The following is a 72,089-nucleotide window of genomic DNA, read 5'->3' on the forward strand; positions in this document are numbered from 1 at the left end:
TCTCGATGTCTGTGATGTGGCTGATCTGGATCGAAAGAAATAATAGGACTTTCAACAACATCGAAACTAATTTAGACAATTTCATAGACTGCTGGTTTGACTGCCTTAAATCATGGTGTTTTTCTTTCTCAGGGAACATTTTTGATCTTATGAAGTTATCCTCCCTGTAATTTTCTGGGTTGCACTTTCTTGGTGCTTTAATAAATTTTTTTCATTCAAAAATGGGTTAAGCTGTAGGATCTCCTTGTTTATTACCGCTCCTTCCTCAGTGTCGTGGACGTGGGATCTTAATAAGATATGCCAAACACATTTTTCATATCTAAACTGAATTTCCCTTATTACAGTTTAAGACGTCATTTTCTGTTTCCATAGAATTGAATACCCGTCTTGTTCCTAAACACATTCTATATTGCCATCAAAAAAATAAATATAAAGGGAAAAAGACTAAAAGGAAAACACGCATACTTTTAATCGGTGAAGGTTTTTTTTGTCTACGCATGTATTTGACGAGTCATTGTCATCCAAAATTGAAAATGCTTCTATTGATGACTATTATTATCAAGAGTACCTATTCTCTGTCTAAATTCATATCATCCAATTTATATGGGGACCATCATAAGATAAAAAAAAAAAAGAAAGGAGAAAGAAAAATACCAATATTAATGAATGTTGTGGGGGATTTTTTCGGCCTCGCCCATCTAATTTCATGGGTTCAAAGAGCGGGCGAGACGAAATATTCTAAAATAAATAAACGGAAAATGATATATTAGTATTCACTTAGGTCAAAGAAAAAAAAAAACTTTACCATATAAATATATTTTTTCCAGTTAAATACCTATTTTAAAAATTAATAATTACATAATATCACATTTGTCTTTCTTTTTCAATAGGCATGAATCTAAAAAAAAATCTAGATCTAAGACACCTATTCTCCATCTCTACCATTGTCACGTTTGCCTCCATTTACATCTCCATCACTGCCACTGTCCGCTTTCATCTCCACTACCACCACTGTCGCTCCTCCACCACCATCGTATATCCACAATCATATTCTTCATTTTCTTATTCTTCTTATTTTTATTAGTGTTCGTTTTCATCTTGTTAGATCTTAGATATAATATGAGATTTGAGACCGTAATCTGAGTTCAGATCTGAGATCGTAATCTGAGTTCATATATGAGATTGTATGTTACTGTTTGAAACAGTAACATTACCCAAGCAAACCGGGTCAACTTTGAGTCTCCCTTTTCGATAGTCATTTTGGACGAAATCTAGCTAGGCATTATGTGTCTCAGTAAGGAAAGTATAACGATGGTGGTTATGTAGCGAATCGTCTGGATTTGAAAATTTTCTTTCATGTTACTGTTTTAAACAGTAACATAACCTGATATATAGCGAAGGTAGTGATGTAATTGACATTTTCATGGTTACTTATTCGTCCATGTGTTTTGAAAGTGGAGAGTTAGATGTCCAAAAGTATCCTTAAAGGTACCAGCATGAAATTTTTTCATAAATAAAATCTGTATGGGGCGGGCCCACTTGAGTGTGGGTTGGGGAGAGCCCAAAAAAATCCCCACAAATGTATCTCTCCATGATTCCGGTTCAATTCTTCCAAGTTATAATCTCTCTCATGTTCATATATTTTTGCAAGTTCAAAATTAGTTTTACATATCCACCAACCAAGTAAGAGGAGCTTGAGCAGTTGAGTCGAGTTAGAAGCTTATGATGAGTATCCCACATCGAAAAAATAGAGTTACCAACTCTAGTTTATAAGGATCCAAGACACCCTCACCTAGTAAGCCGGTTTTCTGGGTTGTAGTTCTACCTTGGGCCTTATGGGCCGATGTGGGTATTCATCATTGGTGCTTTCATTGAGAGGGTCGCGTTTGCGGAGAGGGCTGCCGTCTGAAGGGCGAGCGTAGCCGCCGTGGACTAGAGCGAGCGTAGCCGCCGTGGACGTCGGCTGTCCAAGGGGGTGGTTTGATGAGTATCCCACATCGAAAAAAATAGAGCTACCAACTCTCCTTTATAAGGATCCAAGACACCCTCACCTAGTAAGCCGGTTTTCTGGGTTGTAGTTCTATCTTGGGCCTTATGGGCGGATGTGGGTATTCGTTAGCTTAACGTCACACGTTTTTCACCAACTTCTCTTTCTTTCCATATCCATGGACCATGGTATTTCCATATTTGCATTAACTACTAAATTATTCATTTTTTATTAATCAATAATATTCTACGTTCGACTCTTCTATATAGACGCGCTTCTGTAATTCTAAACCCTAGGCTACTTCCGTTCTTCTCCGATTGATCCACGAGTGCTGTGTTCTTTCGTGTGGTTTCAGTCCTGATTTCTGTGAATTGCTCGTGGATTTAGATCTACCAGACCTACAATCATGACAACGTTGCCAAGAAAGATGCTTATTGATGGGGAGGTGGGAAATTCCGGTGCAGAAGAGGCTCAATATGATTTTGACTTGTTTGTCATTGGAGCTGGCAGTGGTGGTGTTCGGGCTGCTAGGTTTTCTGCTAATTTTGGAGCTAAGGTATGCATCTTTGCTATTCAAACGAGTCTCAGTTTTGCATTTTTTTTGGGGAAACGTTCTCACGTGGATACGTTGGTGTGATTTGTGTTGGATGTTATTCTATTGAGATGATAAAGGTGACTTGAAGGATATGTACTAGTATATTGCTGAAATTTTTTGTGGATAATAACATACTGACCTGACCATCTTCAATCTTATGTTCCAAGGTTGGGATCTGCGAGCTTCCATTTCATCCAATCAGCTCAGAAGTAATAGGAGGAGTTGGTGGAACGTGAGTTCACTGAGATTATAACTTTGGTTTCTTCTCGAAAGTCCTTTTTCTTTTACTGTCGTGCTTAAATTTCAGGGCTCTGTTTGTTGAAATGGTCTCAATTTCATATGGTTGATTTAGATTGGCATCTCCTTGCATATTTTTGGTATGTTGTTCATAATAGAATTTACTTGAGCTGCAATGGGAAAACTTCATCATGAACTTTTTGGCAGATCCTTACTATTTAATTAGGTGGATGGCCATTGCGATGGGTTTTTTTGTTCAGAAGTTATTATTTTACCGAATTAAAACTTTCAAAGGTAGGCTTATATAATTGTTGCACATTATACTAGCACCATATGTTAAAGAAAAAAGTTTGTGTATATCTTGTAGATTAGTCAATTTAACTTAGGTAATACCTTTGTTGTCATCATATTTCATATACTAGGAGTCTAGGACTTCTTGAAACAAAAAGATTTCCTTTTCATGAATGCGTAACTGTTAACTTTTTCAGGGACTGAGTTGGGTTAGATTGAAATTTAATTAAACAACATCATCTGTTTTAGCTCTATGGGTGAGTCTGAGTCATAGTGGCTATGCAGACACTCAGATTGTTAATGAAGATGACACTAAACTAATAACATTTTGATAATTATGACACCGTTCAGAATCTCAGTGTGCAGTTGTTTTTTTTTGGCCAGCATTGATTCTAATTTGAAGCTGGAATCGGAGTGGAAGTGAATGAGATGGGAAATTTATGTTACCCAGAGTGAAAAATAATGTTGAAATAGTTTTGATTGTTATTTGAAGAATGGGTAGAAAGTAGGGTTAAATCTTTTTTTTAAACCAAGGTGATGCAAAATACAAGAGAGAATGAGTTTATGGCAGCCCATCTACTTGTAATTGCATATTGCTTGCTTGATAGCATTTGTGACCGCATCTGAGTATCTTTGTGGGGTACAAATTTTAATAATGGTACATTACTTGGGCTACACTAGCTTGGTGCCCCTTTCAATTTTATTTTTCTTTTCTTTTTTTTAAAATTTCATTTAAATATAATGGCATATTAGTGATAATTGTCTCATTGACATAAACCCTTGAATTAATGTGTCAGCTGAGGTTACTTTTACCCAATTGAAGTGTTTGTATTCTATTAGCTCTTGAATTGGAGAGTTTTAGTTTGCTGAATGATTGTTGGTGCTGGAAATCTTCTTTTTCCTCTTCCCAGACCCAAATTTCTAATGATCAACGTTGCTCAAATTTTGCTTGGCAGTTGTGTAATCCGAGGTTGTGTTCCCAAGAAGATTTTGGTATATGGGGCATCTTATGGAGGTGAAACTGAGGTGAGCATGCGATGTATTTAGTATACTTGTATTTTAAATATGAAGATTGCTTGTCATCTTTTCTCCTTTAGCTGCCAAGTTTCCGACAAAGAGTAATTTTAAAGAATTGTCTTTGCTAGAGCCTTCTTTGCAATTACGTAGTGCATTCACACACGACTTCATTTTGCAACTTTAATAAACTGGATTTATTTGGCACTTTTATGAGTTCCCTTCTAGGTTACTTAGAAGGATACCTTGATACCATGGTCTAGAGGTTTGATTTGCAGGAAACATGGATATATTTTACAAACATATAATTTTGAATGTTTTCAATGTGAATTAATTAATTTTGATTCTTCCTAGTATGATAGATAATTTTAATTTAACTATCTTTTGCTGCCGCCTCATGTCAGACAAACATGCTTTTGCTCTAGGATTTTAAGTAGACTTGATAATCTGTGTGGTGATGGAACTCAGTGGTGTATATAATCACTAGATATATCGCAATTCCACATATTCTGCACATTTATCTGTAGTATTAAAGAAACTCTGTTGTTTTCTTGGATTGGTTTCATATATCCTGTATTTTGTTGCTGAATTGTTCAATATAAAACTTTTGTTTATGATAATGAATTTCCTTCTTTATATGCTATTGTTGAATGTTTGATTAGTCTTCGGTTCTGGTTGTGTAGGATGCAAGGAACTATGGTTGGGAAATAAATGAGAATGTCAACTTCAACTGGAAGAAGCTTTTGCAGAAAAAGGTTGGTCTTCTTTTTCCCCTAATCTTCGTAATCTTGGCCTCGGGTATTCTTTTTACAGCAATTAGTGAGGTCATTATTGACAGTATACCATCCCCATACAATTGTATACTTTATATCTATGGTTTCCTATCCATATTAGCTAGCTCTGGGTAAAACTGTGTTAAAAGTGATTGGTGAGACAAAATTTGTATGGTGAACTCCATGTAGTTTTGACTGAGGATTAATCTAACGTACTGTTAATATTGGGAAATTAGGTTTCTTGTCATTCTTGTTATTATTTTAGCTTCTGAGAAATGAATTAGAAGTCTTTGATGATGATTTAATGTTTTCCCATTACTTTTAATTACCTTTGCGCCTCTCTATTTGATTTTGGTTTGCTCTTTCTTAAATTATATGAAAGGATTGACATATAGGCTATAAATTTCCCTTCCATGGATTTTATGAGGGAAGGTGACATCGACAACGATGCTGACACCTTCAAATTATTCTGCAATTTTTTCCCTGTTCGTAAATTAGCCTTCTGAAATGCTTGTATTTAATGTACTGTAAGATACTGTTCAATCATTTGAAGTGGAACTATGGATTGCGAAATAGCCTGCACTGTCTACAGATTTGCCAAATGAGCCATTTGGAACATTTTGGTTTGATTATTCTCTATAGGATGTTTTTTAATTAATGTGTTCGTACTTCGTAGTGCTTGGGTCATAATGTTTTCATTGAAGTAGAGTACGAGTAGACTTTATACTTTTTATTTACTTATTAATATTGTATGGATTTTATGCGGGAAGGTGACGTAGACAACGATATTGACGCCTTTAAATTAAGCTGCATGTAATTTTTTTTCCTTTTCTGTTTGTAAATGAGCCTTCTCAAATGCTTTTATTTAATTTACTGTAAGAAACTGTTCAATCAATTGAAGCGGAGCTATGGATCGCGAAATAGTCTGCACTGTTTACATATTTGCCTAATGAGCCATTGGAACAATTTGGTTTGATTTTACTATATATGATTTTCTTTTTAATTAATTAGTTTTTAGTGCTTAAGCCATAATGTTTTTCATTGAAGTGGAGCACGATTAGATTTTATACTTTATTCATTTATTAATTGATTAACTACTAAAATTTTATTTTTGCGTAATCACAGACTGATGAAATAATCAGGTTAAATGGAATTTACAAGAAATTATTGTCAAATTCTGGGGTCAAATTGTTTGAAGGAGAGGGTAAGATTGTTGGTCCTAATGAAGTGGAGTTGACACAACTAGATGGCACTAAGTTGAGCTACTCAGCAAAGCACATACTCATTGCAACGGGTAGTCGGGCCCAGCGCCCAAATATCCCTGGGCAGGTGGATTTTCTCATTCTGCTTTTGTATTTGGATTTCTGTATGTTAGATAGTATTGTAACTTGATTCATTTAAAATTTTCTTTCTTGAATATTACTGCCAATAAAATCTAGATGTCTTTTTGCATTGAAATTAAATTTGATATTTGGATATTCTTTTTTGCTGTTTACAACTGTGTTTTTTTACTAAACTGTCACTGTGTGCAGTATTTGCTAATAATTTGATTTATAGGACCGTGATGTATGAATACTTGTGCTGTGCTTATGATTCTCACCATAAGTCAAGCAAATATAGTGATTGCAATTTAAGAAAGGATACCAATATATTATACTCTGCATTATTTTATCACCAATTATAGAGGTTCAATATTTCTTCTTTATTGTCTTTTTTTTTTTTTTTCCATTTACTGCTGAACTTCACTCGGTGAAATCCTTGATTGTTGTCAGCAACTTTAATATGTTCTGTTTTTCACTCTGTTTTAATTACACTTACATTGGATTTTTAGGAGTTAGGGATAACCTCTGATGAGGCCCTTAGCTTGGAAGATTTACCTAAGCGTGCTGTGGTGCTTGGTGGAGGGTACATTGCTGTTGAGTTTGCTTCAATATGGCGGGGCTTTGGTGCCACTGTGGATCTTTTTTTCAGAAGGGAACTTCCATTAAGGTTATTCTCAAGGCTATAATGTTGACTTTAACTTTTGAACTCCTAAGCTGTTTGGTCTTGAAGAGGGTTTTCTGGTTTGTGAACTGATTTTTTTTTTTTTTTTGATAAATTATGTTATTATTATTATTATTAGCGTGAGAGGGACTCAAATGTGGGACCTTCCTAAGGAGTGGGCTACTACTAGGCCAAAAGAAGAGCTCCTTTTTGCAAGCATTAAACATTTTATGCCCCCCACCCCCTTCTTTTCATATATGTTAAAAATCTTGGATGCATATCAGTTTATGGAGGACTATGCAATTGACAATTTTGATCATATCATTTGTTGTTTGTCACATTTTATTATCTTTCTTTACTCTTAGAAATTCATATAATCTGGAGAACTACGAGCTATGATAAGGACCATTTTATAGTTACAACTGTGTCAAGCATGTCTACTATGGAAAAACTTAAAATTAGTGTTCTACATAGGAGTTCTAGAATTATTTATCTTGAAATGAAGAGTGCAGATGTCACTGATATAGGACAATTTTCTTCGGCTGTTTAGTCACTTCCTGCTAACCTCCCATACTGAAAAAAAAAGCTGTTAGCTTATGTTCCAAGCCCTATCTACTGGCCACTTGGGGTGGGCTGGATGCTGTAGACAAGTTTCCCCTCATGGGCACAAGTATCCTTTGAGGTTTACCATTCAAAGAAGCGAAAATTATAATTTTATGACTTGTCATGGACAAGAACAAGTTTTACCTGCCATTTCCTTGGTCCAATATCCCCCTGTCAAAGCATGCCGTTGCAGTTCTGATGTGTTTGTACGTTATCTATTGCAGAGGTTTTGATGCTGAAATGCGAGCTGTTGTTGCAAGAAATTTGGAAGGCAGGGGAATTAATTTTCACCCTCAGACAAATTTAACTGAGGTACTAATAAAGGGCAATTTTCTGCAAATGGTTACTCTTATTTTCCTGCATTTTAGAGCTACAAAAATTTTACTTGTTAAAACATATGATCTTATGGTAATCATCATATACGTATAATCAGCTGATTAGAACAGAGAACGGCATAAAAGTACGCACTGATCATGGTGAAGAATTAATGGCAGATCTTGTACTCTTTGCTACAGGTGATCACAGTCCCCATTAATTATGTGCATGTTCATATAATATGTTTCCTTGTTATTTGTGATGGTTTGCACTTGTTGATAGAAAGACGTTGGTTGTGTTTCGATAATGCTAGTGAAGTCATTGGTTTTTAGCATAGCATGAACTATGAATTGCAGCCTATATTGTCAAAGTTGTTAAAATTCTGAATGTATATGTTCTAGAGTACACAGACCACAGTACACACTTCAGTATGTTTATTGACATGAATGCAATTGGATTTAAACTATCAATATTTTGATGTATATTTGTTTGGTTTTATAAGGTAAAACTTCTAATCTTTCAGGAAATTTTGGAAAACCATCGACTAGTTGGAATCTTATGCATGTATATGTGAAGCTTGAAGTGTGGAAGTTTCTAGTATATCTATACATAAAATGTCCATCTATCCCTTGAGATAGGATTTAATTAAGAAAAATATATGAAACAGTTATAGCCATACTCGGAGGGCATCCACTTGTTAAACAAATTCTTTGTTTTTAAATTCTGGCCATACTACACAGTGAGCGTTCTTCTCCAAGTAGCTTCCCATATTGAAAAATGCCACCTTAGTTCTAGTAGTTCTTTTTGTACAAATATAATAACTTCAATTATATCTGAGTTCCGGATTGTATTGGATTTCATTTACTTTTAAACATGATCGCTTTCTTTCATCTTCTGATAGATAAGAGAATCGGTATGAAAAGTGGTTTCTCTTTCTGTTTCTTCTCCCATTACCTTGGTAGGATGTTTGTAACATCTTTTGAAGAATAATATAAACCTTCTGAGTTTACCGTCAAACTCCTATTTTCTGTCCTTAGTTCCAATACATTTTTATTGTTCTGGTTGTCAACTTTAGTGTCCCTGTCCATTGCTGCATGGCAGTTGCATTATTCAGCAGTCATTGTATTAGAAATTTATTCATGTATTTATCTTTTCAGCAATGATTTATGTTATGTTGTTTTTGTCACTTCTCTATGATATGGTCGTCCGTGGAAGGTTGGTGTTATTTATTGTAGTTACCATCATCATTATTATTTTTATATGTGAGAAGGTCTAAGTTCAAAAGCTTGCTTGTTTGTTCAAGTCTTTGTTATTTTATTCATTTCAAAAAGTGGTCATCTGAAACTGTTTATGTCCTAAATCACTTCATCGAGCATACAGCATTAGAATGGTTCAAATTTAGTTGGCGGTGAAAAACTGGTTTGATGTAATTTATACAAATAGTTAAGATGAGCGCTTTTGCCAGCTTAACTAAAATCTTCTCAAGTCATCTTATCTTACGAATAATTCAGCTGTCCATGTTATAAAGTTCGGATTTCTTAGAAGATTGGCATGCAGCTGGCCATCTTTGCGGTGATAAGCATCTGATACCTTTTAGACTTACAAATATTAATCCACTAAATCAGTGCGATATTATTCAAAATACTTATGATGGAAATCATATACTTTTGTCGCCGCAGGTAGGGCACCTAATACAAAGAGGCTTAATTTGGAAGCCGTAGGTGTGGAACTCGACCAAACAGGAGCAGTGAAGGTAAATAATTATCTTTTCTGTTTGTATTGCTTTTAATATTGAGTAACTACTAACTAGGTACCACTGGTGACAAATTGTTATGATTTCCATGTTACTTTTGTAGTTCCCTTCTCTCCTTGCATCTCTCTCTCTCTCTCTCTCTCTATCACACACACTCACTCTCACGTAAACACACAAAGAGAGAGAAGAAATATTAAAGGACTTTTTCCTATTATCCTGAAGTTTTGCCCTTGTCTGATGCCATATGATCCTGGGCCATGGCATTGCGACCCCCTATTCTCCAAGTAATTTCAAGAAAGTTTTCAGCTTTAATTAGGTACAATCTCTCTATTACGCTAAAGAAAAGAGTTAGGATTACGCTAAAGAAAAGAGTTAGAATTAGGCCATTAGGGTGTCATCCAACTTACCAAAAAAAAAGTGTCATCCAATGTTTGCAGTGCTTTTGAAGGCTTGCCTTTCTGATTGACTTTATTTTGGCCTGATGCATTTGCATGAATCTTTTATTCGTGTGAATGATGTGGCAATCTCGTTGATTTAGTACACGCGATACTTATGTTACAGTCTTATAGTATGATGAAATGTAGTGAGTTATGTTAACTTGAATAGGAGACATAAAGTTGAAGTCCAGTTGCATTTCATCCGAAGCAGAGTAGAAAAGTGTGTTGACCTTGTGCTATTACTTGTCAATTCATGTTTATGTTAGTTGGGTTTACACATAAGTATAGAAGGTTGTGTTCCTTGCATTATTTATCTGCATATATGGTATTCCTCCACATGTCCTGACACGTCTCTCTCTTTCCCGTTTCTCAGGTGGATGAGTACTCACGCACTAACATACCGAGCATATGGGCTGTTGGTGATGTCACAAACCGAGTGAATCTTACCCCTGTGGCATTGATGGAGGGAACCTGCTTTGCAGTATGAGTTTTATCTGCACCCTTTTCATTTATTGTTATTGAGTTTGTGCTTCAAGGCTCTCCCGCCTTCTTTTCAATTAGCTAATAATTTATTTGATGTTTGATGAAATTTTATCTTTTTTATTGCCTGCAGAAAACCCTTTTTGGTAATCAACCGTCCAAGCCAGACTACATGCACATACCTTGTGCAGTGTTTAGGTAACATTTTCTATACTTTGTAGCGGATTTTTTTTTTCAATTTTTTTGCTTACTTACATGATCATTTATTTCTTTGTTATGAGTAAAAACTGTGTTAATTTCTATTCAAAGAAAAAATCATTTGTTGATTTATATTTCAAAAGCTCTTTGACTAAAAAATGAGAACTAGAGCCTCTACCTAAATGCCTTATAATTAGAAAAACTCCAGCTGAGATTCAATGAACCAAACTAGGGCAGGTTTTTCTGGCTTGAGAACATTGAGAAATTGGAATCAGTTACATATCAAAAGTAAAGGCTGTGTATTACTTTGTTGGTGTCGACTACTCTGAAAAGTGAAACCTTATTTGAACATCTTTGTTGATGTTAACTTGCCAGTTACAATTTAGTCTAGGCTTCCATGAAGGCTACATTTTCTCTTATGCATGTGGCCTAGTGATAGAGTTGCAGAGGTGCAACCTAGAGGTCACAAGTTCAATTCCTCGAAACTACCTCTCCACATATTATGTGGGGGTAAGGTTTGGGTATATTTTGCATGTCCCCAATCCCGCCCATTGCGGGAGCTTTGTGCACGAGTGTTGTTTACTTTTACCTACGTGATCATGCAGAGTATGAGCTATATATATTACAATATTACTTTTACTTTCCAATTGTGTCAACTCCAATATTGTATTAGAATTCATTTCTTATTTTGTAGTGCTTTTAGTGGTAGATGATTGGATACCTCACAACATTTTGATTGCTTATTATTTTTCTTCCATTTGGTGCTTCTTCTCTACGTCCGGATGAATCACTTGTGTGATGCTACCACCTTGCAGCATACCTCCTCTTTCTGTAGTGGGCCTAAGTGAAGAGGAGGCCATAGAGCAAGCTAATGGTGATGTTCTAGTATTCACTTCAACGTTCAATCCTATGAAGAACACTATTTCTGGGTATGTACAGCAAATTAGCATTAGGTTCATGTATCTGCAATTTTACAAATTGGTTGTTAACTGCTATGATTTCAAAAGTTGGATAACAGCTTGACGAGAGTTCTTTTTCCATTTGAATTATGATTGATTGCTCTAAAGGAATGAGGTTTATGTCCATAGTATTCCATTGCACTTTTTTTCCCACTACCTGTTTTGCATTTTAGTCTGGTCTCATAAGAAGCACTTACTCTGGCATAGGAATGTATCTTCCTTAGGTTAGATGATTGAAGGACGGTTTCAGGAAGTATGAACAGTTTACAGAAGTGTTTTTTTCTCCTTAAACAGAGTCTTGTTGAGTTGTGGACTTACAGTAAAAGGGTTACTAGGTTAAGTTTGTTGCTTTCATAGTTTGTGCAGCTTGCCTGTCGTTGCACATAATTGGTTTATGTTACAACTGAATGACCTTTTAGTTCGATTTTCATTGTACGGGAAGGAAAATATTTAGACAATAATTGAAGGCTAGATATGGCCAATGCCTTAGAAACATCTCAGCCGGTTCAAGTCAATGACGAGTTGATGAGGAAAAATAAGAAGAAAGGGCGAGTTCTTGTGGTATTATAGCTAAAACAAATAAAATAGAAGAGAATTTCTAGGGTTAGAATTGCAATGCACAATCTCGAAAACTTTGTGTTAAATATTCTTAAAAAATTATTGTAACTATCATAATAATTTACTTAATAGTTGTAAATGGTATACAGGCTCAGGCTCCTATCGAAACATACAATAAATATACAATAAATTTTGACTAAAAAACTAAGATATGGGCTATAACTAAAAGGACCAAGGAATTTAAAGAATTTTCTATGTCAGTGTCATATCTCGGTAGGCAGCCAGTTCAATTGGCAGTGTACGTGGGTTTGGAGATGTGAACTTTCTTGTAAAGATAATAAAAGTGTTATGGTTTAATCTTTCTCACAAATGTTTGGATGGTCTTGAGGGGAAAGAACCATAAATTAGGAGGAAACTACAAGAAGTTATAGATGATAAAAAGAAATATTTGTATCAACCTTAGACCTTAACTCTTTATTTCTTTGAGTTTCACGCTTGTTTTATCACGAGCTTCTCATTTTGCATTCATGCATACACACTTGTTGACTTGTTACTCTTTTCCCTCGTAGACGTCAAGAAAAGTCGGTTATGAAGCTTCTTGTTGATGCTGAGACGGACAAGGTTATTGGAGCATCCATGTGCGGCCCAGATTCTCCTGAAATTATGCAGGCATGTTTGCTGTGTTCATTATCTTTTGGACATAATGTGCTGCATTTTGGAGTGATGGAAATTATGTTTGTCCTGGGTTCACCTGCTGTAACTCCTATACGCAGTCCATTCCCCAATGTGTGGCAGAATACTGTGTCACCAGCTGATTTTTTTTTCTTTCCATATATTTCTCTTTCTTTTTTGTTATGGCTTAAATTTCTGAGTACTTTCTGGGGTGTTCTTCCAGGGAATTGCTGTTGCGCTCAAGTGTGGAGCAACCAAGGCACAATTTGATAGCACAGTAAGCTCTTTTCCTTGTAGATATGTGTTCTTTTTCCTTTCTTAAACTCTGCTGCATTTATATGAATTCATCCTGCTCCCCCCTGTGAAAGAGAGGTTCGTCAAAGCTTTTGCTGACCTTTATTTATGTGACCTATTAAATAATGATAAATATCTGTTTCTTGGTGATGCCTTTTCATATGAAAGAACACAATCACATTTCTGACTTTGCAACACAAAGACATACCATATATTTGGAGGCTAGGTAAATTTACGTGTTGGATATGTATAAATTTCCAATGTTTTGACATGCTATTCAAAATTGTCGTTAGCTGATAAGGTGGAACTTTGTCTAGATTGTGACCAAGAGGCATATTTGAATTAGGGTCGGTGTATTCTCAATAGAAATGTTGAAAATGAAAACCATGTGTATTAACTTGGAGTTGTTCACTCCATGACAACTGACAAGGCCAATTCTACTTATTTCTCTATTATTATTCTTAGCCAATTTTTGACGAATTTAATATTGCTCATTCTATAGGAAAGGAATTTGTTTGCTTTTCTATCTTCATAAATGCCCTAGTTTTCTTGTTGATAGGAGGGTTGAAACTTGGAAGGGAAGGGATAAAATTGTACCTTTTCTTTCTTTCAAAAAAGTGAATGTGGTGAAGGAGGCTAGATGACCATTTTTTTCCATTAATGATCTACACGAGAATAAACCATTTGAATGATTAGTAATTTTTACTTGCCCCATTTTGAAATCTATTTCTCGCTGAGTTGTTTTTCTTCTTCTTTATTTTTTTTATCACAGGTGGGAATACACCCTTCTGCTGCTGAAGAATTTGTGACCATGCGATCGGTGACAAGGCGCATTTCTGCAACTAAAGCAAAGACGAATCTGTAGAGTCAATATACAAAGGGGATGATAAGAGGCCCAAGAACAATATGTGCAGCTGGATTCACTTGATTCAAAGATAAAAATGGAAAATTAGATTGCTAGAGAAATATGGTTAGTTGATTTGTCTGAATAAATGTTTTTCACAAAAATCATAGCTGCAGAGTTGGGGTATCTTAGAAACATTATTATTTTTCCCATGTATGTAGTAATCTTATTGGGGTTCGCTTCATTAAGCTTCCTGATTTGCAAATCGCCTTCCACCAGTGAGCAGAAGTCTCTTGACATTCACAGCATATGTTTTTTGGGCCCTTGATCCCGTTAGATCTCATGTTACATTCTTTTGTTGAAAGTAACCTTGTTCCAGTTGTGTATTTGAGATTGATGATGGCAATTTCATTTTTTATTATACAGCGAAAGGATTTTATTGAAGTTTTTTAATTGTTGTTATTATTTGAAGTTTGGCATTTTGGCGCGCTCTGCGGTAGTGGTGCAGCTACCGTAGGTGCTGACCGATTCCGCAAAATAACATAAATACAAGTAACAGCAAGATCAAGCCAATTGCAAATCACATCAAGGAAATGCCACGAGGGTTACTACTAGGTAACTTCAATTGTTCAAAATAATAAATCAACAACTAATCTTCAACAAATGTATATATATATTTCCATTGCTATTAACACCTTCAAGTATACTAAGGGGGAGATACAAAATCCAGGTAAAGGGAGATTATAAACCAATGGAGCAAAACCCCGAATTTCGATGGAACGATCGTGCAAGAAGGACAAAACCCAAACTACGAAGGAAACTAAGAACAACAGTTCACAAAATATCTAAGCTCCCTCTTCCGTCAACCGACTCTCGCTTTTGTAACACCAGTAATAGGAGCCCTCGAATGGCTAGTTAACATGGGCCTAGGCCTTAAGAACTGACTAACCCAAGTTGTTACATATTTTCATTCCAAACGGGCTTTACAAGCATAAGCCCACTGCATCAGGTAGCCTTTGGATGCTGGTTTCAAACTCTCAATCATCTCTTCGATCTATTCAAATATTAAAATTTCAATGTTGGTTGGTTGCTTGCTTGCAGTGCGTCCTTCACATTAAGAGTCAGACGATGATTTTAAATGCAAAATCACTGCACTAAATATGATTTAAAATATGGGTTTATGAGGAATATGGGACCCTTCCCGATCATAAAATGTTTTGTAGAGATGGGATAGCAAAGGAAGTTTACTCTCTTTGTGGTCAACAACTTGAAAACTGCAATCTAAAATATAATTTTCCCATATTAGGGTTTGCTTAAGCTTATTTAGTGCGCTCACGCCACCATTTACCGAAGGTATTATATATATATATAAGTTCATGTTTTGCGTAAATCGAGCCAGACGTCTACGTATCAAAGAGACCGGAAAAGGTTCCCGCCACGCAGTTGAGCTCGCAGAATCTAGTATGGTGCATGAAGTCAATAATTAGAGCAATGATGGAGGGAATGATTTGGCCATTAATGATGGAGATTGTTGGAGCCATTAGTAGAGATGCTAGAGGAGTTAATTATGTCAACAAAAGTAGCTAGAAATTTGTTATGGAGATCCCGTGTATTATGGAATTCCTCCTTGTTAGGATTCCAATTATTAATGCTTCATTCTAGGAGTAATAAGTGTGGCCCAGGATAGTTACCAAATTAAGATAGATTTTCTTTTCTTGATTGCACTACTAGTAGGTTACAATAGTATGATAAATAGGACTTTTGTAAGCCTTTTGAGGGCAAGCTTTATGATATATCAAAAGAGATTTCCATCTCAACAAAGTATTAGCCTTGGTTGCTTGTATAGGTTATAAGGATTCATTATTGTTGTTTTCATTTGAGAGGCGCCATAACGGAATTTTTATTGGTCCCGTCCATGTGAAAAATGGAACCAAAAATCGTGTATCTATAAACTGTTAGAAGCATCTATAAACCATTAAATACCTAGAGTTGACTTTGACCAATACCATGTGTCAATTAAATACGTGAATGGATTTAGAATACCGACGAGACATTTTACGATCCCAGCCATAACCGATTGAATCTCCAAAGTCTTGGAATGTGTCAAAAAGAATGGATCGAGACTCTTGAGGTTCATATGCAAAACCTTACCATGGAGATGCAGCAAAAGTTCGACCAGATGGCAGATATGTTACGTGGGAGGAAGAAAAACAGAGGTGGCAGGAGAGCACGAAGTAGCAGCAACCAATCGTCCAAATCGGGCAGCAAAAACCATACCGGTGATGAGTTAAACTCTACCGAAGGATCTTCCTTAGATGATGACAATGGAGAACAGACGAGAGCCCATAATAGACCACCCACTAGAATGAGTTTTGGACAACTCTCTGACCATAGTGGGCTACAGCAAAGGAAATTAAACTATCAAAGAAAAATTAAACTTGGACTGAAATTGAACTTGGTTGAAAGAGCGTCTATCTTGAAGTTGTTGGGTCAATCTTCATCAATCTAATGTAAACATCCTCTCTCATTATTCTTCATCTTCTTATTCTTATTTTTATTCTTCATCTTCGTAAATTTGAGAAGTAATATGAGATCTAAAATTGTAATCTGAGATGTACTAAGTCCAGATATGAAATCATATGGATCTAAGATTGTACAATTATAATGTTATAGGTTCAATTTCAATGTTACTGTTTTGAAAATGTAACAATATATAATCAAATAAAATAATTTGAATTATTTTCTTAATCCCCTATGTTTTGAAACTGTAAAAATATACAATTAAAATTATTAACATTATATGACGTAGATGAACCTTTTCATTACACAAACAAAATGGGCCAACTTCGGTCTTCCTTTCCGGTGGCCGTTTTGGACGGAATCTGGTTGGGCATCATCCATTTCAGTGTGAGGAGTCTAAACGGCAGTGCTAGTATAGCGAACCGTCGCATGTTACTGTTTCAGCGAGGGTAGTGACTTTTTAATGTTTATGTTACAGTTTGAAACATAAACATTATACGAACAAAATTGGTCAACTTTGGATCTTCCTTTTCGATGGCCGTTTTGGACGGAATCTGACCAGACATTATGCATATCAGTGAGGGGCATCTAACGGTGGTAATGATGTAGCGAACCATCACCGAAATTGTCTGGATTTAAGACTTTTTCTTTCATGTTACTGTTTCAAACAGTAACATGAACTGGTATATAACGATGGTAGTGATGTAATAGACATATTCATGAGTACTCATATTTCAATGTACTTTTTTTTAGTGGACCTAGATGTCCAAAATTCTTCTTAGAGATACCTGCTTGAAATTTCCCCTTATCAAAATACTTAAAAGTTGGTCGCCCGATAATTATCGGCCAACCAACTTTTATAATTACATATTAAAGAATTTGTTAGGCTAAGCCCAAAGATTAGTAACATACCCATCCCAAAACCCAAAGGATCCAAACTAAGCTAACTAGCCCAAGCCCAATTCAAGGCTCAACACCAAGGCCAAGCACCTCTCTGTAGTTGTATACTATGGTCGTGTGCCCTAGACTGAATCAAATCACGAACTCTGCGCCAACTCTCCTGCAGTCCTGCTCTCCAAGACTCCACTAGTCCACTGCTCCAACTCCAACTCCAACTTTCTTGCAATCCTGCTCAGTGGTTGTATTAGGTTATGGAACCTGTGTGGGTGTGGCAGTGGAACCTATGTGAAATATATTAAACTTTTTTGCAGATTTGTAGCATTTGCTTTATTTAGAATATGGATTATGAATTATGGATTCAAACTTGTGTGGCTATGTTAACTGTTAAGTGTTGACAGTGAGAATTTGAGGTTTGTTCTTTGATGTACAGATTACAAAATATTTGTTCTTTTTTAAAAAAAAAAATTATCCTTTTTTGAGTTTTTCTCTTCTTTGAGTCAAGTTTTTTTGTCTTAATAAGTACAACAACGAGACAAGTATAATGTGTTTGTATCAGACTACCAATATTGCATACAATGTAATATATTAACAAAAAGGTCGGGTGTATCCATCACCCAACCGACAATGTCAATTGGCAATTACTGCCCAATCCACAAAGTCGGACTGGTAATGATTTTGTATTTCAATCAAGGTCGATAAGATTATCAACTGACTCAACCCATGGCAAACCCTAACAAGGAGGCATATGGATAAGACCCATAATTATTTAGCAAGTTTGTGAAAGAAAAAAAGTAGAAATTATTAACAAAGACATAAAATATGAATTGGAAGGGAGAGGAGAGGAGAGGAGAGGAGAGGAGGAAGAGGGTCTGATCTCCACCTCCTCTCCTCAAATCTGAAAAATGTTAACTGGTTACTTTGAGAGAGACAGCTTTTGGTACTTCCTACCTGATATCCTAATTGCTTATCATTTACAGCATTGCCGTTTGAATAATGCATGCTTTGAGGTGCTTGGTACATAATAATACTTCCATTCCTAGACTACTTTCTTCCCTCCACATACATCGCAAACTGTATGTCCCGTTCCTTCACAATATGGGCACTTTGCTTCCTCGTTTACCCACTCATAGAACTGTAGCACAAACATTAATGGTAAGATCCAAAGCCTGAATTCACAAAAACAAAACATTTGAAGAATCCTCTTACCTGTGGTTCAATGTTTGGTTCACCACTTCCATCACATTCTGCAATAGACAATTTATAGGTAAAATAAATACTCCATGTAACACGATGGGGGCAACACAATGCAAATAACTAATATGAGGCATTGAAACACTTTACTGATTTCAGGGGAGACTTTGGTATTGCTGCAATGAAAATGGGACATAATCTGAATATCAATTTCAAATTGAATTGGTATGTTGTTTACAGTGTGTATAAGTGTCAACACCCGTGCATAAGGCTCCCATAGTGGGTGGGGTCGGGTCAAGCAAGAGGTATTGCAGACCTTACCCCCACATATTATATGTGGAGAGGTTGTTTTCAGGAATTGAACATGTAACCTCTAGGTTACACTCTTGCAACTCTATCACTGGGTCACATGTTCGCTTATATAAAAATTATACAGCATTAACAAATCAGAATACCGAACCAATTGCGATACATGTGAACCATAAACTGCTTTTTGGGAACTCCTTCAGAGCAGCTATATGTACATTAAAAAGAAAGCCGATACTGATTGAAGCATCACTTCAGGATGCCAGTTATTTGTATACCTTCAACATATTCATGCTTGAAATCCCCAACATAGCACGGTTACATTAAAGAAACTCAGCGCCACTTTGTCAAAAGTGACGAAAACTTTTTTTTTTTTACCATCGACATTATATCAATTTGCAGGATAGTGCCAATAACGCCACCAATTTTACCATGATATTAGCGAAGCCTAGACCCCAACAGTTCTAAGAAAACATGATAACACGGCAGTTCTTGCTCCAAGAGATGGTAGACTAAGATCATGCATCACCAACGGAGCCATAGTAGAGAAAATTGCATGATTGATCTTTAAATATGTTATTGAGTTCATTCTACATATTCACCATCGATCACCAATGTCTTCCAGCATTTTCTAGCTGTTAGTGGTTTTCAGTCAAATATCCCAAAATATTCAGTTGGATGTATTATAGGCCTAGTAGTTTACACTGAAAAGTATCATAACATGGAGCGCCATCTGGCTATGGAAGAATGCACTCTTTACCTTCTGTTTATATACAGGTGAATATAAGATAAGTGATGTAGTTTTTGAACTACTGATGTAGAATTTGTTTAGGATTGAGCAACCAAAACCCTAACCCCCAAATTAAGCCCAAAATTAAGAAACCTAGGACATAAACTCACAATTCCAGGTCTGATTCGTCTGAATCTGGAACCAAAATTCTTGAATTTTTTTGAATCAAACAAAAATGACCTTGAATCTCTCAAGTAGGGTTTGGATAAACTCACCTTTCCCTCTCAACCTCTCACCGAGCGTGTCTAAGGAATCTCTCCTATAACAAATTTGTATAAAACTCTCATTATTATTTATTCTTGACTTGCATCCATATATATAGACTCCTAGTAATCCTAATTACATCAGAAACTTCCTTCAAATAAAACTAGAATTCCTAAAAGTAAATTAATATGACTCCAATTATAACTAGGACTTGACTTAACAAAATAACCTAATAAAAGACTCTCAAAACAAATAAATATTACTAAATTCGAAATTCCAGCACAACCAGAAATTCCGACAATACCCTTACTATGAAAACTAAAAGAAGTTTAGTTAAAATAGACCCGATAATAGACTAACTTATAAAAGACTATATTAATGGTCCTCCTGCATCAATAAGCCATGGTAATTATTCATCATAGCATGGCTCCAATTAAATCCTATAATATAAGTATATAACAGTACCAATATCTCTCTTATTCTTGGCTAGAGTATAAGATACTGAAGACGGACAAAACAGTACTTATAGAGAGTTGCAGGCAGGTCAATCACATAGTTTGGGCTTGTTAAGATTAGTTATTTTGCAATTCAACCCAATAAATTAACTTGTCAGGTTGAGACATTTCACATCATTTAAACATATTCTAACACCCCTCCACACTTGAGCTAGGTTATCCGACTGCCCAACAAACGAGGCCTAACACTAGGGCTACTCTCATACAAAACCCTCACTTGGGGCAACAACAAACACATACAAAGGTCCACATTTTGGGGCAACAACAAATGGGGTTTAAATTGCGGACGCTAAGGTTTGAGGCCAAAACCTCAACCATGTCAAGATTACTTACTTTTCCATTCAACCCAATAAACTAACTTGTTGGGTTGAGAAATTTCACATTATTTATACGTATTCTAACAAGCTCCTAGAATATGTCGCTATTGGGGCTTTCTATCTGCTTAAATCAAAATTGGGCCGGTCCTTGCAGTAAGATGAAAATTGAAAAGGATGAGCTTCAAGAGAATGATTTGGAGTTTTTGCAGAGTGGAACCATAAGGTTCTTTTTTTTTTTTTTTTTTTTTTTGAATAAGCCAATTCATTTGGGACACTGAATCATTCTAAGATATTGCAATTATGCCAGTTTCTACTGTCTCAATTCAGTTTCCAATACTTAAACCATAGCAAGGTAACAGGGGAAGAACCTGTTAATCTCATTGTATCTCACATTAGAAAGAATACAGTGAAGTTAATTAGTATGCATATCCTCTATTTGTCGACTATAGCCATTAGTAGCTAATTAATCAACAATACAAATGTGAAATCAAATCAAGACAATTAGACCTGTCACTGAAAGGATATTTCTATTTCATACATATAACATTCACCACTATTCAATTAACATCAAGGCTCCGCTTTTATTTTATCATATATGAATGGTTTGGGTGAGGTAATTCTCCAATATAATTATATTTCTTAAGATTATAAATGAATATCACAACAGAGAACATAATTAAATGTTACAGTTACATACCTGTGCACATTAAGTGGCCCACCCCGCGACAGGCATAGCACTTTGTTGAGGTATCATTTGTTTTGCTTCCACCAACTTGTTTGTCCCCGGTAAGTCTAGAGGGTTCTTCCCACCTGTTCTCTCCAAGGAGAAAAACTCGATGTTGGGATACCTCAACTTCTGTAACACTTTCTTTCACAACCTTTTGCTGTATTTCTGAGATTTCAGTTACAGAGGCAACAACAGCTCCATTAGCTCCTTCCTAAAAGAAAGAACATATGAGAAAATGAGAAGGGCACTACAAAACATGCCTAAATGACAGTAAGATAACCTTGGCCTGCCCACATAATTCACTCAAAATTGAAGCCAACTGGGAAAAGGAAGTTAAATTCATCAATTATTTGGCATGAGCTGATACAAGTTTCTTCCAACTCTTGCCTAAAATATGTGCATTTTCAATTACTGACATACACAATATGATACCCTAACAACTTCTTTCACAAATCTGATTATCAGAACTTATACAATTTGCATCTTGTCGGTTTAATATCCACAAATACGCAAATAAGTATTATTGTAAGAAAACCATAGAAAACATGAATTTAGCCTACCGCCGATTTTAGACTGCATAAGAAGAATATGAAAACATCCGGTTGAACTTCTATACTCGATACAACAACAACAACAACACAATAATAATAATAATAATAATATTTATTTTTGGACTACAGAATGTATCAAGTGTAAGCACATAATTTCAAGAAAACATGTACTAGCAATATTGCTTATTAAGGTTTTTCCATCTACATGATTCGTCAATTGCAGGAAGAGCATTTCTTTATGTTCAAAGCCCCTATAAAAATATATGGCTGCATTGTCACCTACTTATCAGTCGATCAATGGAAATAGAAAACCATAGGTTTATTGCCCAAGTTATTTAGAGGAGCATAATCTCAAGACTCCATGGCTACACTAGACTCCAAAATTTTGGTGATGGAAACAAAACTCACTTTTGTGCATCTCATTGAAGGTTAATATAACTAGGCATTCTAATGATATTTAAAAAAAAAAAATAGATAAGACTCCAAAGTGATTTTCCAACTAGAAACTGAGAGGTTAACTCACGAACTGTCACCCAAGGGTAGGAGACGGAGAAGAAGAAGATCTACAGCATAAAATTACAAAGGAAATGGTATTATTTGAACATACATTCTGTGGTACAGTCAGAGTTCTTCCTTTCTCACTTAGATGTACGTTTGTGCCAGCACTCTCCATTTGATGTGCCATGTACAATCTCTTAAGGAGCTCAGCAGTCATTATTCCATCTTCACGGGCACCTAATGTTGCCTGCCAAGCAAGATCATGTACACAATAAATGCCATGCAACTTAAGACAGTCTGACAGAAAAAGTGAACACTTAAAACTCATCTATGCTTTGGGCAGTCATCAACAGTGGCACTATGATATTCTGCACCCAATGAGAGGTAAAGTTCAGATAAATTTGCAACTTACTTGCCATGTTTTTACAGCTCGCTCAGTTCCACTTGAGAAGCTGGAATACTCCATGTCTTCCTCACCTGAGTAAAATCCTAACTTCAGCAATGCTTCCTGTCATGATCATATATATCATACAATTAATCAAAATCTAAAGTAAGCCATTTCAAGATCTCAAAGATTAAAATCATAGCATTTCAGATCAAATTGCCAAGGAGAAAAAAGAGCTTAAAAGTACATCAAAGCCAAAATCATTGTTGCCATTGAATTATAATACACAAACGATTAGATAAAACATCAATGATGAATTACAGAAAAAAGTACATTCAAAAACAAGTAATTAACATACTTCCTAACTTAAATTTACATTATGGTATACCAGGCATAGCCATACAAGCCATAGCTTAGAGTTCTCCTACATATGATTTCTTTAGAACCAATATTATTAAACATAATGCATATTCCATACGAAGATACAAGTCCCTTGTAATGAAGTTTCAGTTCCACTGAGTAGCGTTATGTATTTATTTCTAAGATATAATTGATTGAGGTCTAAGCATACAGGTTGAAAATAAAACACAAAACTCGCCTTGGATAATTTTTGACAGAAGAAAATGCTTATTGCGGGCACACCTGCATGGCTCGAACCTCTTCTCCTTCGCTGCCCATTCTCAATGCCTGCCTCTCCTTCTCCCACTCTTCTTTCTCTGAAACCCTAACATCCTCCTCCACCACTACCTTCTTCTCCTGCTCCTCAATCTCTCTCTTATCCCCTAAATCAATAGGCCTGAAGCTTGAAGCACTGTCCGCAATCAGATTCTTCTCCTTCAGCACCTGCAACAGCCCCGCCATATTTGCAATTGTCTCCGACACAGAAGAGTCCTTCACCGAGCTTCCCAGGGCCTGAATTTGGAGCTTTAGGGCAGAAATCTCGCGAAGGAGGAGCTCGCGCTCACGAAGCCAACGCTGCTCTTCACGAAGCCAGCGCTGCTCCTCACGCGACCAGCGCTGTTCCTCACGGAGCCAACTGATCTCTTCCCGATCGGAATTGGAAGCATTTGTTGATGACGAGAAGCAGACAAGGGACTTGAAATGAAAAGAAGGTTTAGAGAGATAAGAGTCGGGTCTAGGGTGAAACGTCGAGTGACGAGGGAGGTGAATACAGGGAAAAAGAGAAGTAGACGTCATGAGAGGAATGAAATGGAGGAAGAGAGTGAGAGTGAGAGTGAAGAAGACCAGAGGGACGAGTCGAAGAGGATATTTGTGCGTTTGGGAGTTGGAGTTTCAACTTTCAACCACTCGATTTTGGAACAGGTGGCGGGAACCTCATCTTTGGCCCAAAGTTTTTGTTGTCTTTTATTTAGGCAAAATGTAATTTTGTATCCCTCAATTATATACGGTTTCATTTTCGTACGTAAATTATTTTTTTTTCTTAATTTTGTGTTCCAATTATGGAAAAGTATCCCGATTTTATCTTGAATATATTCAGTGATGAAAAAATCATGTGTCATTTGTGTTGGCTAAAATTGGACATGGTAGAATGATGTGTAATCATCCATGTAGAACACAATTTATCGATGTGGCAAAAGGAATTGAAACAAAAAAACCCTAATCCCCTAATTTCCCCATTTTTCTTCATTCATAGCTTCTTCTTCATCTTCTCCAAAAAACATCTCTCAACAACCATCTCACTCATAGAGCATCGATTTGCTCCTTGCAGCAATCGTCTTCCCCAGAAAGCACCTCAAAACTTCGCTCCTCTAACCATACCCTGCTTCTTCATATGAAGGTATGGTTCTAGGAGTTAGATGTTCATTTCTCTTCCCCCTTAAAATTTTCTTCACATTAAATTTTCCTTCAATTTCTATTCAATGTCAGGACCTAACATAAGATTCTTCCCAAATTGTTGTTGGGTAACTTAGAAATTGTCCCATCTGTGTGCCCTGAAGACTGTTTTGGTTGAACATTCTTGCAAGATGACGAATGAAAACAAGATGTCAAAGTGAGTTGCTAATAGATTAGTTGATAAGATGAGAAGAAACCCTAAGATGAAGCTTGTGCAGATCATGCAGAAAGTGCATGACAAATACACAATCGACATTAGCAAAACTGTGGTATCAAGAGTGAGGAAGAAAGTATTGGAGATAGTTTATGGGAGTTATATAGAACAATATAAAAGGCTAAATGATTTTTATATAGTAAAAGAAGAAGATTTGAGTAGTTTATGCCTGATTGTTTCAAATGGGAGGCATATGATCAATGTTATGCATTTATAATATAGGCCACAAAAGTACTAGAGAGATGGCCAAAAACACATCATGATGAAATCTTGCCCCTTACAATGCAAAAAGTTATGGGAAGGCCTAAAAAAAAGAGGAGAAGAGAAGCTGGTGAACCACAACATGGAATAGCATCCAAGGCTGGCATAAACATGAGGTGAAGCAAGTGTGGTGGTGATAAACACAATGCAAAGACTTATAATGCTGTAATTGTAGTGGCTCTTGAAAATGTGAGACCTAGGGCAGGTATTAGATCAGTTGGAGTAGTTGAAGGCAGTGTAAGGCCTAAAGAAGAAGTTAGACCAGTTGGAGTAGTTGGAGGTAGTATGAGGCGTAGGACATAAGTTAAACCAATTAGACCACTTTTAAGGATAGCTACAAAATAGTGGATACCATTTGACACTAATAGTGGTGTCATGACATTTGGATACTATGTGAGGCCTTCTGGAAGGACTAATAGACCAACTATTGTGCCAAAATGCTCAGTATTTAGACCTCAACGAGCCCCATCACTTACAACGTAAATGTTCCATAGATTGTAGTTGTATATGTTCTTCAAGTACCAAGTTATATAGAAAGAATGAATTCCTCCACTATACAACAGGTATAAGATTTACGCATTTTTATTAACTTTAATTTTCATCAAAACTTGCCTAATATGTTTGTTACAAACTTTATTGTTGCATATGAGAAGGGCAATGTTGGAGGATCGTTATTAGGATCTACAATGGGCATTGGTAAGCAAGAGTCCGTGAACAAATGAAAAAGGGAAAAGATCATTCACATATAAAAAAGAGAAAAGATTCATGCATTAACACACTTTTCATTCAAAAAAGAACATCCCTAATGTTATAATGGTATGACTAAGAATTGAAAAAGCATGGTCAAGAAAAATCACAACTTGGTTGGCATTGCAAGCAATGATGGACTTATTTCGGTTTAGCAACATATTGTAAATGATGGATTTATTTCGGTGTAACAACATGTTGTAGAAGTCATAAAGACATTACTCATTTCTTAACTTTGTCACTCCATTTGAATTGCAATTTTCAGAAAATGGCTCTTATGGAATTGATCTCCTTCCTTGCGCTATTGTCAGTAAAATGTTTGGTAGCTATTGTCAGTTTTAAATGTTACTTTTAGTCATGCTCGAAAGAACAATAATTCTGTTTTTGTTTAGGTTATATTGACATGCTACTACAGTATATATTGCTTTGGATTTGGTCTAGTTTTACCCACATTTGGTTACCGATCTAAGACACCCACCCACTCTTAATGTTTTGGCAATCGTCTTTTATTTAGATTTGCTTCTATTAACATTTCTCATTTTTTTCACTTATACTTTTGTATTTTCATCAATGGTTCTATACTTGTTAGGAATATATTATTATAAAAATTAACATCCTAATTTGAATTGTATTCCTTGTCCATGATAGGTATGCATGTTTAACTACCTGTTATGTCTAATGTTCATGTATATGTTTGTCAAAACAACCTACAAGCTACAGACAAAGAGGTTAGCATTAGAATTCGTGTATGCTATAATTCATACTTCTCTCTTGGTTTCGCATTTCATCATATACCAGCTATTTATTTAACATTTATCGGTTTGTTTGATTTATTTTCATGTTGAAATGGTGAGTCTACTTAGAGGATTTGTTTCAAACTATATTACCCTTTATCAACTAGATCTATCACAATGTGTGGAGAGGAAATGCATTTCATTTCAATGTAAATGTTCAACACCATTACTTCATTTTTCTATTGAAATAGCCCGCTCCATGCGTCGAGATGTAAACTTCAACATGGAGCGGAATTGTAACAATATAAAAGGAACACAAACAAGTAATGTGATTGGAACAATAATTTCTAATTGGTTAGCAAATATAACAAACAACCAACACAAATGTCGTCATCATGGCTACAATTGATAAGAAGTGGGTAGAAATGTTGACAATCAACTTCCTGAGATGGATTTAATTGCAAGCGTACAAATCGCACAAGTAATAAAGAGATGAGTAAATTATCGTTCCTACGAGGATATGTTGACAATTAAAATCAATGTCAAACAAGCAATAACTATGTAAATTGGGTGAAAAGGATGAGTGGTTGGTTTGTTTTTAACTAAACTAAAACAAAGAACAAAAGAGCAATTCAGTAAACACAAATGTAATCAAAGATGAGAAGCACTAAGGTACTTAATTTCACCTCACGTATCCAATTCAACTCCCTTGTGAACCCTCTTCTTCTCCAAGCTCCAATGGTGGCCTCAAAGGTAGAGAATGAATCTCAGCTCCAAGAACACCCACAAAACGCTATTTTATGCCCTTTTATACTTCTCCAGACTCTTATGTCGTTTCCCAAACAATTTGAGGTCGTTTTGGCTCAAAAACACGTGAATTCAGAACTTTTTGGTGAAACTGCACGTGCTGTGAATAGCAACTCCGATCGATCGGAAATGCATTCTATCTCCATGAATTCAAGGTTTTTTTGGCAGGTCCGATCGATCGGGAATGTCTCTGATCGATCGAAAATTGCTTCTTTCTTCTTTCTTCATTTTTCACTCTTTTCCTCCCTTTCTTGTCTTGGCACCTTGTCGCAACCGGGGTCACGACGCGGATCGGCGTTGGAGGAGAAAAAATGTTTAGAGTCGCCACCAATTGATTTAAGGCGCAATTGGACACCGTAAAGACCTGCGAACCAGAGAAAAGGGTACGGGGATCGATTGAGTGTGGGGAAGGTGTTAGGCGCCCCACAACTCCCGTTTGAAAACGGTTACCCTAATTAATTTCATGGCTATCTTATGGATACTTGCTATTTGCAAGATATAATTGTTAAAGTTTGAATTATTACTTTCAACACACTTATCAACTTATGATAGTGTTTATTTGGAGACACACTACCAATTTTTGATAGATTTAATTTAAAACACCAACTTATGGTGTTAATGATAAAATGTCCTACCAACTTTTGGTAGGTTTAATTTTAAACACCAACTTATGGTGTTAATGATAAAATGTCCTACCAACTTTTGGTAGGTTTAATTTTATATACCAACTTATGGTTTATTTAATAAAATGCCCTACCAACTTTTAGTAGGTTTAATTTTAAATACCAACTTGTAGTACCCGGTTTTCGTCCGGCCAAAAAAATACAAAATACAAAAATAATAATAATAAAAACAAATATATTAAAAATATATATATATCATAAAAAAAATATAAAAAAAATATAAAAAAGAAGGAAAAGATAAAGTGGCCGAAAGTAGGGTAAAAAAAAAAGGAAGTGAAAAAAGAAGGAAAAGATAAAGTGGCCGAAAGTAGGGTAAAAAAAAAGGAAGTGAAAAAAAGAAGGAAAAGATAAAGTGGCCGAAAGTAGGGTAAAAAAAAAAGGGAAGTGAAAAAGGGAAGTGAAAAGGGGAAGGAAAAGATAAAGTGGCCGAAAGTAGGGTAAAAAAAAAGGGAAGTGAAAAGGGGAAGGAAAAGAGAAAGAAAAAGAATAAGAAGAGGGGGAGAGAGAGGAAACAAAAACAAAAAAAAAAAAGAGGAAGAGAGGAGGCGTGAGAGAGAGGAAGAAAAAAAGGAGAGGCTTTGGCTTTTGGTGAAGAAAAACAAAAAAAGAAGAGAGGAAGAGAGGAAGAGAGGGGAGAGGAAGAAGAGAAGAAGAGAAGGAGAGAAGGAGAGAAGGGGAAAACCGATTCTTTGGATTTTTTGGTAGAAGCTTCATACCCCTCATATCTTTCACTCAAGTATTGCTCTATTTACACTTGATTTCAATGTTTGATTCATTTTTAGCATCCTCGGATGTTGACTAAGAATAGACATGGTGTTTCTTGCATTCACCTTGGACATATGTGATGCTTGGGAGTGTTTTCGATACTAATATGTTGAGCCCTTTCTCTTTGCATTTTTTTTCTTCTATTTCTTGTTGGAAAAAGAGGGAGAGACCATATTTGGATTTGATTTTCTTGGTTTGGATACGTGTGAATCTCATAATGTGGTCTTGATTCGATTTAAATCTTGATTTACATTTGAGTATTCTATTTTTCCCTCTCTTTATGTTTGTTTTGTTGGACGAGGCTCGGGCTTGGATATTATTTGGACGAGTTGATGGAGGCTTGAGCAATTTCAAGATTTTGTTTGGTTTATTACAATTTGTGTATATTTGGCCCCCCCATATTGTGTAATTTATCTTATTCATGTCGATTTGTATAATTTCGACATTTATTATTTGGATTATTTGTACAAGTGTGGATTATGAATATATAGGCTTAAAATTGAATATAGGTCATTTCAATTAAAGAAATCATAAGTTGATTTCCTTTATTTGAATTATGAACCTTATTTGATTTCATTTATGAATTTGCCATAAGTTGGCAATAATAGGTTAAATTGATAGATGACACTTTTCCAAATAATCATTTATACCATAAGTTGGTATTTAAAATTAAACCTACCAAAAGTTGGTATGTCATTTTATCATTTATGCCATAAGTTGGTATTTAAAATTAAACCTACTAAAAGTTGGTAGGGCATTTTATTAAATAAACCATAAGTTGGTATCTAAAATTAAACCTACCAAAAGTTGGTAGGACATTTTATCATTAACACCATAAGTTGGTGTTCAAAATTAAACCTACCAAAAGTTGGTAGGACATTTTATCATTAACACCATAAGTTGGTGTTCAAAATTAAACCTACCAAAAGTTGGTAGGACATTTTATCGTTAACACCATAAGTTGGTGTTTTAAAATTAAATCTATCAAAAGTTGGTAGTGTGTCTCCAAATAAAAAAACTATCATAAGTTGATAGTAATATTACAATTTTTTTTAATGCTATCATAAGTTGATAGTATTCTTACAAATCTTTTCCCAAAACTATCATAAGTGGATAGTGTTATTTTAAACCTATTTTCAAATAAAAACTATCATAAATTGATAGTAATATTCCAAGCTTTCTTTTTCAAACACTATCATAAGTTGATAAGTGTGTTGAAAGTAATAATTCAAACTTTAACAATTACACCTTGCAAAGAGCAAGTTTCCATAAGATAGCCATTAGATTAATCCGGGTAACCGTTTTCAAACGGGAGTTGTGGGGTGCCTAACACCTTCCCCACACTCAATCGATCCCCGTACCCTTTTCTCTGGTTCGCAGGTCTTTTCGGTGTCCAATTGCACCTTAAATCAATTGGTGGCGACTCTAAACATTTTTCATCCTCCAACGCCGGTCCGCGTCGTGACCCCGGTTGCGACAACTGGCGACTCTGCTGGGGACATCAGGTTTTTTAAACCTAAGAGGGTCAAGCCCATATGATTAAATTGATTGGCTACGGTTGCTTCTTTTTGTATGATTAATTGTTTGTTTCCTTTATATGTCAGAGATGTTGATTTATTTTGTTGTGGTAAAGTATTTGTCATCTCATTCATTTACACTCACTGTAGCCTACCAGCTGGGCTCTACCTTTAGTATTAGAGAGGGTTGACCACTATTCTCGTGAGATTCCGTCTCCGCATGGGTAGTGGAAGATATCCTCACCGGATCGACTTCCCTTAAAAGTTAAGGGAGGAGCTTTTGTCCCAATAGTTGGGATTTTAAAAGCAACATGATCTGGGACCTCGCGGAATAGTTAGATAAACTTACCCAAGCACTTTATAAAGCCCTAGATCCATGTCCGAAACCTCCAGAAGTTTAGGTTACCCAGTGTGATGGCATATTCTATTTTTGTGTGATTTATTCATTTGTCGTTGATGTTTTGTTTTACACATTTTTAATTGTAATTTCCATTATCGGTTTCTTCTCTCATGCATTCACGTAGGCACAGTCATTGCATTTTGTCAAACTAAATAAGTTCATAGTCATGCATGAAAAAAAAAAACAAAAAAAACAAAAAAAACAAAAAAAAACAAAAAAAAAAACAAAAAAAAAAAGAAAAAACACCAATTCACTCATGTCTTTGCCATCCTTATAGTACAAGATTACAGTTGTGAATTGCTAAAACAATGAAAATGAACAACAAAAAAATATAATGGGGCAGTTTGTGAGGGAATTGACTCTTAATTTTCTTGTTGATCAAGTGGGAATGGATCATTCTATGTCTGATTCTGAGGAGGTTTACGTTTTGGCTGTCGATGACAACCTTGTTAATAGGCCAGTCATTGAAAGGTTGCTCAAGATTACTTCCTGTAAAGTAACTGCAGTGGATAGTGGAATAAGAATACTTCAGTTTCTGGGATTAGACGAGGAGAATAATTGTCTTGTTGGGTTTGATAGTCTGAAAGTGGATCTAATTATCACCAATTACTGTATTCCTGGAATGACAAGATACAAGTTGCTGAAGAAAATCAAGGGATCGTCTGCCTTGAGAGAGATTCCAGTGGTAATCATGTCATCTGAGAACGTAGTGACTCGATCAACAGATGCTTGGGAGAAGAAGCAAAGGATTTTATTGTAAAGTCAGTGAAGTTGTCAGATGTGAAGCGCTTGAAAGGTTACATGACCAGAGACGGAAACCAAGAGAGATGCATCAACAACAAGAGAAAGCTTCCGGAGACTTGTGATCTATGTTTATTACCACCATCACCATCAGAGCCATGTTCTCCACCACCGTTGGAATCTCTTATCAGACAGCTTAAAAGGTCCTGCTTGGATTAAATCCTGATCGTCTGTTATGTACCCTGCCTCACTGTGCAAATATTCGTAATTTCTCGGGGAGTGTGAAAGTTTTTTTATTATTATTCTATTTTATTTTTATCTAGTTGAAAAAAAAAAAGAGAAAAGAGTTGTCCTCAAGCGGGGAAATGAACAGTTGAGTGTGACAGTTTTGTTTTTTTATTATTATCTGGTTGAAAAGAGAAGCAGGAAGAAAAAAAATTTGTCCTCAAGCGGGAAAATAACAGTGGAAGGTGACAGTAAAGTAAGTACTGATGTGACAGGCACCGCGAATGTCTTCGCATATGCAGAGCCATCTTCGTCTTCATCTCCATCTCAATCATTTCTGACAAAAGCGGGTTTTCTCTCTGAGCCATCTTCATCTCCGTCTCCATCTTCATCTCCATTAGTTGTGGTAAAAGTGTGTTTTCTCTCACAAAGATCAAGAGCTATGCCGAGACGCTCACGCACCATCGCTTCAAGATTGCAATCCAGGCTTGCGTTGTTCAACGAAGCTGAAATTATTCCGGAGTGTAGAATTGATGAAACGGTACAGCAAGAAGCAATCAACAAATGGGCGATACGCTGCTTGAGGGAGCATTCCTTGCTGTTTTTAGTAGATCCAGATCCAGAAAATGACTTACTGGTGTATCCTCAGATCGTTCGCTCCTTCTATCACACTCTCATCGAGCTACCACGAAGTGAGCGGACTAGGAATCAACTGGTTTATCAGGTCATTCTAGCTGGTGTGAAAGTTCAATTCACGACAGCAGATCTATGTCGCTGCTTGGGATATCCACCAGTAGATGATAAGCCCATTGGATCTCAACAACCAATCTGTGCGTCAAAGCAGAAAATTGTTGATGATATGTGTGGAGGAAAAAAGAATAGGCTCAGCAACGCTACACGCCGTGCTTATTTGCCTTCGAAGATGTGGTTGCTGGATGATGCTGTCAGGAAAAATCTGTGCCCTATTGGCCATGAGCAAGAACGACGAGGAAAATTCTTGTCAGTCTTATACTCTATGTATAAAGGGCAGTGGTTTGATATTGGGAAGATCTATCTGGCCACGATCTTCAAAGCCAAGGATTTTGTCGAGAAGAAGCCAATAAAGGCGGGGAAGTTATTTTTCCCACGGCTTATCATAAGGTTGCTTTTGTTCAAAGGCATTCGACCTCCTCAGCCTCGAGCATCTTTGGGATATCAAGTCACCTTGCTAGAAAGAAGGACATGGCGTCAGAGCATCAGCCATTTGAAAACAACTGCTACTAGAAAGAAGCAGACCCAAGAAGGTCACTCAGCATCACCACCTGGTGATTCCTCATCAGCAATTGCAGCATCTCCACAATCAGATCGCATGCATGCAGCGATAGCCCGGCTAGAGATGGGGCTACAAACACTAGAAGATGGACAGCAAAGGCTGGAGCACATGTTGGTCGCAGTCATGGACATGATAAGGAAGTCCAAACACTAGAAATTTTGGGGAGTTATGTTTTAAACTCAGTAACTGGACCAATTTGGAATTGCCAAATTCTGTCAGCAGCCTTCAAGAGTAAAATCCATCTGCACTACCATCTGTGGTCCGACTCACGGCCATTGATTGGGTTTTAATAATGAGCATGTCTTTACTTTACTTTGATAAATTTCTCTAGTACAGCTTTTGCATGTTCAATGCTTCCAGTTCTCATGTTTTTGATGCTCTGTTACACTCATCATTCCTACATTTATTTGCCCAATTCCCGTGTTTTTGATGCCTTTGTTACATTCATCATCCCACATTTATTTGCCTTTATTTGTCCATCACTTGCAAATTCCAAATCTTGCAAATTCCATTTTGACAGGATTGAAATTGATGATAATGGAAAGATGAACCGAAGGAACCAGATTTTGGGGCACCCATTAACAATGTCGAATTTGACTTGAACATTGAGGATAAATCTGAGATATAGTCAGAAATGTTGAGACAAGTTTAACCAAAAAGAAAAGGTAATTCAAATGGCTAAGGTTGTTAATTCGGAAGTTGAAGATCAGAAAGAAGAACTTTGAATTGATGCAGCACTGGAAGAAAAGGATAGAAAGAGATTGATAAAGTGGTTGCGTGAACCAAGATGTTTTGCATGATCATATCAGGGTATGCAGAACTTGATAAGAACATAGTGGTCCACAGATTGTCACTAAAGAGTTTATCCTCCATTGAAGTGTATGTGGATGACATGATTGCTAATTCCAAGCAAGAGGAAGATTACATGATTAACCTGGAAAAATTGTTCAAGAGGTTGAGAATGCACTAGTTGAAGTTGAACCCCTCAAAATGCACATTCGGGATAATTTCAATGAAGTTGTTAAGTTTTATTGGTAGCAAAAAAAAAAAAAAAAAAAAATTCCCGCCAGAGTGAAAACCCGAAAGGGTACTCTAGGCAAAATTAGGAATATATAAAAAAAAACCCGCTAGAGTGAAAACCCGCAAGGGCGCTCTAGGCAAAAATTAGGGGCAAAAAAAAAAAAAAAAAAAAAAAAAAAAAAAAAAAACCCTTATGGGCATTTTAGTTTGGGCTGCAAGTTCAAATTTCAGATTGTTTGAAGAAGGATGGTTGGATTACGAGTTTGTTGAATTGATGAGTGGTGCCTGAGTTGGCTGTTAACTTGTCTCACATTGACATAGGTGGGAGTGCAAAATTAATTTCGTAATTGAAGGGTTGGAGAACAGTTAATTGGACATGTACCCAAAACTGGGGCAGATTTTGGGGTGCTCTTGATACCATCAGATATTTTACCTTGCTAAGGTGTTAGTCTGTTACATAGAAGAAGAAGTTTGTTGGCAGAAATGGAAGGTTCAGAGATAGGCTCATACAAGTCAGATTTGATTATTGTTAATTGGGTGCACACCAAAATTGGGGCAATTTTGGTACAATCTTTGAATTATCACATATTTCATCTTGAAGAAGCTCGGTTTGTCCTTTCTGCCTTTGATTTCTCTGCTTTCTTGTACATATTTCATTCTAAAATATTTTATTACCACCTATCCTTTTCAATAAAAATTGTGAGGAAATTCATTTCTTCGGTTTTGTCACTTGTGGCATCTTTTTCCATATCCCAATTCAATTCTCATCTCATACTCCAAAAACAAATTATTATCATTTGCTTTCAATAATTGACAAGCATGGCTGTACTTTTGAATTTATCACTGACAAAGTTTTGACAGGAAATATAATGAGTGCATCAGGACAATACTTTTGATAGGAAGTTGATGGATTTTGGCATCCTAAGCTGGAAAGGATCTGAGTGAAAAGCCTGAAGCTGAAGCAGGTGTTAGCAGGAAAAAAAAGCTCACATTCCTAAGCCGTGCCAAAAAAAAAAAAAAAAAAAAAAAAAAGATTTGAATAAGGAAATTCAGATAAATGGGTAGCTTTGAATTCAGAAGCGTACGAACATGCAAATTTCAGGGAAAATGAATTGATTATGGGAATGCACATTGGAAAAGGAAAAGAGATAGCTCAAGAGCTGGGATCCAGAACGGAAAAAGGCCTTCACTAATCAGATTAGAGAAGATACATTGAAAGCTCAGTGAGTCAGAAAGTCAACCCTGACAGAGAAACAAATTTGGTTTAGCAATTCGTAATTGTACGCTTGTTGGAGGATGGCAAAACCATGAGAAAACATGCATCCATTCATTCATGAGACATTCATAATTGAGCAAAATAGGTCGGTGCATGCATCATCACTGCATAAATAAGAAATTTTCAGCCAAGCCGGGAATGGCTACAATGATCCCGAGCACCTTTTTCACAATAATTAAAAAAAATCAAAAATTAAAAATTTTCAGCCAAGCCGGGAATGGCTACAGTGATCCGGAGCACCTTTTCACCAAAAAAAAATAAAAAATCAAAGATTAAAAAAAAAAACATTTGGCCAAGCCGGGAATGGCTGTAGTGATCTCATGCACTTTCTTTTTGTTGGCCAAGCTGGGAATGGCCATAGTGATCCCATGCACTTCATTTATTGTTGGCCAAGCCGGGAATGGCCTTGTGATCCCGTGCCCCTTTATTTTCTTGCACAAACAGTTGGCCAAGCCGGGAATGGCCTTGTGATCCCGTGCCCCTTTATTTTCTTGCACAAACAGTTGGCCAAGCCGGGAATGGCCTTGTGATCCCGTGCCCCTTTATTTTTTTGCACAAACAGTTGGCCAAGCCGGGAATGGCCTTGTGATCCCGTGCCCTTTATTTTCTTGCACGAACATTGGCCAAGCCGGGAATGGCCACAGTGATCCCGTGCCCCTTTATTTTCTTGCACGAACATTGGCCAAGCCGGGAATGACCTTGTGATCCCGTGCCCCTTATTTTCTTGCACCAACATTGGCCAAGCCGGGAATGGCCTTGTGATCCCGTGCCCCTTTATTTTCTTGCACAAACTTTTTGGCCAAGCCGGGAATGGCCACAATGATCCCGCGCATTTCAGGCCCGTACGAAACGCGGTTGACTACGCCTTTGTTTGCCTTTTATTTCATAAAAGACATACAAAGGGGGGCAGCTGTAGTACCCGGTTTTCGTCCGGCCAAAAAAATACAAAATAAAAAAAATAATAATAATAAAAACAAATATATTAAAAATATATATATATCATAAAAAAAATATAAAAAAAATATATAAAAAAAATATAAAAAAGAAGGAAAAGATAAAGTGGCCGAAAGTAGGGTAAAAAAAAAAGGAAGTGAAAAAAGAAGGAAAAGATAAAGTGGCCGAAAGTAGGGTAAAAAAAAAGGAAGTGAAAAAAAGAAGGAAAAGATAAAGTGGCCGAAAGTAGGGTAAAAAAAAAAGGGAAGTGAAAAAGGGAAGTGAAAAGGGGAAGGAAAAGATAAAGTGGCCGAAAGTAGGGTAAAAAAAAAGGGAAGTGAAAAGGGGAAGGAAAAGAGAAAGAAAAAGAATAAGAAGAGGGGGAGAGAGAGGAAACAAAAACAAAAAAAAAAAAAGAGGAAGAGAGGAGGCGTGAGAGAGAGGAAGAAAAAAAGGAGAGGCTTTGGCTTTTGGTGAAGAAAAACAAAAAAAGAAGAGAGGAAGAGAGGAAGAGAGGGGAGAGGAAGAAGAGAAGAAGAGAAGGAGAGAAGGAGAGAAGGGGAAAACCGATTCTTTGGATTTTTTGGTAGAAGCTTCATACCCCTCATATCTTTCACTCAAGTATTGCTCTATTTACACTTGATTTCAATGTTTGATTCATTTTTAGCATCCTCGGATGTTGACTAAGAATAGACATGGTGTTTCTTGCATTCACCTTGGACATATGTGATGCTTGGGAGTGTTTTCGATACTAATATGTTGAGCCCTTTCTCTTTGCATTTTTTTTCTTCTATTTCTTGTTGGAAAAAGCGGGAGAGACCATATTTGGATTTGATTTTCTTGGTTTGGATACGTGTGAATCTCATAATGTGGTCTTGATTCGATTTAAATCTTGATTTACATTTGAGTATTCTATTTTTCCCTCTCTTTATGTTTGTTTTGTTGGACGAGGCTCGGGCTTGGATATTATTTGGACGAGTTGATGGAGGCTTGAGCAATTTTAAGATTTTGTTTGGTTTATTACAATTTGTGTATATTTGGCCCCCTCATATTGTGTAATTTATCTTATTCATGTCGATTTGTATAATTTCGACATTTATTATTTGGATTATTTGTACAAGTGTGGATTATGAATATATAGGCTTAAAATTGAATATAGGTCATTTCAATTAAAGAAATCATAAGTTGATTTCCTTTATTTGAATTATGAACCTTATTTGATTTCATTTATGAATTTGCCATAAGTTGGCAATAATAGGTTAAATTGATAGATGACACTTTTCCAAATAATCATTTATACCATAAGTTGGTATTTAAAATTAAACCTACCAAAAGTTGGTATGTCATTTTATCATTTATGCCATAAGTTGGTATTTAAAATTAAACCTACTAAAAGTTGGTAGGACATTTTATTAAATAAACCATAAGTTGGTATCTAAAATTAAACCTACCAAAAGTTGGTAGGACATTTTATCATTAACACCATAAGTTGGTGTTCAAAATTAAACCTACCAAAAGTTGGTAGGACATTTTATCATTAACACCATAAGTTGGTGTTCAAAATTAAACCTACCAAAAGTTGGTAGGACATTTTATCGTTAACACCATAAGTTGGTGTTTTAAAATTAAATCTATCAAAAGTTGGTAGTGTGTCTCCAAATAAAAAAACTATCATAAGTTGATAGTAATATTACAATTTTTTTTAATGCTATCATAAGTTGATAGTATTCTTACAAATCTTTTCCCAAAACTATCATAAGTGGATAGTGTTATTTTAAACCTATTTTCAAATAAAAACTATCATAAATTGATAGTAATATTCCAAGCTTTCTTTTTCAAACACTATCATAAGTTGATAAGTGTGTTGAAAGTAATAATTCAAACTTTAACAATTACACCTTGCAAAGAGCAAGTTTCCATAAGATAGCCATTAGATTAATCCGGGTAACCGTTTTCAAACGGGAGTTGTGGGGTGCCTAACACCTTCCCCACACTCAATCGATCCCCGTACCCTTTTCTCTGGTTCGCAGGTCTTTTCGGTGTCCAATTGCACCTTAAATCAATTGGTGGCGACTCTAAACATTTTTCATCCTCCAACGCGGTCCGCGTCGTGACCCCGGTTGCGACACAACTTATGGCATAAATGATAAAATGACCTACCAACTTTTGGTAGGTTTAATTTTAAATACCAACTTATGGTATAAATGATTATTTGGAAAAGTGTCATCTATCAATTTAACCTATTATTGCCAACTTATGGCAAATTCATAAATGAAATCAAATAAGGTTCATAATTCAAATAAAGGAAATCAACTTATGATTTCTTTAATTGAAATGACCTATATTCAACTTTAAGCCTATATATTCATAATTCACACTTGTACAAATAATCCAAATAATAAATGTCGAAATTATACAAATCGACATGAATAAGATAAATTACACAATATGGGGGGCCAAATATACACAAATTGCAATAAACCAAACAAAATCTTGAAATTGCTCAAGCCTCCATCAACTCGTCCAAATAATATCCAAACCCGAGCCTCGTCCAACAAAACAAACATAAAGAGAGGGAAAAATAGAATACTCAAATGTAAATCAAGATTTAAATCGAGTCAAGACCACATTATGAGATTCACACGTATCCAAACCAAGAAAATCAAATCCAAATATGGTCTCTCCCGCTTTTTCCAACAAGAAATAGAAGAAAAAAAATGCAAAGGGAAGGGGTTCAACATATTAGTATCGAAAACACTCCCAAGCATCACATATGTCTAAGGTGAATGCAAGAAACACCATGTCTATTCTTAGTCAACATCCGAGGATGCTAAAAATGAATCAAACATTGAAATCAAGTGTAAATAGAGCAATACTTGAGTGAAAGATATGAGGGGTATGAAGCTTCTACCAAAAAAATCCAAAGAATCGGTTTTCCCCCTCTCTCCTTCTCTCCTTCTCTCCTTCTCTTCTCCCCTCTCTTCCTCTCCCCTCTCTTCCTCTCTTCCTCTCTTCTTTTTTTGTTTTTCTTCACCCAAAAGCCAAAATCTCCTTCTTTCTTCCTCTCTCTCACGCCTCCTCTCTTCCTCTCTTCTTTTTTTTTGTTTTGTTTCCTCTCCCCAAAACCAAAGTCTCTTCTCCCCTCTTCTTATTCTTTTTCTTTCCCCAATTTGTGCCACATTTCTCTCTTTGTCTCCTTCTTTTTATTCTTTTTCTTTCCCCAATTTGTGCCACATTTCTCTCTTTGTCTCTTTCTTTTCATTCTTTTTCTTTCCCCAATTTGTGCCACATTTCTCTCTTTGTCTCCTTCTTTTTATTCTTTTTCTTTCCCCAATTTGTGCCACATTTCTCTCTTTGTCTCCTTCTTTTTATTCTTTTTCTTTCCCCAATTTGTGCCACATTTCTCTCTTTGTCTCCTTCTTTTTATTCTTGGCTTTTTCTTTCTTATTTTTTACTTTTCCATTCTTCTAGCAAAAATCATAAAAAGATGTGACATTTTTTAAAACAATTCTCTTATTTTTAGATATTTTCTAAGATTTGATCTTATTGGGTCAAGATTTGAGTATTTAAGGATCCAAGAAATGGATTATGAATATCTATGGGCTTATAGGTCAAAGAAATGAGATTTTGCATTTTTTTGTGTTCTTTTTTCTATTTTTTCTTTTTCGGATCGGACGAAATCCGGTTACTACACACCTACAATATGCAAATATAGCTTTCTTAGGCAATATCAACTCTTAATCAACTAAAAATGGGATGAACTTATGTGTAAAAGATGCATAAATGTATGTATATATTTGACACATCAAACACCCCCACACTTAACCTTAGCTCGTCCTCGAGCAAATTGAGAATGAATAAAAGAAGGAAAGAGTATTTTCTGTTAAGCTCAAATGAAAACTAAAATAACTAAGACCAACTCTAAATAAGAAACTAATCTATGTCACTTTCGTAGGGCTCACGATGACACTTAGCATGTGTCATAAGCCTTTAAACCCCTAGGTGTCCCTAGTAGGAGGAGTTGTGTCTCCTGAGGGTTTACAAGAATGATACCTAAAAACATTAAACAACTTCAATGCAAAAATTCATGTCATCAACAAAAGTCTAAAATGAACTCACAATTGCAACCCTATCCACTCTAACAAACCAAGCATTAGGGCATTCAAACCAATAAAAGCATTCCTTCAAGAATCTTTTCTCATCCATTTGCTTAAAATTTCAAGAATTAATGCACATAATGGATTTCACTTGATATTTGGCTTCAAAGTGACATAAACAAATGTCATGTAGTTTTTCAAGAACAATAAGAATCAAAGAGCAAAATACAATGAGCATTTATTCAAACTTCATTCTTATTCACATTCTTCTTGTCTTTTTCTTTTTCCCTTTCTTTTCAAAGGTGACTTGTGCAATGCTCAACCTCCTTAAGCTTTCTAAATGACCCATGTAACGAGCGTTCGACCAATGTCTCCCAATCCAGTTGGTTTGGGGCACTAGGTGTTAAGACACCACAATGAATCTAATTACCTGAATCAAAAAGGCTACGAGGTTAAACTAGTCATCAAGGTACTCTAACATTCATTTCCTACCTTTTTACGCGAAACTCATTGCTTGCTAGGCAAGAGGCCTGCCTATTCAGCGGAAAACTTATGAAAGAAACCATTTATTTATAAACACAAAACAAAATTTCTATATATATTTTTTTCTTTTTTTTTTCATTGCTCAAGTAGTGCTACTTAGAATCAAATTGATCTCAAACAACCACAAATGCCAAAGTCAAGTCATATTTCATACCCCACAATCAAGTGTTCCATATCACAAAAACACAATGGACAAAACAATTTTCAAGATAGGAAAACTCAATTGGAAAGAATGTCCATAGCAAGATCCATCAATGCTCCAAAGATCACAAAATTCATCCAAATATACTTAGGAATGACATGGCATAAGACATTTGAAGTCAAATTTTTTTATTTTTTTATTTCAAGCAAAAACTAGAAAAACCTAAATTCTCACCCCCATACTTAAAATATGCAATGTCCTCAATGCATGAAATAGGTGAAAATAGAAATAAAAAGATAGAGATAGAACAAAAAAACCTGGGTTGCCTCCCACAAACTCTTGGTTTAAAGTCGTCAGCCCGACTTCCCTTTGTGAATTCAATCGGGATCCTTGAGGGTTGTGGTGTAGACTCCCCTTGATGGCTTCTTGAGATTGACATTTGATTTCTTAGGTGCCATGCAAGGAGCACAAGCCTTCATCACCACCTTTTCCTTAGGAAATACATTTTTCTTCATTTTCTTGGTCTTCTTCTTCTTCTTTTTCTTGCTCTTCTTTTTCTTCTCCTTGAGATCTTCAACTTGAGACTTTTGAACTTCAATTTCAGTTTGGGAGGCTGCCTTGGGAACTTCATATTCAACTTTTCAATCTTGGCATAGGAAAACTTCCACCGGAATATATGGAGCTTCATTCTCAAGAGTGTCGGGGATGACCATGTCAATGTGCTCCACTTGGAGACATTGTTGAGAAATCTCTTCTTGCCTCCTAGTTCCAAACACTTTAAAAGTGATTTGGTCACCTCCCGCACCTCTCAAAGTAAGCTTCCATTTTTCAACATCTATCAAAGCTCTCTCGGTGCTCAAAAATGGTCTTCCCAAGATTATGGGAGTAGTAGGGTTGGCCTCCATATCCAAAATGAGAAAGTCAATGGGGACCATGAGCTTACACCCTTCACTAACACATTCTCCACTATGCCAGGAGGGTACTTTATAGATCTATGTATCCGCCATTTGCAAAGATACCGTGGTTGGACTAATCTCCTTCATCACAATTTGCTTTGCAACCGAAAATGGCATCAAATTTATGCTAGCTCCAAGATCACACAAGGATCTCTCAATCAAGGTGTTTCCAATAGTGCACGGGATTGTGAAACTTCCCGGATCATCTTGCTTAATTGGGAGCTTCCTTTGCATAATGGCACTACATTCTTCGGTTAATTGTATCTTTTCATGCTCCTTCAATCTCCGCTTCTTGGATAAGATCTCCTTCATGAACTTGGCATAGCTAGGAATTTGCTCTAAAGTTTCGGCAAAGGGGATGTTCACTTAAAGCTTTTTGAATACCTTCAAGAACTTAGAGAATTGATCATCATTTTTCTTGTTACTCTTTAACCTTTGAGGAAATGAAATTGGAGGCACATAAGCCTTGATTGGTGGTGCAGGAAGAGAACTATTGGGCCAATCGCGCTAAACTGCATATCATGGCTACGCATCTTTCACTTTCACAGGAACTGGAACATGTCGATTGATCGGTTAGGGCTCCGATTGATCGGAATTAGCCTCGGGACATTTTTCAGATTGGGTCTCCCCTATTTTACTGCACTCCTCCTTCTACTGCAAAATTTTCACCTTTCCGACATCTAAATCAGAAGCATTTTTAACCACCTTACCAGTCTGGAGAGTGATTGCCATGCATTGCTCCTTATCCTTCCCTTTTGGATTCACCTCCGATTGATCGGAATTAGCCTCGGGACATTTTTCAGATTGGGTCTCCCCTATTTTACTACACTTCTCCTCCTACTGCAAAATTTTTGCCTTTTCGGCATCTAGATCAGAAGCATTTTTAACCACCTTACCAGTCCGGAGAGTGATTGCCATGCATTGCTCCTTATTCGTCCCTTTGGGATTCACCTCCGATTGGCTTGGCAATGTACCTCTTTCTCTGTATGACAAAGTGTTAGCTATTTGCCCCATTTGTACCCCAAGATTCCGGATGGAAGCTACATAATTTTGCATCAAATTTGCTTGAGCTTGTAGAGTGGCATCGGTTTTGCTCATGTATTGATCCGTCCTTGTCATAAATTGGGAGGTATGAGTTGTAAGTGTATCTAGGCCTCCTACTAGCTATGAGCACATCTCATCAATATCTCTCTTCTTCTCTTGGGGTTGCACTAGATGTTGAGGATTTTACACATTTTGAGTATTGCTCCAAGAGAAGTTGGGGTGATTCCTAAATCCTGGATTGTAGAAGTTGGAATAAAGATCATTTCGGGGTTGATTGAAATTACCTCTACCAATGGCATTCACTTGCTCACCAGAGTTAGAAGAAGAAGCAATAAGACACTCCCCCGTAGGATGACGTCCACAACAATAATCACAAGACATATGGGAAGGTGTGCTTTGCATAGCATGCACTCCTTGAGCTTGATTTTGCGTCAATGCATCAACCTTCTTCGCCATGATAATCATGGTAGACATAATTTCATCATCTCTACAACTTCCCCCTTGCTTTGGATTCCCCCTCACCGAGGACCAAGAGTTAGTGGTCTTGGCCACTTTATCAAGTAATTCCCGAGTCTCCTCTTGATTTTTTATCATAAAAGAACCTCCCTTGGCTACATCAATAGTTTCCTTTGTATTCATACTCAAAGCATTATAAAGGGCTTGATATATGATCGTATTATATTTTACATATTTTGTATACCTCAATTTACACTTATTTTTGTCTCTATTTATGGGAATGGACATGAATATTGCATAATTTATCTTTGGTTTGGTTTGTAGGTTAATTTGCACAAAATGGTGAAAAAAAAAGTATTTCTTGGACCTATGATTTAAGCCCAACGGAGAAGCCCACAAATTCAAGGATTATTTCAAGTCCAATCCTAATCAAACAAGAAAAGAGGGCATTGTAAGGTTTCCTAAAAAGAAGAATAAGAAGAAAATCAAAAGAAGTCAAATTAAGCAAGGAAAGGACAGAGGAAGGACTTTTGTTGTTCAACTCAAAGAGACTTCTTGGGCAAGCAAATTAAGCAAGGAAAGTGAATCTTTTGAAGAGTGAAAGAAGTGGGCCACCTCTTGACAATAGGAAGAAAGAAACGTGAGACACGGCAAAAAAGGAAGTTTTGGTGTGAAGGACTTTGAAGGAAATATTTCGGCAAGAAAGAAGGAAACAAAGAGACCGAGTCATACAAGGAATTGGACTTGAAATTTGGCATTAATTGAAGAAAGCTTTTGTCACTATAAAAGGGAGTCCTCTAGCACAATAGAAAACACGAATTGGAGAGCCACATTCTCTAGCTTTTGTTCTTGTTCTTGTCTCTAGCTTTTCTCTTTGTTCTTGTTCTTGATTCATGGCGTTCCCATATTTAGTTTCCTTGTGTTCTTATAACATGAGTAGCTAAACCTCTTTGCTAGGGCTTGATGTAGCCTAGTATGATTATTGCAAGTACTTGAATTAATTGAATGCATAATTTTGGTTCATGATTCTTGTCTTTAATTTCTATGCTTATAATCTATTGTTTGTTTGGTTGATTGGCCACCAATTGAATGCTCAATTAGATTCATTTAGCTAGGACTAAGGAACGAACCGAATTCACGTGTCTTAGTGGAACTGAAATTAAGGAAATCAATTGTCGACTGCCATGAACAAGGTTTAGGGGATTGATTGGTTGTTATAGTTCTTTAGATCGTAATGAGTTGTTAGCCTTGGGTTAAAAACTGCGAACCGAACAGAATTAATCCATTGTTAGTAATATTTGTTGGCACCGCGAACGAACGAACCAACATATTTAAGAAAGAATCAACCCTTGAATCCGAACCATGATTGTGTGTTTGTTAATTGAATGCTTGTGATAGGATTACTAGGTGAAATCATTGCCCTAGTATTCTTCTCTTATTGGATATAAAATCTGAATTTTATTTCTTTGTTTTTATTTTATTTTATTTACATCAATCATTCTTTCTTTTTCCCCAAATCTCAATCATTCATCAAGTTAGGTACATTAATTAGATTAACTAGTCTCCGCGGGATCGACCTCGTACTTGCATACATTGTACTATTCGTAGACTCTTGTGCACTTGCGAGAATTATTACATCAAGTTTTTAGCGCTGTTGCCGGGGATTAGTTTAGTTTAATTGTGTACTTAATTTTTTTATTTTATTTTTTTCAGGTTTATGCAAGGTGGACGCTCTTTGAAAGGATAGCTACAACCTTACATAGACAACATTGAAAGTTTGTTGAGGAACAAGAATCAAGGTAGTGAAAATAACGAAGAATCCTCAACCGAAGACAAGAAGATGGCAGCAAAAGTTCCAGTTGAAACGATGGGTGATCTTGACATCCCCACTATTCCGGAATCCCCATCTTGCATTGTACTTCCGACGGCAGCTAGGAACTACGAGCTTAAGACCATACACTTTAACATGATGCCTTCTTTTCATGGTCTAAGTTCGGAGGATCCACTTAGTCACATTCGTGAAATATTTAATATGGTTTCTAGCATGTCTTTGTCTACAGGAGTTACTGAGGAGCACTTGAGGTTGAAGATCTTCCCTTACACTATGAAGGACAAAGCAAGGACATGGCTCAACAGTTTGAGACCGGGTTCATTGACGACATGGACTGAGCTACAAAATAAATTTTTAGAAAAATTTTTCTCAACTCAGAAAACTGATGCTCTCAGGGACAAAATCATGCAGTTCGAACAACAACTTGATGAGTCATTTTCTGAGGCATGGGAGAGGTTTAATAACCTGTTAACTCAGTATCCCCATCATGCTTTGCCTTTATTAGTGTTGATGCGTATTTTCTACAAGGCACTGACAGTTTCTAGCAAAGCTGCAATTAATAATTATGCGGGGGGATCGACTAGGAATATGACTCCAACCGAATGTCAAACTTTATTTGAGAGACTTGCTATTGAGACACAACATTCGGAAGTAAGAGGTAAGAGAGCAGGTGTGTATGAAATTTCCAATTCTCTTGCACCAAAATCGCAGGTTGATGCCATCTCTACCAAGTTGGACATGCTTCTAGCAATGAATAGGCATACGACTCAAGGAGTGGATTTCCCAGAGTTTGTGCAAGAGCAAGCAAATATGATGAACTCCTATAATCGGAATCCAAGGTTTGATCCCTACTCTAACTCCTACAATCTAGGTTTTCGGGTACATCCAAACTTTTCTTGGAATAACACCCAAAACCAAGCCAATCCACCAACCACCACATTGGAGGACATGGTGCTGCAGTTGACAATTAACCATCAGAAATTGGAGGCACAAGTGGGTCAAATCGCTGAAGCATTGAGTCAAAGGGAGGCTGGAAAGTTTCCAAGCCAAACTGAGATCAATCCGAACAATAGGGAGCATGCCATGGCTATCACACTTTGTGATGAGCAACAAAGCCGAGTTGCTACAAAATTGGAAGAGCAGAAAGTTCAAGCACAAGAGCAGCCACTTCAACAGTCACGTCGTGCAATCATGTATGGGTTGCCTGACCCCGATAAACCTGCTCCACCTATGAGACCTTATGTTCCTCCAATCCCGTTTCCAGGGCGTCTTAGGAGAAATAAAGAAGAAATGTCATCATTGCAAAAGACAATCCCAAAGACGGATGTGGAACCTTCTGTTGTGCAAGAAAAGAAGAAAGTAGATGAGAATAAGGTGGTTCAACTAACTGAAGAGTGTAGTGCCATATCACAAAAGAAGTTGCCGCCAAAGCTTAAGGATCCAGGGAGTTTCACTATACCTTGTGGCATAGCCAATCAAAATGTTGATCATGCTTTATTGGATTTGGGTCCATCAATTAATCTAATGTCTCTTTCTGTTTTTGAATCTTTGAATGTAGGAGCGCTCAAAGAGACCTCAGTGGGCATCCAATTGGCTGATCGATCTATTCGATATCATAAGGAAGTATTAGAAAATGTTTTAGTTAAGATACATGGACTAATTTTTCCCGCTGACTTTCTAGTACTTGATATGCGAGATTGCCAAGGTCATGGAGAAGAAATTCCAGTGATTTTGGGGCGACCATTCATGAAGACTGCAAGGATGACAATTGATGTGTATGAAGGCACACTGACAATGACAAATAATAAAGAAACAGTGACCTTCCAGCCCAAGGTAGCACAAGGTGAGAAATCAATGGAGAAAGTGCTCACAATTAAAGATTACATTGTGGAGAAAGAAGGACATCCAACTGAGGTTGAGTTTATGAATCTACCTAGAGTCATGCCATATGAGAGAGGTAAGTATACTCCCTTCTTTGAGTCATTTCCTTTATCCACTAACAAGTTGTTTCCCTCCATTGTGAAAGCACCGCAGGCTAAAATCCTCCAACAAGTGGTTTTCGGTAAAAGAGAAAAGGGATATTCTGATCGAGATTGGAAGGACTATTTTAAATGTTTGTGGGTGTCATTCTGGTAAACCCTCACGAGACTATAACTCGTCCACTAGGGACACCTAGGGGTTTAAAGGCTTGTGCCACCGCGATTCTTGCAAAAGTGAGTTAGGTTTTTTATTTTATTTTATTTTTGTTTTACTCGAGGACGAGCAAAAGCTAGGTGTGGGGGTATTTGATCGTATTATAGTTTACATATTTTTTATACCTCAATTTACACTTATTTTTGTCTCTATTTATGGGAATGGACATGAATATTGCATAATTTATCTTTGGTTTGGTTTGTAGGTTAATTTGCACAAAATGGTGAAAAAAAAGTATTTCTTGGACCTATGATTTAAGCCCAACAGAGAAGCCCACAAATTCAAGGATTATTTCAAGTTCAATCCTAATCAAACAAGAAAAGAGGGCATTGTAAGGTTTCCTAAAAAGAAGAATAAGAAGAAAATCAAAAGAAGACAAATTAAGCAAGGAAAGGACGGAGGAAGGACTTTTGTTGTTCAACTCAAAGAGACTTCTCGGGCAAGCAAATTAAGCAAGGAAAGTGAATCTTTTGAAGAGTGAAAGAAGTGGGCCACCTCTTGACAATAGGAAGAAAGAAACGTGAGACAAGACAAAAAAGGAAGTTTTGGTGTGAAGGACTTTGAACGAAATATTTCGGCAAGAAAGAAGGAAACAAAGAGACCGAGTCATACAAGGAATTGGACTTGAAATTTGGCATTAATTGAAGGAAGCTTTTGTCACTATAAAAGGAGTCCTCTAGCACAATAGAAAACACGAATTGGAGAGCCACATTCTCTAGCTTTTGTTCTTGTTCTTGTCTCTAGCTTTTCTCTTTGTTCTTGTTCTTGATTCATGGCGTTCCCATATTTAGTTTCCTTGTGTTCTTATAACATGAGTAGCTAAACCTCTTTGCTAGGGCTTAATGTAGCCTAGTATGATTATTGCAAGTGCTTCAATTAATTGAATGCATAATTTTGGTTCATGATTCTTGTCTTTAATTTCTATGCTTATAATCTATTGTTTGTTTGGTTGATTGGCCACCAATTGAATGCTCAATTAGATTCATCTAGCTAGGACTAAGCAACGAACCGAATTCACGTGTCTTAGTGGAACTGAAATTAAGGAAATCAATTGTCGACTGCCATGAACAAGGTTTAGGGGATTGATTGGTTGTTATAGTTCTTTAGATCGTAATGAGTTGTTAGCATTGGGTTAAAAACTGCGAACCGAACAGGATTAATCCATTGTTAGTAATATTTGTTCGCACCGCGAATGAACGAACCAACAAATTTAAGAAAGAATCAACCCTTGAATCGGAACCATGATTGTGTGTTTGTTAATTGAATGCTTGTGATAGGATTACTAGGTGAAATCATTGCCCTAGTATTCTTCTCTTATTGGATATAAAATCTGAATTTTATTTCTTTGTTTTTATTTTATTTTATTTACATCAATCATTCTTCCTTTTTCCCCAAATCTCAATCATTCATCAAGTTAGGTACCTTAATTAGATTAACTAGTCTCCGCGGGATAGACCTCATACTTGCATACATTGTACTATTCGTAGACTTTTGTGCACTTGCGAGAATTATTACATCAATATACCACCCATTCCAAAAGTCCGTGGTTTGGAAAACTTCGAATAATGCCTTTAAAGCGCTCTCAAGCCTCATAAAATGATTCAAGATCCTTTTGAGCAAAAGACATGATATCTGCCCTAATTTGCATCGCCTTAGCCGGAGGAAAGAATTTTGTCAAGAATTGCTCCGCCATCTCATCCCAAATGGTGATAGAATTGGGAGGCAAGGACATCAACCATCCCTTGGCCTTGTCCCTCAAATAAAATGGGAATAACCTCAACAAGAAAACATCCTTAGAAGCTCCGTTAATCCCAAAAGTTGTGCACACATGCAAGAAAGAGCGAAGATGGACATTAGGCTCTTTATTAGGAAGACCATAGAAATTCACCGAGTTCGAGATAATGTTGATGATAGCCGGCTTGATCTCAAAATTAGTAGCATTGATAGGAGGATAGCGGATGCTTGAAGGATTTGTATCCCAAGTAGGCCTAGCACAATCCTTAAGAGAGCGAGGATCAAATTGCCTATGAGGGTTGTCAATTTCTCCACCACCATTTCTTCCATTAGCACCTCCACCATTACCATTGCCTTCATTCACATTTAAACCACCACCGAGCTCACCAACATTCCTCCTTGCTTGATTGTTTCCCCTACCTTCCATGATATTATTAGTATGCTCCCGCCTAAGATTGCGAAGTGTCCTTTCAATTTCCAAATCAATATCAATCAATTTTGAATTAAGAGTACGCCTTCCCAAGCTCATACAAGAGAAAGAATTTCTGCAAAAAAATTAAAAACCAATTAGCACAATTGAAAACCTAATTTGACAAAAAAAAAAAACAATTGCCTCAATCCCTGGCAACGGCGCCAAAAAATTGATATGAATTTAATTGCAAGCACACAAATCGCAAAAGTAATAAAGAGATGAGAAAATTATCGTTCCCAAGAGGATATGTTGGCAATTAAAATCAATGTCAAACAAGCAACAACTATGTAAATTGGGTGAAAAGGATGAGTGGTTGGTTTGTTTTTAACTAAACTAAAACAAAGAACAAAAGAGCAATTAAGTAAACACAAATTTAATCAAAGATGGGAAGTACTAGGGTACTTAATTTCATCTCACCTATCCAATTCAACTCTCTTGTGAACCCGCTTCTTCTCCAGGCTCCAATAGTGGCCTCCAAGGTAGAGAATGAATCTCAGCTCCAAGAACACCCATAAAACCCTATTTTATGCCCTTTTATACTTCCCCAAACTCTTGTGTCATTTCCCTAACAAGTTGGGGTCATTTTGGCTCAAAAACACGTGAATTTGGAACTTTTTCACGAAACTACGCGTGTTGTGAATAGTAACTCCGATCGATCAGACACTTTTCCGATCAATCGGAAATGCAATCTGTCTCCACGAATTCAAGGTTGTTTTGGCAGGTCCGATCGATCGAAAATCGCTTCTGGAGTCCAAATCTTTATTTTGCACTCTTTTCCTCCCTTTCTTGCCTCGACACCTACAATATGTAAATATAACTTTCTTAGGCAATATTAACTCTTAATCAACTAAAAATGGGATGAACTTATGTGTAAAAGATACATAAATGTATGTATATATTTGGCACATCACTTCCAATGTAAAGAAATGAAGAAATCTTCTTCTGCCTACGACGATGTAATTATGCCAAGAAACATTAACATTAGATGCCCATTGTATAGTGTTGTAGTCATTTTGTCTAATGTCAACCTTTTAGAAAGAGTGATTAGCCTCCTGTAGACCATCTAAAAAGAACAACAGAGTCTTGTGTGTCTTGCATACACCTAAGGAATCAGAATTAACAAAATTCAAGACCTTATTTGACATTTGAGGCATGAGTCTACAACTATCCAAAAAGAGTTCATCTGATTGGCTAGAGCAACCTAGTAGAAACCAAAAAAAGGGGCTTCAAAACCACGTAGACACTCAGGAAATAATACATGCACAAGTAAACAGAGCAAAAACGGCTTTGCTCACATTCTCAACACTTATGTAAGTTGAAACATTCATGAAAAATCAGCATGCAGTTTTGAGCTTAATCCAGCTTGACATTAGAATACAGGAGGGTGTCCCTTATGAGTGGCATATTCAAAAGGAAAGAGAATCTACATCCAAAAAGAAGAAAAACGAGATATTAGTGTATTTGTGTCACCACACTGTTCAATATTCAAGTATTCAAGTGATCTAATCAAAGTATACTGAAAAAGCATATGATAATTCCAAATCCTCTTTAAAAGATTTTTTTATATCCGAGGGAACCCCCAGCTTAGCATGCCACTTTGTGAGAATATACCTTCAGGGAGCACTAGTGAGAGTAGAACTTGTGACTGGGCTTACTTACCGTTTTCATAGTAGCCATGTGAGAATATACCTTGAGGGAGCACTAGTGAGAGTAGAACTTGTAACCTCTACCTTTGGTGGAGTTACACACCTTGTCACTCAACCAATCAAGCCACACATGGCCCGACAAGACTCTTGGTGAAATCGCCAAAAGACATTTCGAGAAGAAAATCATATTTTAATTGCCTTATTCAGATTTGTATATTTCATTTATTCCATTCACGATAAATTACTGTCTAAATACTTCTCTCTATCAATTTCCTATGGAAAGTCACCTGACCCAAAAGACAACCTTAAAAATTAGTTCGTGTTTCCTCAATTTTTCCCTCTAACATGAAGAGATTCCATTTTGTTGTATAAATATCAAATCATAAGAGAATCTTTTAAAATTATACACGTACTTTAATCCGTAGTAACATCTCAACAAATCAAGAATAAAAAATATTTGAAGCTGTGTAGTAGTAGAGCTTACATACATTGAGCTAAGAAACCGATAAGAAAACCTCATTTTCTTCCCTCATTTTCTTCATTTTCCTGGATCATGTAATATCTAACTACACATTGCATATGATAATGAGTGTCCCTAAATAACTCAAAAATGAACAAGGAATATGAGAAGAAACCGTAGACAATAAACCACATCTAATTATCGGTGCTTTATACAAAGGAAATCGAACGAATCAGACATCATTGTCAAAACGTACCCCTAAAAGGTGTAGTTTAATTGACACTTCCGTAAGTGTGTGAAGTGTAAATAAAGTCTAAAATGGTGTAGTTTAATTAAAAATAGGTCGGGTCTTATGCGGATCAGCTTATTCATTTTACTTTATCCAATCCGTATAAAGAACATGTCATAATTCTAAAATTGTATTTGCTGTCTGGGTTGTGGGTAAGGTTCAGTTTTAGATGGGTTGGGTGGGCTCTCAGTTTCAATCGGATATGAGTCGGGTTTGGTAGAGGCCTAATATAAATTGTCATTCTTTTTGGTGTGACTATTTTAATATACTCTCCCGTCTTGGATCGGTAAATAAAAATGACTTTTTATTTGACTAATGTATTGCACAAATATCTTTTTGTGAAATCATGCCTGACAGACTACTTGAAATCTGGCCCTTAGATATATTGGGCTTAACAAGACTCTCCTGGATCAACCTTGGAGAAACAATCTTCCTTATAAAACTTCTCATGAGCTACAAAAGGTGTGGACACAGGTTTGCATCCCTCCATGTTAAATTTGGCAAGTAAGTCTTTTGTGTGCATGTGCCGCATATAAACACATGTCCAACCTCAATACCCAAAAAATAATTCATAGGACCCAAGTCATTCATTTCAAAATTTTCTTCCATATTCTTCTTGAAATCAGCTATAACTTCTAATCATTTTAATTCTCTTACCAGACAGGTTTTCAACAAAAACTTTGAATTTCTTAAATATACTAACAACTTCAGACTTTTCTTTCATAAAGTAGACCTAAGTCATTCTAGACATATCATTTACAAACAATAAGAAATATTTATTACCTTCAACTGTGGGAGTGTTTATGGGACTACAAACATCAGTATGAATGAGTTTTAGACAATATTTGGCTCTCCAAATAGCATCATTGTGAAAGGGTTTTCTTTTGTGCTTTCCTTTCATGCAACTACTGCAAAACAATATGTTAGGATCAAAACTTGGAAGATCTGAAACAAGTTTTTGTTTCTAAATTTTCTTCGAATTTTTGGGGCTATTGATGCCACAACAGTGAATTTTCCACAGAAGTCTTCAAGGCCAACTCTAACTTCCCCTAAGACAGGACTGGATCACCATAATCCTGAAGAAGGCTCCTTTTGCCATGTATTCTAATAGAAATCACAAAATCTTCTCCTCTATTTACATCATAAATCTTACATGTATCACATTGGAAAACAAGTCTGAATCCCTTCTCCATTAATTGCCGCACACTAAGCAAGTTTTAGTCCAATTGAGGTACATAAATCACGTCTCTAATTAAGTACTTTCCTTTGGGAGTAGCAATGGAAATAGTACCCTTCCCTCCAACCTTTACTAGTTCTCCATTTCCAAGATGAACACAGGTTGTAATTGATCTATCTATCTCCTTGAACAAATGGATGTTAGCAGTCATGTGATTACTACAACATGAATCTAGAAACCACACTGAGTTTTTCAATTAAATGGATCCTAGTCGAGCAACAAATAAAAATTCTTCATCCTCATCATCAGTCTCTTGCACGAAATTAGATTGCTGCTTATCCTTCACCCTATATTCTTTCTGAGTATAGCCATACCTGCCATACCCTCTGTATTGTGGTTTACCTTTCTTCCAACAATGTTCCTCAGTGTGCCCTTCCTTCTTGCATACTGAACACTAAGGCTTAGATTTAGCCCAACATGAGTCTTCCAAGTGACCTTCCCTATCGCAGAAAGTACAAATAGGTTGAGTCCTTGTTCTACCACGTCCAGCTGATGAACCAACACCTAGTTTCTTCTGGGTTTCTTGACCCATTCTCATCTTATAAGCACTTTTAGATGCTTAAACACTCAACCCTTCGATCTTGACCCTAGTCTTATGAGCCTCAAGGGACCCAATGAGGTCACTCATAGTCAGAGCATCCAGGTCCTTGGTCTCATCAACTGTAGTTACAATATGATTATACTTTGGTGTCAGACTAATGAGAATTTTCTCAATAACCCTTCTATCTGGCATGTCATCACCACAAATTCCAAGACAATTAACAACATCCATGACTCTGGTATAATAGTCTTTAATCAATTCTCCTTCATTCATCACTAGGTTCATCAATTCTCTACGAAGACTATGGAGTTTGACAACTCTTACCTTGGAATGACCCTGATATTCAATGCTCAGGATGTCCAAAGCCTGTTTCGCACAGATTGCACTAGATATCTGTGGAAAATCACTTCAGTAACGGTAGTCTGAATGACTAGGAAGGCATCATTATCTTTTTCAATTTCCTTCTTGATCTTGGAATCATCAGCAACAACCTTGGCAACACTTTCCCTTTTTCCAGAGGAGGCATCATCATCAGATGTATCAATTATACAAATCGGACAACCCTCTTCAATAAACTCCGAAAGACCTTTGAACTTGAAATAGGTGCATAAAACGGTGGACCAGTAGTCATACTTCTCACCAGCAAAGGTGGGTAGACTAGCTGGCACAAGATTTGTAGGATTTACAGAGTTTGACATCTGTAATCTAGACAAACTTGAAGGAAGGAACCAGGTAGATTAGACAATGCTGAAAGACCCAAACAATCTCCGCTCCAATACCATGATTGATTTCAATGTGCAATATCAGACAAATAGCATCAATGAATACATTAAGATTAAGAAGAAAAGAGGCGGCAGTAGAGAGTCAAAATTAGGGAGAAAACTTAAGGCTTAACAAGACCCTAGCAAGACTTAAATATTAAGACATAAACGTCTTAATCGACATAGTTTTACACACCATATGATACTACATCGTATCATAGAAAGGAAAACAACTTAAGTAAAAGAACAAAACATAACAGACAAATAAAAGGGAATAGAAATATAGTTCAACTGTTTGTTCCGCTAAAATCTTTTATTAATTTGAAAGATATACTAGAATAGTATTAGTTGTACTAATCAAAACCAATTGCTTTTTTTGAAATAACACGGAGAATTATGTTTATTGTTGGAATCGAATCTTGGACACACATATGCCTAACCCAGCCGATTGCCAATCAAAGCAAATCTCGTTGGTTCAAAACCAATTGGTGACATAAGAGATGTACAATCTAAATGAACGCAAAACCTGTATCCAACTTTAGGACATTGGAGGCATGCGTCTATGCGATCGTAATCGCACACCATACATGGAAGACACCCCCAACTTGTTCTTTTGACAATACTAAGACTCATTTTGCAAGGTTGAATATCAGAGTCATCTCCCAAAAAACATTTAGGATGAGCATAAAAATTATATTTTTCACAAAAGTACCAAACTCCATGTACATATTTTTGGCATAAACCACAAGGTTCTGCTATCGAGTCATGGCTGGCGAAGATGATAACATGTTTATGTATTTTGTGATCACTAAATGTTTTTGGAATCAATGGGGGTGAGCGACATTCACTACATGGATTAATGCGATGCTCAAAATTAGATCCTCGGATGATGAAAAAACGTTGTGATATGTTGTATAATCGTCCTGAAAGAATATATGGATACTTACAAAGAGCACAATCAGGGTGACCAACATAGTCACATTGAGCACAATAGTTGTACCAATGCTTTGGATTTCTCTCTTTTTCACAAATATCACAATAATAGTAATCAGAACCGTCATCAATTGTATGATAGGTGAGCAAAAGAGGATGATCATGAAATCAATATCTAGCTATAGATGGTAGTGTCCCACACCTATACTCTATGCCAAATGGACACTCATTGCGTTGAAATTCAAATGAATATATATTTTTTAAATTGTAGGAGTCACAAAACATTTTAGAACGGGGTGTATGAGTGAAAAAGAGTATGTGATTATGACCAGGATGTCTAAAGTTTAGCAGGATTGACGCACAACGAACATCAACATAGAAGTATTTGCATTCTTCACAAGAATATACTAAGCCATTGTTAATCCTTTGAACAGAGAGAACTGTAGAAATCAAACGCAAAAGATTAGCTGCAAGTAACTGTCTTCTATCTTGACCTTGATCAAGTACCTGCACTTTAATCACTTTCAGAGTACAAGAAAGTTTCCAGATTGTAGCTCACACAGATGCAGTACTTGAATAGAAAGTCACAATAACACAGAGAAAGTTCAATCTTTGTATTCTCACAGAGAAAGAACAACAACTTCAATCTATTATACTAGTTCTTACATACAAAGAGATAAAGCCAAGGTTAAGACAACAACCTAATTCATAGACTAAACTAGCTTACCTGGTAGCAACATTACACATAAACAAAGATAAGTAAAACAAGTCTTGGTCAAACATTGAGTAAGTTAGACATAAGTATAATAACAAACATGACAGACTTTAAGTCTCAAAAGCCAACAAACTCCTCCTTGAGATTAAGACTGGACATTCCAAGAAATTTTATCAGAAATTCAAACTGGCCCTTAGGCAAGGCATTCGTAAACAAATATGCAAGTTGCTCTTCAGACTCGTGATGCATCATTTGAATAGAACCAACTTCTCGTGCTTCTTTAACAGCATGGAACCTGACATTCATGTGTTTAGTCTTGCCAAACTAAACAGGATTATTAGCAATAGCAATGGCAGACTTACTATCACATTATATCAGAGTAGCATCATCTTGATCATGCCCCAAATCTATCAGAAGCTTCCTTAACCACATATTATGGCTTGATGCGATAGCAGTAGCTATATACTAAGCTTGTGTTGTTGATTGAGCAGTAATATCTTGCTTCTTGGAGTTCCATGAAACTGCACCAAAACCAAATGACAAAACAAAACCAGTTGTGCTTTTGAAATCATTTGCACTACCACCATAGTCACTATCCACATAACCGTCAAGAACATAACCAATACCCTTCAAAAAATTCCAAGGTCCACAATGCCTTTGAGGTATCTTAGAATCCTTTTGGCAGCTCTATGGTGCACCTGACTTGGAGAATTCATAAACCTTTACAACAAATTAGCTACATACATCAAATCAGGCCTAGTAGCTGTCAAGTACAGCAAGCTCCCAACTAAACTCCTATATGCCTTGGCATCAGTATCTAGATCTACTTCATTTAGAGATAACTTGCAGGTCAAGGCAAGTGGAGTAGCAACAGGCTTACTTTTCTCCATATTGAAATTTTAAAAAATGTCCCAAGCATATTTCCTCTAGGAAAGGAAAATACCTAAACTTTTCTGATGCACTTCCATCCCAAGAAAGCACTTCATCACACCTAGGTCAAACATCTCAAATTCATTCTTCATTTGAGTTTTGAAAGCCTCCGCGGAATTAAGATTACTCCTGGTCACCAGAAAGTCATCCACATACAAAGATACTATCAAATGGTCATCACCATTCTTAACATACAAGGTTGCTTCATTCTTGCTTCTACTGAATCCTTAATCAAGCAGAAAAGAATAAATTCTGTTATACCATACTCTAGGAGCCTGTTTTAGGCCATAAAGAGCCTCGTTGAGCTTGAGCGCCTTCTCTTCACTCCTAGCAGCAACATACCCTTCAGGCTGATCAATATATATCTCCTCATTTAACACCCCATTCAGAAAAGCATAGTTAACATCTAAATGAAAAAAATTTTCAACCATGATAAGCTGTAAGTGCAATGAGAAGCCTCACAGTATCATGCCTAACAACAGGAGCAAATGTATCAGAATAATCTACCTCTGGTTGCTGTGCATAACCCTTCATAACTAACCTGGCTTTGTGTTTGAACACTAAGCCATCTGGATTTAGTTTTGTTTTAAACACCCACTTTACACCAATAAAATTTCTGTCACTAGCTCTAGAAGTGAGCTTCCAAGTTGATTTTTTTTTCAATCATGTCTAACTCCTCCTTCATAGCTAATCTCCTCTCTTCATGTTTTGCAGCTTCAGCATAACTAGATGGTTCTATAATTGTAGCATTACACTGCCCATACACTTCTGCCAAAGACTTCATCTTCTTGACAGATGACTCATCTTTATCATCAATAACATTATTATTATGAACTTTAGGAACTGAATCACTGCTGCAATTAGTGTCAGACAGCTGCTGCAACCCAGAACACTTCACAATTTTTTGATTCTCCCAATCCCGGTAGGTTGATTCATCCACAATTGCATCCCTACTCATTATGATCTTCTCAGTTTGTTGATTTTAAATCTTGTAACCCTTGGATTTAGATGCATAACCCAATAAAACTCCCAAATCAGCCTTTTGATCCAACTTGCTCCTTTTGACAGAAGGAACATGTGAATAACAGATTGAACCAAAAATCTTCAGATGTTTAGCTGAGGGTTTAATCCCAAACCAAGCTTCAATTGGTGTCATCTCCTACACAGACCTTGTAGTTCGTTTGTTTAGAAGATAAATAGTTGTATACACAGCTTCAGCCCAAAATTGTTTTGACACCTTCTTTTCAACTAGCATACACCTAGCCATCTCCATCTCAGTTCTATTCTTCTTCTAAAACACTCCATTTTGCTAAAGAGAATAACTAACAGTCAACTGATGTACAATGTCCATATCTTCACAAAATTTATCAAACTCATTTGAGGTATACTCCTTTCCATTATCAGACGTAACACACTTTATCTTTATCCCACTTTGAGCTTCAACCAAACACCTGAACTTCTTGAACATAGAGAACGCTTGAGCTTTACTTGAAATAAAGTAAACCCAAGTCATTCTGGTGAGATTATCAATAAACAAACAAAATATTTGTTCTGACTAATAGAAGGAATAGACATTGGACCACACATATCAGTGTGGATCAACTGCAGCTTCTCACTAGCTCTCCATGTAGAATTAGCTAGAAATGATTGTCTATATTGCTTTCCAAACTGACATGCAGCACAGACCTCATCACTAACATGAGAAACTAGTATATCCCTAACAAAATTTTGATCACAAGCTAACTTCAAAGATTTCAAGTTACAATGGTCATACCTGCTATGCTATAACAAAGACTCATCTGCTTGTATAACATAAACACTATGACTAACAGAGTTTGCAATTAATAAAAATGAGTTGTTAACCATTTCCATCTTAGCAATCGCATAACCAGTAGGAGAGATTATAGTGCAACTAAAATCACTGAAATCTTGTGAATATCCTTTCTTCATCATTTGTGGAACATTCAGTAAATTCTTTTTTAATTTAGGAATAAATAACAGATCCGGAATGAATTTGGTACCTTATTTAGTACTCAAAGCCACAACACCTTTGCCTTCATCTTGCACCACATCTCCATTACCCAAAACAACTTTAGTTCTGACACTTCCATCCAGAGAAGAGAACATATTGATGTCCTTGGCTATATGACTAGTACAACCACTGTCAATGAGCCAGACATCCTTCTCAGTAGAATGTGAACTACTAATAGCCATAAACAGATGATCCTACCCAGATTTATGTAGATCATTTGAATAATGTGCCTCATGTGAGCCACTAATACCACCAAAGCCAGTAGAACCTCCAGACTACCCTCGATTCTGCTTCTCTCTACCATACTTCTGCCAACAGGACTTCTCAGCATGGTTAGTCTTGTTACAGTGAGGACAAGGTGGAAAACTGCCCTAACCTGACTTGGATTGATCACTAGCAGTAGAACCCTATTTGGACTTCCCCTTTCCACCTTTGTCAAATAATTTCTTCTTTTTACCATCTTTAGAACCAGGAAACTGCTTCCCCTTACGCTTCATGTGGAATGTACCTTCTGAAGCCTCTTCATCTTTTCTAGAAAATCTCAGCTCTTGAGCCTGCAACTCACTACACAACTCAACAACAGTGAGCTTGGTCGAATCACAGGATTCGTCAATGGCTGAGACCTTAGCCTCAAACCTATCAAGTAAACTTATCAACATCTTCTCAACTACCTTGTAGTTTGAGACAGCTTCCCTAAGTAACTTCATCTTATTAATAACTTCACTCAGTTTGTTTGAGTAATCACCTACCGTCTCTGAATCTTTCATTTTTAGCATTTCAATGTCTCTTTTAAGAGTTAACAACCTCTATTGCCTTACTCTTGGACTCCCCTGAAACTCTTCATTGAGTTTATCCCAGTCAACCTTAGCTACCTTGATATCAACAATTCTAGGAAAGATTTTATCATCTATGGCAGATTGCAGGAAAATGAAAGCTTTAAAGTTCTTAGTTTTCGGTTCATTAAAATCTTTAAGTTCTTCCACAGTAAGGTGGTCTGACAAGGAATCAGGAACAAACCCTTCCTCAATCAAATGCCAAAGATTATGGGCCATAAAAAAGAACTTCATCCTTGTGTTAGGTGTAAAATACACATCTTTTTCTGGGCTTAAAGTTGTTATTTTTCTGGGTTGATTAGTGCAAAATACTATCCAGATTGGTGTTTTTATGCACAGGTACTAATGGAGAATAAATTCATTACTGGACAGAATTTGTAACCTGTTTTGCAACCTGTTGCGCCAGCGGAACACGGGAATCAGACTTCTGTGATTAAGTTGCTGATGTGGCAAGGACAATTGGGCCAGTTTAGGGCCTGCTAAGGACTATATAAGCAGTGTTATGCTGAGACAAAGGGGGCTTTTTGGCTGCAGGATAAAAGAGCTAATATTGGAGAGAGTGTGATGGCAAGAAGGAGGAGAAGAAACATCAAATTCAGCAGACCAATTTCTTCAACAAATTTCGACTCTTCCATTGATTTGAATGTTGTTAAAGAGTAGCTATATGGTTTTAATTATGACTATGTATAGCTAAACTCTTTTCTAGCTAGGGTTTGGTAGTTCTTTTACCATAAACCTGGTGCACAGATTTGATTGACAATCAGACTAAGTTTAATTCTTTGTTCTCCGGATTAATTGTTTATTTCCTATTGTTATGCATGCTTGATCAACATCATAATTCTAGGAATTGTTAGTTAAACATATTCGGCTGACCATGACCCGGTGTTTGACGAAGTAACAAGAACTTACGTAAGATCCAAGTTTTGGGAACATAGAACATAATTGATTGGGTAATAGACCATTATCCTAGATTGTGCAACTGTCGATTTCCTAGTGCTTATGCTTATCTTAGGAAACTCTTAGGATAGACCAACCAAGACTCCTTCGATAAGAAAAGATCTTGCAACTGGACCAAGTCAGGATCGTTGTTTAGGGAAATCTAATTGACTGCAGCTGGACCAAGGCCTTTCAATTGACATTGTTAAACTTTTAAATTGTGTGATTGCGTATTAATTTGTGTGCACAGGTGGAGGTAGTTGGCAAGCCAAACCCAAGCAAGTTCTCATCCATTGATTTTTCATCAACTTTTACTTTGCTAGTTAATATTAGTAGCATCTAAAATTTATTTTACACTATTGTTAGTAGTTATAATCGGTAATTAATACAATTTTCGTGGATTCGACCCCATTCACTATTTACTGTCTTTCGGCACGTACACTTGCGAGTGGGTTAAACCCGTCGGTATTGAGTCGCAAGTATTTCTTGCGATAAAAAGTATCGATCACCATGCTACCCAGTAATCAAAGTTTTCACCTTTGAAAACAGGGGGGAGGAAGTGAAGATTGAGACATTTTTCCGAATAACAACTAAAGAAGTAAAACTTACTCCAAGCTTCAATCGACCTCTGCCAAGACCACAGACCCTTAAAGAAGTACGGCTCCGATACCAACTGTAGAAATCAAACACAAAGATCAACCTCAAGTAATTGTCTTCTATCTTGACATTGATCAAGTACCTGCACTTCAATCACTTTCAGAGTACAAGAAAGTTTCCAGCTTGTAGCTCACACAGATGCAGTACTTGAATAGAAAGTCACAATAACATAGAGCAAGTTCAATCTTTGTATTCTCACAGAGAAAGAACAACTTCAATCTATCGTACTAGTTCTTACACACAAAGAGATAAAGCCAAGGTTAAGACAACGACCTAATTCATAAACTAGACTAGCTCACCTGGCAGCAACATTACACATAAACAAAGATAAGTAAAACAAGTCTTGATCAAACATTGACTAAGTTAGACATAAGTAGAATAACAAACATGACAGACTTTAAGTCTCAAAAACCAACAAGAACAAAGGAAAGTAGGATAGTCATCGGGTGAACTTGGAAGATGGGTTAGGGGGTGATCATGAAAAAGAGGTCTTAGTTGGTTAGGCAATTCAATACAAGCCTTGTGGAGAAAAAAAGTCACACTCCACGCACCTGTAAAATGGAAGTGAGATAGGTCGGATGCAGCCATCACAACATTTATAAACATTAGACTCCTCTATTTCATCACTGCGGCTTAATTTGTGCTCATGACTGAAGTGCTTAATCTCTACGGACAATTCATCGTCTGTCAGCTCAATCTCTTTGGGAGGATCATCAATTACATCTTGACCATGCACAATTGGGTTATTTGGTGAGATCTGATCATTCTGGATCCCGCAACTCATATGGGTAGCAAATTTGCAGTCTACGCAATAGTAACCTCCAAAATCCTTTTCCACCTTGATATGACAAACACGACAATTCAATTGATCAACAGGAGGCATGTCTTATTCAAGTAGAAAGAAGAAAGTATGGGTGAGGGGGGTGATTATGATGTAATATATTGATTGTGTGTGGGAGTGAGCTGCAGTCGTTGTGACCAACGATACTACAAATGGTGCATAGAAAAGGTCTTTTTTCCCCCAAACTGTTTGAATTTGAAGCCACGAGCGTCACAACAAGGATAAGAATATTCTGACCTCATATGGAGAATAAATTGATGTTTATGATTTTCTGGTTCCTGTAAGCATAGAGGTCTTTGGTGGAGAGCACGCAGTCTTCATGTCGAGGCTGAATTTGCAACAATAGCAGTAGTAAACAAAGGAACCATTGTACGTGAGCATATAGGCCATACCTATGGCAAATGGGAAGACAAAAAGGACGGTGTTTACGGTGGAAAACGTGTTTAATTTCCCTTGCGCAAATTGCTGGCACAGCTCTTGTGAAGAAACCTGTTGCATGCAGTTGCGACGTCATACATAGCCTGGAGGACTATCTGCGGCAGCATAGATTATTTCCTCACAACCCTACACACTTGCACTACCAATTTATATACTTGTTTGAGGCGTGCAAGTCACTTAGTATATAATGTCCACTTGCATATTTTATTTTATGTGTTCTTTTCATGGCCACCCTTGATTGATCTTGAATATCGATTATGATTTTTTAAAATCACTATCAACATTATTAATTTAATGTTATAATCTAACCTAACTAGTAACGTAGAGCACTTGTTGTGGAATCTTGTTTCTTAATTATTGGTCTCAAAAACTCAATTAAAAAGACAAAAGAAATAAAAATTGATTGGGTAGAATTGTCAATATTTCACTATACTTGAATTCAGTAAGCCAAGTTGAAAATCAGAACAATTTATTAGAACCCCAACTCCCATATTTTTTAAAAACTAGCTGAGACAATTGATTAGAACCTCTTATCCTCCCCTAAGGTTTTAACATTTGCACCAATGATTCAATTTTTTTTCTATTTTTTTTATCTTTCAATGAAGAAGATAGTAAGCTTCTATAACTATTGAAAAATCTTATAAGGAAACACTCATTGGATGACGGCAAGATTAAGTACCCAACACTAATTTTGTTCTTTTAAAAATAACTTCAGCAGTCCTAGAAAATAAGTTACTAAAGAATGTGATGTGAATTTGGCAGAACCTATAGTTTAGTTTTAATGATACAATTGGGCAAAATGGGGCCAACTTTTTTATGTATTGGAAAATTGTTCATGGAGAACTACAAAATCCAAACACTAAAGTCTACATGATTGATTTTTTTTTCTTTTAAATATTAGGTATTTCCAAAATCAATCTATACTAAAGCTCCTTGATTTCTCTATGTGAAAAGCTTTTTGACTTGAGTGTCGGAGTGCCCCCGGTTCATGAAAGGTCATCGGTTCTCGTTTTGCAAGCATGGAGGTTCACCATCCACGTCATTCCTCGAGATTGGGAGTTGACGTGTCAGTCATGTAGAAAATCGTATCGACAATTTGGCGTCGTCTGTGGGAAACAGAGAGTTCTGATCTGGTGAATCTCTACACTACAACATGGGAATCCTAGAGAGAGAGCCAAGGCTGGAGGATAAGTCTGCACCAGAAGAAGTTGGGGTGAGGCAAAGAAGCTATCAAGAGAGACATGGAGGATAGATTTCTCTTGAAGAAGAAATAGTATGTCATAACCAAGAAGAACTCCAGCAAGCGCAGGAGGAACTCAAGATGAAGATGGAGGACCTCAAGTCAATCAAAGGAAAGGGTAAGCTACTCGCAAGCATCATTGAACCAGCGAATCCAAGCAGGGAAAGAATAGTGGAGGATTACGGCCTAGAGCGGCTCCAAAAACATGAGAGTAGGAGCACTGGGAGATCCAGGAGAAGGAAAAGCCCCTCACCAAGGAAAAGGAAGAGTCCCTCACCTACAAAAAGAAAGAGTCCCTCACCAAGGAGAAGGCGTGGGCGTTCCCCCACAACCAGAAGGGAGCGACGTCGCTCCACATCTCTGAGTCCATCAAGAAGGTATAGAAGGTCCAGGGTTTGCCGATCCAGTTCTCGAAGTATGGAGAAGTCTCGGAAGAGTGCTAGGAAGGCAACCAGTGAGGCGTTATAGAGTGTTCAGAAGAAACCTGAGCAAACTTTAAAGAGAATGACTACAACACCTTTTGTGAAATCCATCAGGTGCGAGGATCAACCAACAAAGTTTGCCCCCCAACATTTAAAGCATACGATGGAAAGTTTGATCCTATGGCTCATATATTGCCATTTATACCTATAAGATGGCACTGTGGGCAGACAGAGATGCGTTGATGTGCAAGATGTTCCCTTCTAGGCTAGGGAGGACAACAATGAAGTGGTTTCACCTACTTTCGGAGAATTCAATCTCATTTTGGAAGGAGCTAGTGTGATCCTTTGTGTCGAGATTAATTACCAATAGTAAGGAATCGACAACTCCAGACACTTTGTTTCCCTTACAGTTGAGGAAGGGAGAGACACTAAGGGCGTATGCATTTCGTTATTCAGACACATATGTTGATATTGAAGATTGTGATGAGAAGACTACAGTCGCCACCTTTTGGCTACGACTGCCCAGAGATCATAAGCTACTGGAGAGCTTGATCATGGCTCCACCAAAGAGTATGGTGGCTCTTCAGGACAGGATAGAGTCGTACATAAAGTTGGAAGAAGATAAACAACAAGGAGATCTTCATAATGTGTCCCCATGAAAAGGAACGCAATGAGGAGACAAGAATGTAGAGAGGACTGATCGGGAGAAGGATAAGAGGACTACTTACGAGGTAGTTACAACTGTGTTCAAGAGCCAATCTACTGAATCCTTTCACGGATAAAAGAGAATCTGTATTTCAAACGACCCCCGAGGATGGCTGGAGATCCATCCACACGAGATTAGTGAAAATTCTGCACCTATCACCAAGATAATGGTCATAGGACTGAAGACTGTAAGAGTTTCAAACGGGACTTGGAGGAATTGGTTCGTCAACGACACCTCTAAGAATTCATAGATAAATAGAAGAAAGCGAAAGATAGCGATGCTAGACAAAAAGAGAAGATAGACCTCCAGCTTAGGTGATAAATTTCATAAGTGCTTCAGACTCAGAAGCATACCTTCGAGCGGAGTATAGAAAGACGCAACATCAACAAGAGGTGTTAAGTCTTGACTTACACCCTCGAATGGGACGGAAGAGACCAAGAAATGATTCTGCAGTAGATACCTTCTTCGAAGAAGATGCAGCAGGGGTGTGTATTCTGCACAATAATGTGCTAGTAATCACTTTGCGCATGGAGAATGTTGATGTGAAGAGTTTGATGGTGGATCAAGGAAGCTCAGCGGAGATAATGTACTACTCCCTTTTTTAGAAGTTGGGGAAGACTCATGCTGACCTCATCATAGTCCCTACCCACTTGGTAGGATTGAATGCAATGTTTGTGTGGCCAATAGAAAGTGCACAACTACTGATCACTACTGGACCAAAGACTCTAGAGGTAGACTTTCCGGTTATAAACTTACCATCTTCTTATAATGCAATAATAGCCTGGACATGGTCGCATATGATGGAGTACCATCAATATATATCATCAAATGCTAAAGTTTCCGACTAGGAAGGGGGTAGTAGAGCTCAGAGGGGATTAGGCAACTTCCAAGGAATGTTTTGTGTCAACGACTAAGTCAAAGTCTGCGTCTTCCTAGGATGTTATGATGATGGAAGAAAGAGCACCAGTACTGAAGGAAAGCTGGGGGCAAGATGGGAAAGCCCCACAAGATCACTACTAAAGGAAGTTGGAGACGTTATATGGCAAGATAGTCCACAGATCCTGGATTCTTGCAAATTTTAAGGAATTCGATGTATTAAAGATCTTAAGCCAGTGGAGGCTATGTCAAATCAATAAAGAGATCCTCCTTTTATCTTTCAATTCAATAAAAGATCTTTTTTCAGCATTGTTTCAGTTAGAATGAAGATCGTTAGACAGTCGAAGAGGCATTTTTCACTAGTCTAGGAGACTAGAAATAGATACAGCCAAAAGGTCATAAACAAAGACGAGGCCCTGCCTCGCGTATGAAGACTCCACGAGGGTCTTACCTTGCATGAGAATATGCCAAAGAGGCATCATAGAAGAACCGTGAAAAGAAATTGTCAAAGAGGCATAAAACAAATAAGAGGCCCACCCTTGCGTAGAAAGACTCCACGAGGGTCTTACCTCGCATGATAATATACCAAAGATGCATCGTAAAATAACCTTGAAAGAAATTACCAAAGAGGCAAAAACCAAAGATGAGGTCAACTGATGTGGATTTAATTGCAAGCGCACAAATCGCACAAGTAATAAAGAGATGAGTAAATTATCGTTCCCACGAGGATATGTTGGCAATAGAAATCAATGTCAAATTAAGTAACAACTATGTAAATTGGGGGAAAGGATTTGTGATTGGTTTTGTTTTTAAACTAAACTAAAGCAAAGAACAAAAGAGTAATTAAGTAATTTCAAATCTAATTAAAGATGGAAGCACTAGGGTACTTAATTTCACCTCACCTATCCAATTCAACTCCATTGGTCCCTTAATCCCTAATTCATCTCTCAATAATGACAATCGATTTCCCATCCTATTCAATGTTCTATTCCTAGATACATCAAACATATTTTCAATATAATTTCCTGTTATTCTTAACAATCGGATTAATATATCGAAAACCCATTAAGAATTATGGAAATCATTTAACGATTGCATAACTCACAAACCTATACTCCTATGGTTCATACACCCTATGTCATCTATGGTTTGAGGCAAACCCTAGATATCTCCTTTCAGTCTCAATCTAGGCAACAAAGCATTTAGATGGTGATCAAGCATCCAACTCATAGACAGTCAATAAGAGAGAGAAATCAAGAAATAAGAAAACTAAGTTTATTGAATCTTCAAGGTTTGGTTACATTAGAACCCTAGAAAAGAAATCTAGCCACTCATAGAGTCAAGATACATCATCAAGCAATGGAAATCAACCATAAAAACTAATATAAAAGAGGAGAAAGAAAACCCCCTTGTGAACCCTCTTCTTCTCCAAGCTCCAATGGTGGCCTCCAAGGTAGAGAATGAATCACAGCTCCAAGAACTCCCCCAAAACCCTATTTTATGCCCTTTTATACTTCCCCAAACTCTTATGTCGTTTCCAAAACAAGTTGGGGTCGTTTTGGTACAAAAATAAGTGAATTCGAAACTTTTTCGTGAAACTGCGCATGCTGTGAATAGTAACTCCTATCGATCGGACACTGTTCCGATCGATAGGAAATGTAATTTGTCTCCATAAGTTTTTGGGTGTTTTGGCAGGTCCAATCGATCGGGAATAGCTCTGATCGATCAGAAATCAGTTTTGGAGTAAAAATCTTCATTTTGCACTCTTTTCCTCCATTTCTTGCCTTGGCACCTACAATATGCAAATATAGCTTTCTTAGGCAATATCAACTCTTAATCAACTCAAAATGGGATGAACTTATGTGTAAAAGATGTACAAATGTATGTATATATTTGGCACATCATCAACCTCGCGTATGTTTGTCAGAAAGGCACCATGAAAATTCCTCACATTAAAATCGTATGTCAAAGAGGTATTTGACCTCTTACCTAACTCGTCGACGAGGCATCGTAAATCTCTTCATTGAAATCATCATTCAAGAATGCAGTCTTTATATCCATTTGATGGATTTGTAAGTTGTATAACGAGGCTATAGCAATTAGCATTCTTATGTATGTAATTCGTGTTAACAATGATAAGTATCAAAGTAGTATAAACCTTCTCTTGTCTAAACCCTTTTACAACCAACCTTGCTTTATACTTATTTATGGAACCATCAATCTTTAGCTTTTTCCTAAAGACTCATTCACATCCAATTGATTTATGTCTAAGTGGAAGATTAACCAATTTCTAAGTATAGTTACTTAGGATTAACCATTAATGGTTCATGTTGTGGTGAGTCTTTACAACACAAAATCTTGAGTGCCCTTAGGCCCAAATTAGTAGTCCAACACTCCCTGTTATAAACTAGCAATCTTGTTGTTAACTTTTCAATGTGAGACTTTTACAACGCACATACAACACACACTTCTCTTATTGGTATATTAAGTCATTCACCGTTAATGGTTCCAACAATTATTACTTAATTAGTCTTGATAATGCATCTAACATTAAAAATTACAGCATTTAAGTAGGTCCACAATTATTAGCTGCATAATTGTCATTAGGTAGTTAATTAGATGTCCTAATGAAGACATGTAGATTATGCAAAGATTTATCCCATTAAAAGGAAGTATCAACTTTTGGCCTCTTTTTGAAAGGCCACTTTTTACACTCGCATAAACCATTTATTAAGACCTTGCTTTATACACATTTGACTAATCAGATTAGCATGTTGACTTTTCCAAAGGTTGAATTTGAAGGACATTATAGTAAGGCCAATTATAATAATGTTATAATCATTTTCCATCCTTTTGTTTTTCATTCCTTTCATCCGTGGGTAACATGTAAGTGGGTCTCAAAAATATGAAACCATGGATCTAGTTATCTTTCTTAACCATGGTTTTACTCAAAATATGGAATAATTGGACGAGCTTATGCATTTGTTTTTTTTTACAAGAATAATGTTTGAGACCCCTAAAATATGATCCTAAAAGACCCCCATTTAATATGGAGGGTTGGATGTGAAGTGGTCCCTACATGTGTGTTTTTAATCAATGGTTATTTTAATACCACATAAGTTTGGGAGTCACAAAATGAGGATGTAGCATTGTCCTTTTGATAAACTATGAGGTTATATTAGGAAATGGCAAAAAAAATCGGTTTTGGGTCGAACAACATCACGTGTTTACGAAATATTTATATGTCCGGACCCTAACCTGGATTAGATTTCGAATGTATTTAATTGAGCAAACCAGAAAATAACTTAATCCGGATTGAGATCCAGAGAACCTGGATTTTGGACATTTAACTTATGTCCAAACTTGATTTAGTTTAGGTCGAAAAAATTTGCTCATCTGGATTGGATAAAGTTTTGTCACCCCTATTTTATATTATTAACTTTTTTAGAAATGAGATAATCGGATAGATCTTGCAACTTTGTGAAACTTTACATTTGTGTGAATGTAAGAAGTTAGCCATCACTTCAGTACAAAAGCTAATTTATTTTTCAATATGATAATATTGATAATTTAAAAATAAGCAAAAAATTAGTAAAATAAATCCCTTTCACAAATAACTAGCTCAATTAATTTGTGTCATCAATCCTCCACCATTTTATTTTAGAAAAAGAGAACTAAATGGAAATATGAAGAGGTTGAAGGATTTTTGGCCAACTCTAAAGCCCTACTTGAATTAGATTTTTTAAGGGTTAAGTATGGAGGGTCAAAAATTTCACAATGCTTGGATTGGTGGGGAGGGAAGGGTTAAGGAGGGTTATGATGAATAGGGGAATTTCCCCTCAACTATTCTGATTTGTCCACTTTGTAACGCCCAAATTGGGAGTTTTGAGGTTAGAAAAAATATAAAATTTATTTCTATCTTTCCCTTTCAATTTTTGAATACTCTCCACAACCTCACGAGGTATCCAAACAATGATAAGTACAAATGGTTCTCCTCAATATCTCGTCCTCACTTAACCCCACTTTAACTCTTTATTTTTCGATCAAAGCATAGTCTAAATGGAAGTTGGAAGGGAAAAGAAGCAATAAAAGGTGTCTACGTGAAAATACAAAGGTACAGACTTGTGATGTGTGTGAATGCTTAACGTGAAAATACTTTTAATTCCATGCATGCTTTATTCCTTTCCGGCTTTTCCAATATTTCAAAAAAGGTTTCCATGACACGTCACCAAAGTCGACCCCCAATATAAAGCGTGACGGGCGCTTCCTTTAGGTCTCCATCACCACTCTCCATCATCAACGACAATAATCACAGCTATGAATTAATTAGTTTACACGGTGATAAGGTGATTGAGTCAGAATTTTATTTTATTTATTTATTTTTTTAAATACTGTATAAAAATATGTTTACGGTTGGAATTGAATATTAGGTACATATATGTCTAACACAGTCGATTGTCAACCGAGCCACCTCTCGTTGGTATGAATCCAGAATTTTAGTTTAAAGGGATTGTAAAATTATCTTTAATATTTAAAAATTTTAAGGGTATAAATCATGCATCAACATTATATATACTAGTGATTTTTAACCCAACTAAATTTGTTATATCCTGTTAAACCAACTTGTGTCATGTATTCTTTATATTATTTAACATATTTATGTTATGGCTTTTCATATATATGTATGTAATCAAATATTATCAAATAAAATTTAGTAATAATTAATAGTGCTTTTATATACATAAGAAAAAGTAAATAAATATGTAATTGAGTGAGTGATATATATGGCCTGAGAAAACTTTCAATAGTCTTGGTGTACCATATCATATGCTGATGTGATGCATTTGAACCAGTTGTCAATTCATGATTGGTTGGGAAGAAAAGTTGATTTTTAAAAATTTGAACCATAGATAAACTATTTTCGTTCTCAACAACTCACATATTATCACCACTCACTCACAAATGACACCGTTCTTCTGATACATATACCACTTCAATTTGTGACATGAGTGTATATTGTTTTTTTCTTTGGTTTAGTTTATATTCTATTATTTTATATTTTATGATTTTTTTTGTATTACGTATTTTAATTTTTTATAATTAATAATTAGTAAATAAACAAATTATTAAATCTCTATAATATTTTAAAATTATAGAGATTTTAAAATTATTTTAGATTTTCAATAAAATTGATGCATATTAATGTTTTTTATTATTTGTAATCAATATGTACTCAATCATCGATAAAGACAATCACTTGGTGTCTTATCATAAAAATTAACAAAACAATAAAAAAAAACTCATTGTTTTAAATAAAAATAATATGATAGATAGTTAATTTGATACAATATTTATTGGGTAAAGAATCCGTAAAATAAAAAACAGTGACATTTTGTGTGTATTTTAGAAAATCTGTTGAACTGATAAATGTGTTCGTAGTCTTGTACATCCGCATTAAAAAATATATTAGATATAAAAATTAGTTTTCTCCAAGGGTTGATCACTCCCCTCTCTCTCTCTCCGAAGAAAACAAACTAGTTTTGCAAAGTTGTGGGAGAGGAGGAGGCTAGCCTCCCCCACCGCTTCCCTCTTCCCTGCCTCTCCTCTTCTCTCTTCTCCTCCTCTCCCAACTTCTCCCCACTTTCCTCCTCCTCCTCGTCTTCTCCCTTTCTTTCTCATGGGTTAGATATGTCATTTCTCTATCTAGATCTGTTTAATTTTGTTATGTTTTTTTTAATGTTT

General features: G+C 36.5%; 3 protein-coding genes, 1 non-coding gene and 1 pseudogene across 5 annotated transcripts; 2 read left to right on the top strand and 3 right to left on the bottom strand.

The window, feature by feature from the left end:
- The first annotated feature begins 2,207 nt into the window (after window positions 1-2,207).
- LOC119998486 (glutathione reductase, chloroplastic-like) lies at window positions 2,208-14,446 on the top strand. 2 transcript variants are annotated; one of them, XR_005468269.1, is made up of 16 exons: window positions 2,208-2,543; window positions 2,750-2,814; window positions 4,067-4,136; window positions 4,808-4,879; window positions 6,023-6,226; window positions 6,729-6,886; window positions 7,708-7,795; window positions 7,917-7,998; window positions 9,478-9,551; window positions 10,362-10,469; window positions 10,602-10,666; window positions 11,482-11,595; window positions 12,753-12,852; window positions 13,079-13,132; window positions 13,922-14,119; window positions 14,215-14,446. XR_005468269.1 is itself a non-coding variant. In XM_038845838.1 (15 exons), exons 1-15 carry the CDS (start codon window positions 2,394-2,396, stop codon window positions 14,012-14,014), a joined length of 1,497 nt encoding a protein of 498 aa, XP_038701766.1. In that variant the 5' UTR covers window positions 2,208-2,393; the 3' UTR covers window positions 14,015-14,437. The 2 variants fall into 2 exon arrangements, 1 of the variants encoding a protein (XP_038701766.1); XM_038845838.1 differs by having other exon boundaries at window positions 13,922-14,437.
- Window positions 14,447-18,392: 3,946 nt separating this feature from the next.
- Window positions 18,393-24,272, bottom strand: LOC119987839 (protein disulfide isomerase pTAC5, chloroplastic). Its single transcript, XM_038832765.1, has 6 exons — window positions 23,540-24,272; window positions 22,925-23,020; window positions 22,622-22,759; window positions 21,434-21,674; window positions 18,620-18,657; window positions 18,393-18,545 (listed from the first exon to the last, which is right to left on the bottom strand). The coding sequence occupies exons 1-6, from the start codon at window positions 24,092-24,094 to the stop codon at window positions 18,450-18,452; spliced, it is 1,164 nt and encodes a 387-aa protein (XP_038688693.1). The 5' UTR covers window positions 24,095-24,272; the 3' UTR covers window positions 18,393-18,449.
- A 21,192-nt stretch (window positions 24,273-45,464) lies between these two features.
- Window positions 45,465-47,085, top strand: LOC119995572. The gene is made up of 3 exons (XM_038842087.1): window positions 45,465-45,609; window positions 45,685-46,814; window positions 47,014-47,085. Exons 1-3 carry the CDS (start codon window positions 45,465-45,467, stop codon window positions 47,083-47,085), a joined length of 1,347 nt encoding a protein of 448 aa, XP_038698015.1.
- LOC120004311 lies at window positions 45,843-45,949 on the bottom strand. The gene has a single exon (XR_005469497.1). It is a non-coding gene; the product is annotated as a small nucleolar RNA R71 (small nucleolar RNA).
- A 14,797-nt stretch (window positions 47,086-61,882) lies between the features above and the next one.
- On the bottom strand, window positions 61,883-63,213 carry LOC120002583 (annotated as a pseudogene).
- Window positions 63,214-72,089: the final 8,876 nt, after the last annotated feature.

Source organism: Tripterygium wilfordii, chromosome 1 (assembly GCF_013401445.1).
Source record: "Tripterygium wilfordii isolate XIE 37 chromosome 1, ASM1340144v1, whole genome shotgun sequence".
Taxonomy (NCBI): Eukaryota; Viridiplantae; Streptophyta; class Magnoliopsida; order Celastrales; family Celastraceae; genus Tripterygium; species Tripterygium wilfordii.

Excerpts from the sequence above, each read along its gene's own strand:
- LOC119998486 (XM_038845838.1), top strand. The coding sequence starts at position 2,394 with ATGACAACGTTGCCAAGAAAGATGCTTATTGATGGGGAGGTGGGAAAT. Across the intron at positions 4,880-6,022 it reads AGAAGCTTTTGCAGAAAAAG|ACTGATGAAATAATCAGGTT; the intron begins GTTGGTCTTCTT and ends GCGTAATCACAG. Across the intron at positions 7,796-7,916 it reads CTCAGACAAATTTAACTGAG|CTGATTAGAACAGAGAACGG; the intron begins GTACTAATAAAG and ends ACGTATAATCAG.
- LOC119987839 (XM_038832765.1), bottom strand. The coding sequence starts at position 24,094 with ATGACGTCTACTTCTCTTTTTCCCTGTATTCACCTCCCTCGTCACTCG. Across the intron at positions 23,021-23,539 it reads AAGAGGTTCGAGCCATGCAG|GAAGCATTGCTGAAGTTAGG; the intron begins GTGTGCCCGCAA and ends TGATCATGACAG. Across the intron at positions 18,546-18,619 it reads AACCAAACATTGAACCACAG|TTCTATGAGTGGGTAAACGA; the intron begins GTAAGAGGATTC and ends TTTGTGCTACAG.
- LOC119995572 (XM_038842087.1), top strand. The coding sequence starts at position 45,465 with ATGGCAGCAAAAGTTCCAGTTGAAACGATGGGTGATCTTGACATCCCC. Across the intron at positions 45,610-45,684 it reads CATGATGCCTTCTTTTCATG|GAGTTACTGAGGAGCACTTG; the intron begins GTCTAAGTTCGG and ends CTTTGTCTACAG. Across the intron at positions 46,815-47,013 it reads TTGTGCAAGAAAAGAAGAAA|GAGCGCTCAAAGAGACCTCA; the intron begins GTAGATGAGAAT and ends CTTTGAATGTAG.